General features: G+C 32.6%; 3 protein-coding genes across 5 annotated transcripts; 1 reads left to right on the top strand and 2 right to left on the bottom strand.

Annotated features, from left to right (window-relative positions):
* The first annotated feature begins 27,477 nt into the window (after window positions 1–27,477).
* LOC108990582 (RING-H2 finger protein ATL11-like) lies at window positions 27,478–29,276 on the top strand. The gene has a single exon (XM_035685739.1). It carries the CDS (start codon window positions 27,972–27,974, stop codon window positions 29,109–29,111), a length of 1,140 nt encoding a protein of 379 aa, XP_035541632.1. The 5' UTR covers window positions 27,478–27,971; the 3' UTR covers window positions 29,112–29,276.
* Window positions 29,277–43,173: 13,897 nt separating this feature from the next.
* Window positions 43,174–53,586, bottom strand: LOC108990586 (protein DETOXIFICATION 27-like). 2 transcript variants are annotated; one of them, XM_018964590.2, is made up of 8 exons: window positions 53,107–53,586; window positions 51,217–51,758; window positions 49,309–49,395; window positions 48,898–48,954; window positions 47,905–48,143; window positions 47,473–47,591; window positions 43,560–43,646; window positions 43,174–43,467 (listed from the first exon to the last, which is right to left on the bottom strand). In XM_018964590.2, the coding sequence occupies exons 1-8, from the start codon at window positions 53,407–53,409 to the stop codon at window positions 43,387–43,389; spliced, it is 1,515 nt and encodes a 504-aa protein (XP_018820135.1). In that variant the 5' UTR covers window positions 53,410–53,586; the 3' UTR covers window positions 43,174–43,386. The 2 variants fall into 2 exon arrangements, with proteins under 2 accessions (XP_018820135.1, XP_018820136.1); XM_018964591.2 differs by lacking the exon at window positions 43,560–43,646 and having other exon boundaries at window positions 53,107–53,528.
* Window positions 53,587–62,385: 8,799 nt separating this feature from the next.
* LOC108990581 (protein DETOXIFICATION 27-like) lies at window positions 62,386–68,912 on the bottom strand. Of its 2 annotated transcripts, XM_018964586.2 has the most exons (8): window positions 68,463–68,912; window positions 66,866–67,407; window positions 65,003–65,089; window positions 64,576–64,632; window positions 63,596–63,834; window positions 63,156–63,274; window positions 62,792–62,878; window positions 62,386–62,699 (listed from the first exon to the last, which is right to left on the bottom strand). In XM_018964586.2, the coding sequence occupies exons 1-8, from the start codon at window positions 68,763–68,765 to the stop codon at window positions 62,619–62,621; spliced, it is 1,515 nt and encodes a 504-aa protein (XP_018820131.1). In that variant the 5' UTR covers window positions 68,766–68,912; the 3' UTR covers window positions 62,386–62,618. The 2 variants fall into 2 exon arrangements, with proteins under 2 accessions (XP_018820131.1, XP_035541575.1); XM_035685682.1 differs by lacking the exon at window positions 62,792–62,878 and having other exon boundaries at window positions 68,463–68,858.
* Window positions 68,913–72,089: the final 3,177 nt, after the last annotated feature.

The following is a 72,089-nucleotide window of genomic DNA, read 5'->3' as shown; positions in this document are numbered from 1 at the left end:
TCCTTTGAGCATCTCAAAAATAATTGTTCTTCTTCAACCATAGTAATAAACCAAATACAAACTTTAAAATTTTGAGAGCTAGGTTAGTAGATAAAATACATCGTTCTCATAATCAATATATGCATTCTATTACACAATGGACAGCTTCTAACAACTTATATAGAAGCATCCCCTTGATTAAAATTCCACAATGTTTCCTAGACTTTCATGATTAAAAAGATTCACCTGCTTAGTTTCTGTACTTATATTTTAGACTCCATGTATTAAGGACCCTTTTATTAATGAAGCTTAGAAATTGCTGAAAAAAAACAAAACAAACAAAAAGAGCTTTAACTATTTCCTTCATGACATCAACATTGAGATGTTTGTGGCATTAACGGTGACATCGGCCTTCTTCATACTGGTGGCGGCGGCCGTGGTGGCGGCGGCCTCAGTTTAAGTGTAGGTGGCCGTATGATAAAATGCTTTGGTTTATTGAAAGCTGGGGGTGGTGGTGATGCTAATCTCTTTCCATGGGAAACCACCTTCAAATATTTATGATAGAAGTAGTCAGACTGAGGTTGATCAAAGTCGTAGGAAACAGAAGCTTGGGCGCCCATGAAAGCGGATCGAGAGAGTACTAGTAGTAATCCTCCATAGATGAACATTGAGGTCATCAGCAAATTATACCTTGTCATGACACCCATTTTTTATTCTTTCTTTTTCTTTGAAGGAATTGGTTCGGTCGGTATGCTTTTATAAATTGTTTGATGATTGATGTATCTGTGGGTAAACTAATGTTTAGATCATGGTTTGAGTCTGGATTCGCTGAAGCAAGTAGTCAATGTTGGAGGCTGCTTCCCGGATAGGTTGAAATTCAAAAAGCTTTACAAAAGAAAACGTGTGAACCAAATTAATATCTAGCCGACTAAATTCTTTGATTGAAAAAGCAAGTACTTTTGTGGGGTTGCTAAAGCAAACAGTCAATGAAGGGAATCAAGTACAATAAATACAATTTTATTTTGTTCATTTAATTTAAATTATTTTACGCACATAAATAATTGATAAAAAAAATTATAAAAAATAAAGAGATTTGCAGCTCAACATCACGCACCATACACTATACTTGTTTTTATTTATTTTTAATTTTTTTAGTTTTATTCTAATACAATTAATTGAGTTCTTCTACTCATCATTCTTATACTATATATTTGTTAAAAGAAAAAATTATATGTGATGTGTAGTATAAGAATGATGAGTAAAATTTTTAAAAAAAAATGATAATTGAAATGATGATGAGCGTCATTACTTGCTTCCAATCATTATATTATCATCCGTTAATGTGACATGAAATGATTAAAATATTATGTCATCAATTGAATATCTTTCAAACTTTTTAGGATTTTCTACTCTAAGAATTTATTCAAATTTCAAACACTATTTTCAAATTAAATATTTGAGGGTTTTAGTTATCAAATTTTTGTTTTTTTTTTTTTTTAAAACTCTGTTTAAATAATAAACATCAAAACCATAACAATTTTGTTTCTAGAAATAGTAAACACCAATTTAGAGAAATTTTAATCACCCTAATTCGAGTGTGATCGATGGGATGAAAGAATGATTAAATACCAAAGGAAATACAACAGCTCGATAAATAACAACCTATTGGGCTGATAAAGAGCTTTTTCTTTTTTTCTTTTTTTTTAAAGGAGGATGGAACCTCCATAAATTATATTAAGCCTCATTTATGGCAGAGAAAAATCCTATAACATACAAAACCTCACTTTACAAGCCAAACTTGGAGCCCAACAAAGAACTATAAATGACGCCTTACATATGTTGTACCCACTTTGTCTAACCTGTACAAACCTCTTTCCTCACGTGGCAACTCAACAACATCTAAAATCAAAGAATCCTCCCCCAATGCATCAACTCCAGCCAATTCATCAGCCACTTTATTCCCATCTCTAAAAAGATGCTTGAAAGAAAAATCAAAACCCACCAACAAGTTCATCAATTGGTCCCAGAAATCTCATAGATACTACATTGTACAAACTCTATTCAGCAATCAAGAAACCACAATCAAATAATCACATTCTATCTCAATGAAAGAATAACCCAATTGTCGGCAGAATTTTATTCCCTCTACAACTGCCTGAAGCTTGGCTTCATTATTAGTGCAAGAACCAAAGAATTTTGAGAAAGCAAACACAAACCTCCCTTCATGATTCCGAAGAATTCCCCCTACCCTAGCAGGTCCGGGATTCTCGAAAGAGCTGCCATCTAAATTCAATTTCAGCTTCCCAAAAGAATGCCTCAACCACTGGACAACATATACTTTGGAAGGCCTCGGTTCCACAACTGGGATCTCCAAGCGAAGCAGCAAATGTAAATCACAATCAGACAACTTTGTTACTTTGGAGATTTCGCCTGCAAGAACATGTTGCAAATCCTCCTTGTGACCCTCCACATAACAGTTACATCAAGAAACTATAGGAATTCCCAGTGGACGCACCTGCTCATCCACACTTAAGCTACCAAACATAGCTTTCCACATACAAATAGACATTTTTTTTCGGCAAAAGTTTATGCCATATCCATCTTTCCCAAACAAACCTTGGCATCTTAACCCTTAGAACTTCCCATGTCGACTTTGACGTAAAAACCCTTTTTTTTCAGGTAGCCATAACAACACGTCTTTCTCATTTTTTAAAGAGCCCACTTGCGACATAACAACACTTGCCCTTTGTGTCCCCAACAAAATCTCAAGACGAGCCATAACCCCTCACGTACCTTCCATTTAGAATTTTGCAAAAGTAATGGCAACCCCTCCACTACCCGTCTCCAGAACACCTACCCTTGACATCATCAAGGCACAAGGAAACATGCCTCAGTTTAACATATTTAGCTTTAAAAACTTCGACCAAAGTTACTCTTGAGTTAACAAATTCCACCCAAAGTTCAAGAACAAATATCTTTATACCTCTTCCAGATTTCTCACCCCAATTCCCCATTCCTCCACTGGCAAGCACAACTTCGTCCATGCTCTCCAATGCCTCTCACTTCTACCATCTTGCTCCCCCCAGAAAAATTAGCAAATAACCCATTCAGCTTTCGAATTACAGCTTTAGGAACCTGCAATACCAAAAGTAAATGAATAGGTAAGCTAGAAAGAACATGATGCAACAAAACCATTCTTCCCCCTTGCGACAATAATCTACTCTTCCATCCCGATAATTTCTTTTCTACTCTCTCCAACAAAGGCATAAAATATCTAATTTTTAGTCGACCATCCACTATCGGAGCACCCAAATATGTGAAAGGGAAATGACCTTTAGAAAAACTAGTTTCAGCCAACAACTCTCGAGTTCTCCTACCAGGCAGATACTTAGAGAAAAATACTGCAGATTTATGATAATTCACTCTCTGTCGTGACCAGCATTTGTAGTCTTTCAAAACACCCATCAAACATCTAATCGACTTCCTGCTGCCATTCAAAAACACCACCACATCATCAACATACAATAAATGATTAATTCTTTGAGCAAAAACTGGATGCGAAAAAGGCTGAATACCCCTTTCTGACATTCTCTTATTTAACAATCTTGAAAACACCTCTTCTATGATGATAAATAAATATGGCAACAACGGATCTCCCTACCATAGCCCCCTCTTAGACTTGGAAAACCCCATATACGTGTCATTCATCATAACAGAAACCAAGGTGTAGAGACAATTATCAATCAATTGCTAGAAACAATCTAGAATATAAAGAGTGCGCAAAACATGAGCTAGGAACCTCTAGCCTACTCGATCAGACGCCTTACTCATGTCAATTTTCAGCATAATGTCCCCCCCCCCCCCCCCTTTCTTCTAGTGTAATAATTTTGTCATCTCTTGAGTAAGGGAAATATTTTCAAAAATATGTTGACCCTTCACAACCACCCCCTGTTTAGGTGAAATAATACTTCCAAGTAACACAAAAAGTTGATTAACCAGCAGCTTAGAAAACACCTTATACACGTCGTTACAAAGACTTATTGGCCTGAACTTTTCAAAGCCATGCGGATTCTTTACCTTAGGAATAAAAACAATAAAGAAGGCTATATAAAATTTAGGAAAATCAATACCTTGAAAGAACTCCTTCACAATAAGCATAATATCATCTTTTAAAAAATTCCAACAAGCCAAATAAAAAGAAGACCAAAGCCATCAAGCGCTTGGTTGTTGTTCGCGGCAATCAATGAAAGTACCAGTTTCACTTCCTCTTTTGAAGGTTCCAGCATCAATCCCTCCTCCTTTCACAATCGGTAAAAGGCTGAGGAAATAAACAGTTCAGATTTGGCAACTCCCCCACTCCTTCTTGAGAAAGAAAGGCCTTAAAATAACGAACAGCTTCCTCATGTACCCTTTCTGGTGAATCAAGGACCAACCCATCCGAAAGTCACATTTCCTTCACACATGAGCTCCTCCACCTTTGCGTAATAACCGCAAGGAAGAACTTTGAATTTTGGTCCCAATCTAACGCCCACTTCTTTTTTGCTTGTTGTGCCAATCGGACTTCATCTCGCCTTACTCAAATATCAAGTTCTGTCTTTGTATGATTACTTTTATGTAATCCATTTGTGGTTATAGCATCCTCCAAAAAGAATTTATGAACCTTTTCAATCATGATGCATGGACCTGATGGCTGGGCCCAAAAAAGTGTAGCTTTTTGGATTGGATATGGGTCGTTGGGTCCACATTGACAAGATAATTGTCGTGTTCACAACCCTATTTGTGAATGAAAAATTCTTCTCATCAACCATTATTACTACCTCACCCCACACCATATGAAAAACAACTCACATACCCTATAAAAAAAAATTGTAAGTGTGAGGTGTGAGAGTAAATAGTGACTGATGTATAAAATTACTCTTTGTAAAAAGAAAAAGAAAAATAGGCCACACCTTTTGTGATTTGATGGTTTTGGATTTTATAGATCTAAGCTGTAAAAAGTGAATATTCAAAACTAATTTCCTGAACTTCTCAATTCTAAAGATCCAGAATTTTTTTTTCATTTAAAAAATAAATGGCATGAAAGTCATTGTTTACAACGGGGCGACAGCGGATCTAACGAACTTAAGATTATGTCAATTGTGAACTTAATTTTATTAATTTCTTTTACAACTGTAACACTTATTTTGATAATCTTTTTAGAGTTGCATGCTTTCTTTACGCTAGCAGTCACAAAATTTTACATACTGATTACATCCACAAAAATATTTTTTTTATTTGCTATAATATGGCACATTTATTTAATTACTGACTATGAGGCATTGTATTCCACTAAGATTTAATTATTTACATGTTTTCCATTAATCACCTTATTGTCTAGAAAATGATAGGGTACTGCTACCTACTTAATTATTCAAAACTAATATCTTAAATAAATAGTGGTAATTTAAGTATGAATATAATTAAATTAATCATCGATTAAATGATCATAATATATATATATATATGTGTGTCATCATAATCGCTTTGGAGCGGTCAGTCTGTTGTTGACCCATAAACAGCCCTCAATTCAATTTTGACACCTCACTTATTTCACACTTCACGATTCGATGGATTTTTTCCCTACTTTGCTTGGGATTTATGGCCACGAGGATGATCATCTTGCAGTAATGACCAGCCCAATTTTATTCTTGAAAATCTGTTGCTGATCACGATGATACACAGAGAAACAAAAAGCCATGCATGACTAGCCCCTAATATTCTATATTGAAAGCATTTTATTATCACATGCAATTATATGATAATGTCGTGTAAATAAATTGTATCCATATCGTTACTTTAAGTAACAGCTGTCTATGTCGAGCGAGATAATTTAGTGCCTTACAAATTAAGATCAGAATTAATTAATGCGGATGCCATGACGCCGTCCAAGTTGTTGGCTGATATTAATTTGTTGTTAAGGCTGTCAAATTGAAAAAGAAAATTTTCTCGGAAAGGAAAATGACTTAAGGAAAGCTGAAAACTGACATGTATATACGTCTAATTTTCTACCAAAGAAAAGAAAACTGTCGCATACCTTTATCTGCAACGACAATATACATAGCAGAAGTAGCAGCGCAGATCAGCGAGAGAGAGCTAGCACTCGTAATATTCTTTGTTCTTTTATTATTAATGGATCCGTTGAGAGTTAGTCCACAAGTACTGTCTCTCTCTCTCTAGCTTGCAGATTGAGCCATGAAAGCGAGAAAATGAATGAATTAGGAGAAAATAAAAAAAGCTAAGAAAATAGTTAGGCCATGCATGCAGCCTAAAAAATTAACCTTTCATGAATGAATATACCTTTGGACAAAGAAAGAAACTACAAGTTTTATCTCTTTCGTCGTCGCAGGCAACTCAGACCCTTTATCGTGCAACACATCATGCAGTCAAAGAGCCAGAAAATAATACAAGTAAAAAGGAAAAAGAATTGGTCAGTACTGTTACTGATCATCTCTTTAATTTCGCTCTCTCCGAGAGATCCCTTTGGTTTCTTTGAGATTTGGGACTGCATGAATCGTAAAGACATTGGAAACGACGGAAAGCAGATCAGAGTATCGATTTACAATAGCTTTATTCCCGGAAAGATATGACTAAACTATATATATGTAATAAGCACGAGTTTAAAAAGGACCAATCTTCCATGCCTGGCCTGGTACTGTCCTTGAACCCAAAAAGAAAAAGAGCTAAAACTATATATATATATATCCATCATCTGCTACCACTTTTGATACTCTACTACTAAAATATGAATTGGAATCCCCTAAATTAATTCTACAATTTGGCTTAATATTAATTAATAATTAATTAATTAATTAATTAATGAAATATATAATCAACGATCGATATCACCTCTGTTAAAACTAATTAATCATATGGGTGACAATGCAGTACTATATATTTATGGTGGCCATGTGGATGATGATGATGTTCCAAGGACAATGATGGAGATACTGCACATGTATGTAGACGACCTAACTAGATATGATCATGAGTAGTACTAGTACTCATGATTCAACTAGCCGTACGTATGTGTATATCACATGGTCAAGCTGTGAATCGGATATGCGTGCATGAAACGTTGACGATCTGAGATTTTATTAATAAAAAGCTAGCTTGCCAGGCAACAACATGTACGTTTTTATGACATACGAAGGTGGGGGGATCATAGATCAGTTAAGTACGTAACCGCGGGTTGATCAATTCGAGGGACGAGATCGAGCTTGTCCTGACTACCACGGCAACCAAATCATGCTTGCTTTCTCTGTGGCTTCTTTCTCACAGTACAACTAGCTAGCTAGTCTCATGCAATAATTCTTTTCCCATTATTATGTTTTGGGTAAGATCGATTAGGCCAGATTCTTGTAAGGCTTTTATGTGGGAGATAGATACACGTAAAATATATATTATGCTGATCTAGTTAAATGGAGTGCATCATACTAGATTATTCATCTGTATGACCCCAAACCCCTCAAGTTCCATGTTCTCAGTCTTTTCGTCTTCTCCTGCCACCATCGACAAGTATCTCCGCCGCCCATCATCTCCACTGTCGCCCATCTCCGTTGCCGATCTCCCCCATCTTCGTTGATCATCTCCATCTCCTCTCCAAAATCAACCCACAATCAAACCGAAATCCATTCAAAATCACAGTGAAACTCATCTCTACTTGGATGCCAAGAAAACTCAGGAAGAAAAGAACAGAAAAATCGAAACATAGTACCTTAATATAATATAGCTTTGCTTTCAAAGAAAATAAAGAAAGAAGAACACAAGAAATTGATCAAATCATGCACATTTCAGTAGCACCTTTATTGCTTCCAACATTTTCTCAGTAACCAAGCTCTGCCGTTAGCCTCTCCATCTCTCGAAATACTTTCTCTCTCATCTCTCTCTCTCTCTCTTCTCCCTCACGGCGTGCTCACTTTCTCTCGTACAATTCCCTCTCGCTCTCATCTCTCTCTCTCTCTCTCTCTCTCAGCTTCACCGCCAATTGGAGCTGCAGTCACACAATGCACTTCTTCCCTCAGTGGTCTCTGTTTCTCGTGTGGTAAGCCTTCATTTCATTATTCACCTTCCTTGTGCAATGACGGAGAAAGGGGGCGTTAACGATGGAGAGACGGGGTGAAGAGAGTGGGGAGATGAAAATTCATATCTGGGTTCTGGGGGAGAGTGAGGGGATGAGGAATCCATTACGTGTGTGTAGTGGGGGCACACAGTAGGAAAGTTGTGGAGGCTACATGTAAGTCAATTATTGGAAGGCTACTTTTTGAACATCAACAGACGGACCGTTTTGAAGATTAACTCATGTGCCATATTTGATAGCTTTATATATATTGCAATACGGCCCTTCCGTTAATCATTAGTCACGCCGCCTATTTTTTGTTCAACCCATTCGAAAGGGATAAAACATCCATGCCCAATATGGCTTCCAAGCCCAACTCAAGGGTGAGCTTCTCATCAGGAGGGAAGTGAGAGAGAAGTAAAAGAGGGGGCAAAAGGCTTGGGAAAGCAAAGGGGCAGAAGAGAAGGAGGGACTTCATCCAAACTCAGGGCAGACTGTGACTTTGACTTCTTCTTCAGCTTTTTCAACCTGATGACGAAAGCTCCAAAGAGAATATCTCCTCCAAAAAATAGATACTAGACTTTCATTATACAGCAAGGATGAGAGACTATGAGAGACTGTAAAACAATTATATTATAGTGGATTTACCCTCCAAACAACACATAGACTTAGGCATAATGCCGAACTACATAAACTTATATGTCTCCATCTCTTTTATCTTCCTTACATTTATCTCATATTCACTACAATGGATATACTTACAGTATCATACATCCGCATTGGACTGCTATCGGGGGCTCCAAACCACACCTATCAAGGCCCAAATCGTCAAAATGGGTCAGGAATGACTCTTTCACCCATTCCGAGCTATTATGCGATTTTTGGCCTTGATACTATTGACTATAAAAATTTTATATTTGTATGTAGGTGTAATTTAACAAAAAGTTAAGGTTAATTTAGTTTTGATTGAAAATATAAAATAAAATAGAATTTGAAAGAAGATGAGGGAGAAAGAATGAGATTAGAAATACTGAAGGCTGCATCTTTGTCATTCTTGATTGTGATTGAATATAAAGTATTGATCTCTAGTTATAGAAAAATTACATGGAGATGAGATAATAGAAGTTACATGATTGAATATTATCTCCAAATTCTTCATTTGATATTATCTCTAGAATATTTCTATTCTAAGGTCTGTAGATCACACACTACTTATGTGGTATAATTTGATTTGGAAGACAAATTTTAAAATTTGAATCTTACAAATCAAATTTGAGTGATATGGATAGTGTGCTCTACACACCAGCTTGAGAATAAAATAATTCTTATATACAACATTTTTCTCAAACTCAAGGTCGATAATTTTGAAATCTAGAATTTAAAATTTGACTATTGTCTTCATATCTGTTGATTGATTGTCGATAATATGGTTAAAGTAGCGTTGGTGATAGAGTGAATGGCAACCACTAAAAAAAATGTGTATTATAATATTAATTATTTGTAATGAGAATAGACTTGTTTTGGTAGAAAATTATTATTTTCATAGCAAATAATTAGCCACATTTAAGTTTTTTCTTATAATGAACTAGAATATTAAATATGGAGATATAGCCAACAATGGGTTTATAATGGACCAAAGCCAACAAATGACCTACAATGGGATGAAAGATTGATTAAAAAATGAGGTAAATATGGCATTGGCAAACTATAGGCCCAAAATTAAAAGGTTATAAATGTGTTTGGTGCTTCAAATAATGCTCGCAATAAATCAAACCCAATAGGAAAGGCCTACAACTAATAAAGATACTCTAAATATATGGATTTGAGACAAATATGGTTGAACAACAAATGAAAATTTCATGGGAGTAAGGCTAGCAGAAGAGCGTTGAAAGAAATAGTCCACAAGGTCGATTTTGGGGTTAACCTAAAGCTCTGATACCAAGATAAAATTAAAAAAAAAATAGAAACTGAAAGAAGAAAATGAAGGAGAGAGAGTGAGACCAGAAATATTATCTTTTTCAATAAACAACACAACTATTCATAAATCTATAAAAGAGAAAGAATACATTGAGAAATCTCTTCCAATATAATGATTGTATCCATAATGCATAGAGCTTTCTTTCCTAGAGCATGAGCTGCTTTATTTTTGTTCCTCCCTATGTGTTGCATTGACCATGTAGCAAATTTAGCCAACATGGGCAACATCTATGTTATTTTCAAATGTGATTGAATATAAAGCCTATTTTCTTATTTATAGAGAAATTACAAGGAGATAAGGTAAGGTATATCTCTTGACAGGGTTGGGCAGCGGGGTCCCGCCCCCTGCTGCAATGTTTGCCCCTCCTCCACCAAGGGGAGGCGGGGAATCTACACTGTAGATGCGGGGGCCAGGTGGTCTCGCCTGCATCTGCTGTCCCCAGCAGAGGCGGGGGATGGAGGGGGCCCAACTCTGCTATATATATAATTATATTAAAAAAAACCACCATAGACATGAGGTTTTTAAAAAAAAACAACCCAGACCAAACGACGCCGTTTTGTCTTTATAGAACCTTTTAGTACTTTCTTCTTTTTTTTTTTTTTTTTAGTTATAGAGATTGGAGAAAGGTTGGGATTAAATGGAGATGGCGGATGAGATTTATGAACTATGTGTTGTGGAGAATTGAGATTTGATTGTGTATGTGATTTGTGAACTGTTGTGATTTTGTGCATGAGTTTTGAACCCTAAATTAGTTTAGGGTTCCAACCCGAAACCCTGAAGGCCGTACTCTACTTTCTGAACCCTAAAGTTCTTACGCCACTTTTTGTTGATACCTAGATTACAACAATTATTTATGTCACGTACAACAGTTGTAGACATGACATGACACTCATCGTCCAGAGTCAGAAGTGATGGTGTCTTGACACATCCTGCCGACTCCCAGGTTTGGAAGCATTTTGATTTGGAGCATCCGTGGTTTTTTAAAGAACCTCATAATGTGCAATTTGGGTTGACAACAGATGGATTTAACTCGTTTGGAAACATGAATACTAGTCATAGTAACTGGCCAGTTGTACTTATACCGTATAATCTTCTACTGTGGAAGTGTATGAAAGATCTATATTTCATGATGAGTTTGCTCATTCCAGATTCGAGATCACCAAGAAATGATATATACGTACACTTACAGCCATTGATTGTAGAATTAAAAGATTTGTGGGAGAATGGGGTCCTAACATTTGATTCATCAACAAACAAGTAGTTCAATATGCATGCTGCTGTGTTATGGACAATAAATGATTTTTTCACTTACAGAGACTTTTCAGGTTAGAGTACTAAAGGAAAAATGGTATGTTCGACTTGTAACAAACATACTAAATCTAAATAGCTTATGTATAAAAGGAAATTTTGTTTCATGGGTCAACGTCGTCAATTTTTACCTAGGGACCATTAATGGTGTGGAAACTCTAGGATGTTTGATGGCACTATTGAATAGGGGCATCTTCCACCATATTTGTCTGACTAAGATGTACTTGCATAATTTGTAGATGTTGGTTATCATGAATTTTGTAAAAAGCAAAAGAAGAGAAAACGAACTGTGAATGAGTTGAATTGAACAAAGAAGAGTATATTTTTCAAACTTTCATACTGGTCAACAATCTGTTTGCGGCATAGTCTCAATTTTAAGCATATTGAAAAAAATATATGTGAGTCCGTGTTGAGAACATTGATTTCAATTAAAGGCAAAACGAATGATAGACTAAACTCACGAAAGGATTTGAAGCGGTGGGGAATAAGACTGGATTTGCACTTGCAACAAAATGGTCCATTTGTTTACATGTTGATTGGGTGGTATACATTATCAAGGAATGAAAGGACTACATTTGGTAAGTGGCTAATGAAGATTAAATTATCAGAATGTTATGCCTCGAATCTAACAAATTGTGTGCGAACAAATGACTAAAAAATTACTGAATTTAAAAAGTCATGATTTTCATATTTTTTTACAATGAATATTGCCTGTTGGTTTCCGTGGGTACTCGACGAGAGATGTGCGTGTGACTTTGACTACGTTGGGTGTATTTTTAATGACTTATGTGCTAGGATGTTGAATGTAGAAATTTTGAATCGTATGAAACGAGAAATTGCTATAATATTGTATAAGCTTAAGAGTATTTATCCACTGTCATTCTTTGACGTTATGGTTCATCTAGCCATTCATTTGCCACTTGAGGCTTAACTTGCAGGACCAATCAAATATAGATGAATGTATCTCATTGAACGATTCCTTGGGAAGTTGAAACGCACAGTAGGTCATAAGACCCACCCAAAAGGATCAATTGTAGAAACATATATTGACGATGAGTAGCATACGTTCTATTCCAAATACTTCCATGGAGTTGACACGAGGTTTGATCAGCCATAAAAAAACTTTGATGTTGGCCAAGCAAGACACCGAAATGAGTTTGATGTATTTCCCAACAATGGATCGTGAACGCTGTAGGAAAAGACAAAATAGTGATATTCCAGTCGAAGGAAGTCATGACGGATAAAACATTGATTTCTATAAAGTTATTGTCGATATAATTGGAATGAGATAGGTATCACACAATGGATCGTCAACGCCATAGAAAAAGACAAAATAGTGATATCCTAGTTGAAGGAAGTCATGACGGATAAAACATTGATTTCTATGGGATTATTGTCAATATAATTGGAATGAGATATTTGGGGGAGCTTGTGATATATCTATTTAAGTGTGATTTGTGGGATTTAAGCAATCCTCGAAGGGGAAAACTCGATAATGAATATTTTTTTAGTATTAATGCATCAAAAAAATAGTATGAAGATGATTATTGTATTTTGGCTTCCCAAGCATTTCAAGTACTCTACTTTGATGATCTTGATTTAGGAAATCAATGGCGAGTAATACAAAAGTTTTCTCTAAGAAATATATATGATGTTATCCCTGAGACAGATGGACAAGATGAAAAAGAAAATGATCTCTCTACTCAAGAAGTATACCAAGAGAGTCAACCTATCTTTAACTTGTTTGTGGATTTAAGCCGGTATGAGATGATTTCATTACATAGAGAAGATATTGAGGCTAAAAAATTTTATGCGACAGTTGAGTAAAATGTTGAATCATCTGAACTATCTATAAATGAAACCGATACAGATGATTGACCAGTTTTGTATTCATATTACATATTATGACAAATCTTTTATGTAATGAATGTATTAGTATTTCGAAATTATGTTACCAAAGAAGAAGGAAGTTCGTATGCCATCTCCAGGGGTTTCTAGCTCTCCATCTGACTCACTACTAGAGATTGACTCTATAGAATAATGTAAAAATCTAATAGTCATTTTGTTTCAATTAAGGTCATTCATACATATTACATCGTTTCTAACCATTATTTACTTTGTTTATGCAACGAACTAAATATTTTTTAAAGTTAACAGTACAATCTCGTCAAGGTTAAGGCACTACTAGAAGTGTGACATTAGAAAAATATCCTAAAGCGGGTAAGATTAAGGTTAACATTCCTGACGAACATACTAGAGGCAAATGACAATAAGTAGTTTGGTTTGCATCGCATGTGGGTGCTCTTACACGAACTTATGCACCTTTGTCTACAAATTCATGGCAAAAAGTCTCCAAAGATGTGAAATAGCTTATCAAGAAGCGTTATTTAGTAATGTTTAAATAATTTATTTATATTAATATTGTTTAATATATATGCAAAATTTAGACCATTATCGGTGATAATATCTTTGTGTATATATTTTTTAAATAATGACTTTCAACTAAATTTTAATCGGAGAGAGGAGCGTAAGATTGTCTGTGAGCTTATTCATAATGCATTCTGCAAATATGAGGCGAGATGTCATAAGCATTACAATAAGTTCGAGTACAGGAAGATGCATGCTAGCATCATTTTCAGGATGTCCAACCTTCCGATTGGAAAAACTTTTGTGACATGTTTAAAGATCCATCATATAAGGTAAATTAAATCAATTTTTTTACATGTCCTATTTATAATTTTCGCTTCCTAATATTTATAACTTCCATGCAAGAGCAAAGTTCTATAAACAAAATAAATAGATCGAAATTAAAAATTCATCATCATACAGGCCCAAGATTTTTCCATCGCCTTTCTAAGAAATTAGTAATGATATTTTTTTTATTGTATATAGTTTGTTATTTGGAGCTATTCTAATGACTTTAAATCTCAATAAATGCCTCCTGTAGCAAAAGTAAAATTCCAATTATAATCTAACAAAATTATATACTGCATCACATACTGATCGTAATGGAGAGTGGACTCATCTCAATGTCCGTGAAGATTTTGAAAGTATTATAATCTATTTTAATTAGACATATTTGAATATTTGTGACGATATTAATTATTTATCTTGTGTGTAGGATAAAATGGTTGTCCTACGTGCTGAATCTGCATCAAATCAAAATTTCCCAACAAGTGATGTTGAAATTGTTACACAAGTTCTAGATCAACGTTCAGGATATCTGAGGGATTTTGGTCACTGTGTAAAGTTTTCTAGCTCTTCCTCATCGTTCGAGTTTGCCTATAATACCTCTATAACGTTAGACAAAGCGAATTCTAGGATTAAAGAATTGACAGCAAGATAGCATGAGTTAGAAACGTAATTAGCCAAACAAGCAAACATGGAGATGCGCATAAAACAGCAACAACAACAACATGAAGAGTTTAAAAGAGATGTGTAACTCCAAATACAGATGCTTATGCAACGGTTCAGGCTTCCAAGCAACTAATTTACATTATATGTATAGATTTTGAGATTTGTTTTTGTACGAAGAATGCTAGTACTATTACTGTTTTATTTTTTTAGTTTGTACTTATTAGACTAGTTTTATGGGTATTGAACAAATTATAATGTATTTTATTAAATATTATATATGTCTATTTGGTTTTTAATTCTTGGATAAAATAAAATAGTTGTCGTTCAAATGAGAAAAATCGTTCGAACAAGAATAGTGAAACCATTCGAACATTGATACAAAACATTCGAGTGTAATCAGAATTAAATGTTCAAACAATAAGTGAAACCATTCGAACAAATCATTGAACGTGAACTAGACCTTCGAACGTCTACTAATATGAAATCGTTCGATCATATCTTGGTTCGTTCAAACGTATTACTGTTTGACCATCAAATTGTTTGTTCGAATGTTTCCTCATGCCTATTTGGTCGAACAGACTGGTATCGATCGACCACTCATGAAGGACACGTTCGAACACAAAATACATCCGAACGTAAATTTTATAATGTTTGAACGTGATTCTGGGACAAAATCCGAGTGTCCCGAAAAAATATTTCATTCAAACGCAATTGAAAGGTTCTGCTCAATTTTGTCCCAACAGATATTTTTGGGATGAAATTGATATTTTCGTCTAAAAATATCTTTTGAAACATTGTTATTGGAACGACTTTGGGATGAATTTTTTTTAATTTCAATAAGTATTTTCGACTTTGGGATGAATTTTTTTTAATTTCAATAAGTATTTTGGAACGAAATCTCAATTTTTGGACACAACAATTGACCTTATATGTTGTAGTGCTAGTACACATGCCCACTTGCCATCCTCTCGTGAGTCTCTTTAAGCTCAGCATCCAATGCAATGCAAAGCCGATCATGAAATTTGGATGACAGTCTCCGACCACACTCAATTCAGTAGTTTTTAAGAATTGAAATTGTAGCGGTGGCTTCATATCGATAATTAGATAATATAAGATTAGATGAAAATTTTATAAATAGTAATAAAATTATTTATAAATAATAAAAAAATAGTTTGAGTTAAAACTTTTATTGATTTTGAAAAAAGAAGAAAAAAATAAATATAAATATCATAAAGTTCAAATTATTTTACCATAATATGTTATATAATTAAAGTTATTTATGTAAATATTAATTTTAATCGACATGACATGACATGTTATTACATCTTTGTTAATAAAACCTTGTACGTACGTCGAGTTGAGATTAAAAAAGTAAACAAATTGTTGTCATGTATTGGAAGGATGGAGAAACGGGAATCTCGATTCTGAACAAAGTGATAAGAAATAGATACTCAAAACATGAGCAAGTTCAAACAAACGTATATGCGACAGACAAAAGCTTAAGTTTGCGAGGAAACATCGTAGTAGTACTTATGGTACGATAGATTTGGACATGATCATAATTAGTCTCATGGGAATGGAGCAGAAACAAGTTGGATATCAGCATCCAACCGCGGCGCACCGAAAACCAGGGGCCTCGACCTTGCTCAGTTTATTTCATACAATTAATAATGATCACAAAATTCCAACAAAAAGATGAAAAAAGAGAATTAAAAATCAGGATGAGAATAGTAACTGCGATTTTACATAAAGTCTAGTAGTGGAAGCCGCCGGCGGCCGGGTATCACCCTACCAACCTGAAAAGACCCGCCTACTCATGGTGTAAATGGTTGATTCTCTCCTTAATCATCATGGTAATTCAATCATTGATTTATTTAAGTTTCGAGTCCAATATTTTAAGAAAAAATCTATTCATTATCCTAACTTTCATCGTCTTCTTATCATCCCATAATCTGGTATTAGATGATAAGTTTATAAGTAAAATATAATAAATAATTTCTAATCATCTAATGACACATTATGGGATGATGGAAAGATGATAGAAGTTGAGATGATGAGTAGCATTACTCATAGTTTAAGTTGATATGGCTTCTTGGTGGCGGCAGTGAAGATTCCAACCTTGACGATGTTGGTGGCGGCGGAGGTGGCGATATTAAGTTATTAAGCCACGTGTAGGTTTAGTTAAGTTAGTTAGTTTTGTATATAAATAGACTTAGACGGATTGTAATGTAAAGAATTTACTTTTCAGATTTCAATACAGTTTTGGAATACATTTCTTTCCTTTCTTGCATTTCTTTCCTTTCTTGCACATTCTAAGATGGTATCAGAAGGTGAAAATCCTGCTCCCGCAAACTCTACTCGTACCAATTCTTTTATTGAAGACTTTTCAAACCCTTATTTTCTTCATCATGGAGAAAGTCCTGGATCTATTTTGGTTTCTCAACCTCTGAATGGTGAGAACTATTATACTTGGAGTTGGTCCATAGTGATGGCCCTCAATGCCAAGAACAAGACGGGTTTTATTGATGGAACTTTTTCTTGTCCTGCAAATCGATCTAATCCGCTTTATGTTCAATGGTTTAGATGCAATAATATGGTTCTTTCTTGGATTTTAAATTCTCTTACGCAAGAGATTGCTGCAAGCGTTATCAGTTCTTCTATTGCTGCAGAGGTCTGGAACAATTTAAAGACTAGGTTTACGCAAGGTAATGGCCCGAGTCTTTTTCAACTTAAGAAGGATCTTTCGTCCTTGGTTCAAGATCAAAATTCTGTTAGTTTGTATTACACAAAACTCAAAGCATTAGGGGATGAATTCTCCAATGTTAAGCCCATTCCCAGTTGTATTTGTCAGCCAAGTTGTTCCTGTGGAGCTTTGAAGACAATCATTGATCAACATAATAATGAATATGTTGTCCAATTTTTAATGGGCCTTAACGATTCTTTTACACACATTCGGGGTCAAATTCTCTTAATGGATCCAATTCCATCAATTGATAGAGTTTTATCTCTTACTCTTCAAGAAGAGAAACAAAGGAAAGTTGTTGGATCTTCAATCTTGTCTGAATCTACTGCTTTGTTTAGCAAGAATGTGACCCCTGCATCGACTTCCTCCACTAATGTCAAGAATTATCAAAAATCAAGATCAAGACCAGTTTGCACTCATTGTGGTCTCACTGGACATACGGTTGACAGGTGCTATAAGCTGCATGGATATCCTCCAGGGTATCGACAGAATGCAAGGCCAAGAACATCCTCTGTTAATCAAGTTTCATCATCTTCGAATAGCTTTGATGAAGCATCTAATGGTCCAAACTCCATTCCTCAATTCCCTTTCACTCAAGAACAATGTAATCAACTTCTTTCATTTCTTCAAAACTCCTCACAACAACCAACAGCAATGAATGCTGTAGCAAATCCATTGAGTCTATCAGGTATAGTTAACTCATCTGATCATGTTCTCAAAAAGTCAAATTCTTGGATAGTTGATAGTGGTGCTACTGATCATATGGTCAGCTCCCTTTCGCATTTTACTACAATTATCTCTGTTGCACATACTTCAGTAAAATTGCCTAATGGTATCTGTGTTCCAGTAACACACATTGGAACAGTCAAATTATCAGAATCATTGATTCTTGATAATGTTTTGTATGTCCCTTCTTTTTCTTTTAATCTCATATCAGTCAAAAAGATTACTGAAAAATCTTGTTGTTTTGTTTTTCTTGCTGATTTCTGTTTCATACAGGACCAACACTCTTGGAAGACGATTGGAGTGGCTAAACAAGTGGCTGGGTTGTATCTGTTTCAACCATCTGATATACATTCTGTTGCTAATTCTAGTAAACTTTCTGTTGCCAATTCCATTGTAAACAACTCTTCTTTTGATCTATGGCATTTTAGGTTAGGCCATCCTTCCTTGAAAAGGATCCAAATAATTCACAAATTGTTTCCTGATGTTACTACTCCTTCCACTTTTGATTGTAACACTTGTCCATTGGCAAAACATAAAAGATTGCCATTTAATACCAGTGATTCTATCAGCAATAAAATTTTTGATTTGATTCATGTTGACATTTGGGGTCCCTTTGCTGTTGAATCTATCACTGGTTTCAGATACTTCCTTTCCATTGTTGATGATTGCTCACGATGTACTTGGGTATATCTAATGAAAAATAAATCTGACACTCAATTTCTTCTTCAGTCATTTTTTAATCTCATTGAGACTCAATTTGATACTCATATCAAAGTTATTAGAACTGATAGGGGAAATGAGTTTCATATGTCAGATTTCTATGCTTCTAAAGGAGTAGTTCATCAACAAACTTGTAGAGCTACACCTCAACAAAATGGTGTAGTTGAGTGTAAACATCAACATCTACTCAATGTGGCACGATCCCTCAGATTTCATGCCAATCTACCCCACAATTTCTGGAGTGAGTGCATTTTAACAGCAACTCATTTGATCAATAGAACTCCATCACATCTGTTATCAAACAAAACACCATATGAAATTCTCTTTTCAAAGTCACCAAATTACTCAAATCTTCGAGTATTTGGTTGCCTATGCTTTGCATCAACTCTATCTCATAATCGCTCAAAGTTTGCACCTAGAGCTCATCCTTGTGTGTTCATTGGATATCCATATGGAACAAAAGGGTATAAACTCTATGATTTGGAAACCAATGTCATTTTTCTATCCAGAGATGTTACATTTCGAGAATCTGTTTTTCCATTCAAAACAGGTTATGAACTTCCTACAAAATCAATTGTTCTACCTGTACCTCAAACAGATAATGCAACTTTCGATTATCCTCAAACTCAGACTCCTTCCCATTCAATTCCAGAAAATTCTGAGTCAGTTTCTATTTCAATTCCAATATCTTCTTCATCAAATCCTGAGGTTCCATCACAATCTTCAACTCGAAAGTCTACTAGAATGCATAAGCAGCCATCTTATCTTGCAGATTATCATTGCAACTTAGCCAAAACTGCAGAAGCCACTTCATCATCTAACTTGAGTGAAGGTTCATCCTCAGGTATTCCATATCCACTTTCTTCTTTTATATCATATTCAAATCTGTCTACCTCACATAGAGCTTTCACACTTGCTATATCCTCACATAAAGAACCTAATTCCTTTAAAGAAGCCATTCAACACAGTCAGTGGTGTGATGCCATGGCTGCTGAAATCAAAGCTTTAGAAGATAATAAAACTTGGGTTCCCACTCATTTACCTCCTAATAAACATGCTATTGGATGTAAATGGGTTTATAAGGTGAAATACAACTCTAATGGATCTGTTGAAAGGTATAAAGTCCGATTAGTTGCTAAGGGCTACACACAGCAAGAGGGATTGGATTATATGGAGACTTTTTCACCAGTTGCAAAATTGGTTACTGTCAGGGTACTCTTAGCTATAGCCGCATCTAAAAACTGGTCATTGCACCAATTAGATGTCAACAATGCATTTTTGCATGGAGACTTAGAAGAAGAAGTTTATATGTCCCTTCCTCAAGGTTTTTATTGTAATCAAAATAGTGCTGCAGCCAAGAGGGAGTTCATGCCCACTGTCAAGACAGATTCTGCCAATCAGCTTGTATGCAAGCTCAACAAATCTCTATATGGCCTGAAACAGGCATCAAGGCAGTGGTTTTCTAAGTTTTCTACTGCTTTGTTGAAACATGGTTTTATCCAATCTTCAGCTGATCCAACTTTGTTTACAAGACAGAAAAACAATTCCTTCATTGCTTTATTGGTGTATGTCGATGATATCATCATCGCCAGCAATGATGATTCAGCAATAAGTGACTTAAAGGAATTTCTTCATTCTCAATTCAAGCTCAAAGATCTTGGAGCTTTGAAGTACTTTCTTGGTCTTGAAATTGCAAGATCAACAAAAGGCATAACTGTTTCACAGAGGAAGTATGCCTTAGAAATACTATCAGATTCAGGGTACCTAGCATCTAAACCTGCTTCATTTCCGATGGATCAAAATCTTAGACTCTCAAAAACAGAAGGAATACCTCTTGAAGATCCACTTTGTTACAGAAGGTTGGTGGGTAGACTTGTTTATTTGACAATAACGAGACCAGATTTGTCATTTGCAGTTCAAATCTTAAGTCAATATGTAGCAGCACCTACTGATGTTCATTTGGCAGCAGTTCATCGAGTGTTGAGATATATCAAACACAACCCTGGCCAAGGGATATTTTTCTCTTCATCAAGTGACTTGCAACTCAAGGCCTTTTGTGATGCAGACTGGGCTGCTTGCAGAGACACCAGGAAGTCAATTACTGGTTTTTGTATTTTTCTTGGACAATCACTTGTTTCATGGAAATCCAAGAAGCAGAACACGGTGTCTAGATCCACAGCAGAGGCTGAATATCGTGCGATGGCAACTACTACGTGTGAAATAACATGGCTGCAACACTTACTCAAAGACCTATCTGTTTCTCAAATCAAACCAGCTTTACTTTTCTGTGATAATGAGGCTGCTGTCCACATATCTGCCAATCCTGTTTTTCACGAGCGAACCAAGCACATTGACATAGATTGTCACATTGTTCGGGAAAAACTCTTGGCAGGAACCATCAAGACCTTGCATGTTTCATCCATTCATCAAATAGCAGATATACTAACTAAACCTCTTGGTTTTAACTCATTTTCTAATATTCTCTCCAAGATGAGTGTTATTGACATTTACACTCCATCTTGAGGGGGAGTATTAAGTTATTAAGCCACGTGTAGGTTTAGTTAAGTTAGTTAGTTTTGTATATAAATAGACTTAGACGGATTGTAATGTAAAGAATTTACTTTTCAGATTTCAATACAGTTTTGGAATATATTTCTTTCCTTTCTTGCATTTCTTTCCTTTCTTGCACATTCTGAGAGGCGACGACCTTCCTTGAATTGGAGGCCTTTGATGAATTGGTGAATTCAAAGCAGGCGGTGGTGGTGGTGCTAATCTCTTTCTGTGGGAAACCACCTTCAAATATTTATGATAGAAGTGGTTGGACTGAAGTTGATTAAAGTCGTAGGACACAGAGGCGTGACCAATGAAAGCGGATCCAAAGAGTAGTAATAGTCCTCCATATATACACTGAGGTCATCAATATATACCTTATCATGACACCCATTTCTTACTCTCTCTTTTTCCTCTGAAGGAAATTGTTTCGATCTGTATGCTTTTATAAGTGTTTGATGATTGATCGAATCATCGATAGATCTGTGGGTAAATTAATGTTTAATTAGATCATGCATGGTTTGTGTGTGAACTTCCTAAAGCAAGTAGTCAATGGAGGAGGCAGCTTCCGGGAAAGAATGAACTTCAAAAAGTTTTAGTCCAGATTGATTTTACAAATGAGATGAGTTGGAATGAAAGTTAAAAATTGAATAAAATATTATTAAAATATTTTTTAATATTATTTTTGTTTTAAAATTTGAAAAAATTGAAATTTTTATTTTATTTTATTTTATGTAAAAATTTAAAAAAATTATAATGATTAAATGAAGTGAAATGGAATGAAATGAGTTGAGATAGATTGTGAAAACAATCTAAGCATAAAAATCAGAAAAACAAAACATAGACGTTTGTTTTCAAGAAACATCACATCTCATCCCATCATTACAATTTTTTTAAATTTCTATATAAAATAAAATAAAAAATTTAATTTTTTAAATTTCAAGATAAAATTAATATTAAAAACATATATTTTAATAAAATTTTATTCATATCATTTCCAAAGCTAGCTAGCCAGCACGTACTCAAATGTGGAAGTATAGCTAGGCCCTAGGTCGTAGTTTGTGGGGTTACTAAAGCAAGCAGTCAATGAAGGGAAGCTTCCGATCGAGAAAGGTAGGTCTTGATTAAGTAAAAATAAGCATATACATTTTTTTTTTTTTTTTTGGACATAAAGAGATGATAAATATGTTAGTTGAAAATTTGAAATAATGATAAATAATAATATTTGCTTTCCATCGTTATTTTATCGTTCATTAACCTGACATCAAATGATTAACATGATATGTCATCAATTAAAAATACTTCCAAGTTTTTAAGATTTTCTACTCTAAAATTTTCATCAAAGCTCAAGCACTATTTTGAGATTAAATAGTTGAGAGTTTTGGGCATCAAATATTTATTTCTTATAAAATCTATTAAAATAATAAATACCAAAATGATAAATATTACCTTGCTAGAAATAATAAATACAAATTTAGTGAAAGTTTAAGCACCTTCATTCAAATGTGATGGATGCATTGGATGGGATTAAAGAATGATATAATTCCGAAAGAAGTACAAGAGGATGATAAATAACAATTTACTGTTTTGATAGCTAATCATTTTGAAAAATAGTAATGTTATTTATAAATTTTAAATATATAAGTTTTGTGTGGATGTTTTGTAAAATAAAAATAAAAATAAAAAATGGTAGATACAAAATTATATTTTGTTAAGGTGGAATTTACTTTTTTTTTTAAAAAATTATACAAAATTTTTCTAATTAAAACTTTACAAATAATTTATCTTTAAAGAATTTATTATCATATTCAATCCACGCATGGACCTGATGGCTGGGCCCCAAAAAAAATATAGTTTTTTGCATTGGGGTATGGCCCACGGGTGGGTCCCTCATTGACAAGATAATTGCAAGTGTGCACAGCGAAGGAGAAGAAAAAAACACACCACGCCATTTGTGATTTGAATCTTTGCTGCTTTTGGATTTTATAGATTTAAATTATAAAATAGAAATAATTTGTATAAATTTTATATAGATAAATTTTATATAAATTTTTATAATAAAATTATAAAAAGTGTAAAAAAAATTATTATTTTTTATTAGTAAGATTTATGTTTTTTTATCAAGAATTTATCTATTTAAAACTTATACTTAATATTACTTAATTGTAAAAAATAAATACTTAAAACTATATTTTCAGAACTTCTCAATTAATTTAAAAATCATCGAGATTTGTTTTTATTTTTTATTTTTAAAAATTATATGAAAGTCATTGTTTACTATGGGGACGATGAAAGCAGATCTAATGTAAGACGTAAAATTATGTCAATTGTAAATTTAATTTTATGAAATTTTTTTTTTTCACCATAACATTTCTTTAAAAATAATCATCTTGTTAGAGCTGCATGCAGCTTTCTTATTGCCAGCTTTTAATTACAAATTGATTGCATCCTAAAATCGACCATTTTTTTTTTTCTATAATGTGGCACATTAATTAGGACTGATTGTAAGGCACTGTATTCCCTTAAAGATTTTATCATTTACCTGTGTTCCATTAATCACCTTATTGTCTAGAAAATGATAGGCTACTGCGTGCTACCTTCTTATTCAAAACTAATATCTTAAATAAATAGTGGTAATTTAAGTATCGAATAAATTAAATCAAAGTATAATTAAATTAATCGTCGATTAAAATATCAAGTACTAGGTAAACGATCATATATATATATATATATATATATATACACTAGCGGTGGTAAAGCACGTTTGCCACATCTGTCAAATTGAAGAAAAAAATAAAATGTAATTTTGAATATTAAAATAATCTAATGTATAAAAATAAAATTATTATTTATTTATGTTCATTATTTATTATGAAATTTAAATTATATTAAAAATTTAAATTAATTGGATAGTTTTTTTTCTTAAAAATGTACAGTAAAATTTCATCATTTATTTAATGATAAAAAATTAGTATTTTAATTATCTATGTTATGTTAGTTTAAATTAATATTTAAACTTATATCGTTAGATTAAATCTGAAAATTAAAGATGAAGGGTTGTAATTTAAAACCTATAAACCAATATTTTTTTCCACTTTTCCTTTCTCCCTCTCTCTCATTCCCCACACACGATTGTGGTATTACGTCGCACATTAAAATTCACACAGACGAATCCAAAAAGAAACAGAAAAACAAAACAAACATGAAAAAAAAAAAAAACCTCTTTATTGTTCATTACTGTTTATGAACAGTCATGAATAGTATAAGGATATGCAAAAAAAAAAAAAACCACATAGCCTCTTTACTGTTCATTATTGTTGATGAACAGTAATAGGATAGCCTCTTTTAAGATATAGGCAGATATATATATATATATAAATTGAAGTTAATTTTAAGTGTATGATAGAATATTTGTATTTTAATTATCTATTTTATATTAGTTTAAATCAATATTTAAACTTCTACCGTTAGATTAAATCTGAAGATTAAAAATGAATGGTTAAAATTTAAAATCTAAAAACTAATATTTTTCTCCACTTTTTCTTTCTCCCTCTCTCTCATTCCCTACGCACAATTGTAGTATTACGTCGCACATTAGCATTCACACGGACAAACTATTAAAAAAAATAGAAAATCTAAACAAATATGCGAGGAAAAAAAAAACTTTTTTTACTGTTCATTACTGTTGATAAATAGTAATAGGATACGAAAAAAAAAATTACTATTCATTACTGTTGAACAGTAATAAACAGTACATATATAAACACTTAAAAAAAATCTCTATACTGTTTATTACTGTTGATAAAAGTAATAAACAATAAATATATAGCAGCTTTTAAGTAAGAGGCAGATATAAATATAAGAAAATGATAGGGTTACTACCCTCTTACTGCTCATTTATTACTTTTTTTATATTTGATTTTTTTTATAATTTTTTATTTTACTTAATAGTTAAGGAAGTGATAATTAATAAATTTACATATTTTTTTAATTTTTTCTTAATGATTAAGAATGTTAAAAAAATATTTAAAATAAAATAATAAAAAAATAAAAATACTACAAGTGATAGATGGGTAGTAGATAGGTAGTAAGCCTATCACTACCCATAAATATAATTTGATATCTTTGTATGCAGTGCAATCCGGCCCTTCCGTTATTCAATCAGTCACGCCGCCTATTTTTTATCCAACCTATTGACCAGAAGAAATAAAATATTTAAATGAGAGCACAAGCAGAGGCGGCTCCATATATTTTGTGGTCTAAGGCGACTAGATATTTTGATTTAAAAATAATAATAATATTTAAATATTAAATAATTAAATTTTATTAAAAATTTCTGAAATGTAAAATAAATATTAATATTATTTTGATTAATAATATTTATAAGTATCTTAATAATTTTAAAAAAAATTAATTTTTTTATAAATAAAATATTATCCCTTATCCATATATATACTTCTTTCAATACTTTATTATGAAAATAAATAACGCCAACGATATCAAAATAAAAAATAAATAACACCAACGATATCAAAATAAATCTTATATTTTATAAAATATTCAAGAGTAATATATCATCATGATTTTGTTACTTCTATTCTAATTTTATTGTTATCTGAAGATCTTGTACATTTTGAGTAAGATTTTTTTTAATAAAACTTCTATATTTACTAATTTTTTTTTACTAAATTTTACCATTTAAGATTGATTTTATTTTAGGAAAAAAATTCTCCATCTTGTATGCTAACTAATATTTTTTCTATAGTTTATTTTTTAAGGTCATAATATTTTTTTTTCTTTGGGGGCCTACTCAAGGTGGGGGCACTTAGGCGGTAGCCTTAATTGCCTACCCCTTGAGCCGGCCCGAGTACAAGCTACTTCTTTGCCATTCTCAATTGTGATTGAATACAAAATATAGGTCTCTATTTATAGGAAGTACATGGAGATGAGGTGAGGAAATTACATGGTTGAATATTATCTCCAAATTCTTGATTTGATATTATCTTAAAAGTTCTATTATTCTAAGGCTTCTAGACCACATATTATTTATGTAATATAATTTAATTTTAAAGATAAATTTTAAAATTTTAATTTTACAGATCAAATTTTAACATTTAAGTAATATAAATTATGTACTCTACACGCCAGCTTGAGAATATAATAATTCTTATGTACAACATCCTTCTCAAATCTCAAATTATTTGCATCTACCTCATGAAATAATTCCCTTATACTTTTGAGTTTCGATATGTACAGTCTTTTTTTCTGATTTGTATTTTAAATTTGGGCAAATGTCATAATCGCCCTTAAATGGTATTATTTATGGACTTGCAATTATAGGTTAGTTGTGCAGCATATCTCAAAAAGGAGAACAAGAATAACTTAAAGATTATGCCTACTATTTATACAATAGGTTGTGCAAATATAGATAGGGAGAAAAGTGAGAAAGCTAGCTAGCTACATTGGCTTGCTTTCAGGAGGCAATCAAAGGTTCTCGTTGGCTTACACTATGCTTTCTTATAAATTTGATCTTATCTCTTTAGCTAGCTAAAATATTTCTCTTATATATGTATGTTAATATCTCATGTTTATTTATGTTTGTTATGTTCTTCCTTCAGTTAGATGTTAGGATAAATGAACCAGAACTATGGAGCCCTGTACGTAATTGATTGTCTCCAGTTATAATTTTTAAATTATTCTATTTTTAAATCGATATGTAGAGTGTACTGTTCAATAACTTAAATAATACGATTTGATTTGTAAAATTATGTCATATAAACACTTTAATTATTAAATATGTTCTATATACGGAGTTGAGAATATAACTTTTCATAATGTTTAGAACTAGATTACTCTAAACGAAGGAGTCTCATGATATATTGAGATGAGTGTTATAATGGATCCTACTGTATATGACCCTATTTCTAAAAGTTTTTTTTAAAATTATTTTATTTTATAGATAATTAATCAACTAACACATAAAATTAAAATAAAATAATTATTTACAGCCTAATAATTTCATTCAGAGAATCAGACAGGTAGAACTCTTCAAGAGAGTTGCGTGCTAGGTAGCGGGACAAAATAACCACGCATGCACGCCGCCCATCGCTACGTAGTACGAGCTTCCTATGTTGCGCGCGCGGCTGCCACGACCAGCCAACCTCTCAATCTCCATCCGTTGCCTTTTTGTTTGTTATTTCTCTCCGAATCAAGGACAACATCATCGTCCCAATACATTGATAGAGGGTCCCCTTGTCGGGCCTCTCACCCTCTGATCCCCAAGTCAATCCTACACCCAATACCATTGATACTGCTCACAGGTACTGTCCAAGAAGAAGGATCCAAGGTCATAAGAAATAATGAAAAAAACAATGTATACTTCAAATATACTATAATCTATCCAAAAGTAAACGATGAGTTTTTTTTTTTTTTGTTGGCCCTTTTGCTGATTTCAGCGTCGGTTAAATCATTCACAATCGGAAACGCACACAGTGCTACGACCCAGCTGAGCACTGATGACTGTCCAGAAGCTTTTGAACTTCAGTTTTCATGGCATCGCTTGGGTTGTTGTCGAGCTGCTTGTTCTGTTGCAGATGTCACTGCTCGCGGCCGCACAGAACGGAACAGGACTTCAACGTCAGCAATCGCAGGGATCGCTCGACGGCTTCGAGGTAGACAAACGCATAGCCCGCATCATGGTGATTATCGTAAGCGTAATCTTCTTCCTCGGAATTTTCTGTGTCTACGTGCGACAGTGCACTAACAGCATCAGTCGCGGCCGCTTCGACCTCGCCACCATCACCGCCGGCAGGAACTCCCTGCGCTCACGCTTAGCTCGTGGACTCGGCGCGGACACCATCAAAACCTTCCCGACCTTTTTGTACTCCACCATTAAAGGGCTCAAAATGGGCGAGGGCTCGCTCGAGTGCGCCGTGTGCTTGAACGAGTTCGAAGATGAAGATATTCTGCGTTTGCTCCCCAAGTGCAGCCACGCCTTCCACGCCGACTGCATCGACGCCTGGTTGGCTTCTCACTCAACGTGCCCGGTTTGTCGGACCAACCTGGTTCCGGAACCCGGAGAAATCCCAAGTGCCGTTCTGCATATCCCAGATCCGGAAATCGAGTCTGATCAACCCGAACAGAGATCCGATGCCGAGGAGACGCATGCTCGTGTTGCTAATAGTGATAAGAGTAGTAGAGATTCAGAAGCTGCGAGTGTGAATTTAGTGAATCATACTCGTGGGGAAAATCAGGACCGTCCAGTCACGGGGTCCCGATTGACCGGAATATTCCAGCGATCACATTCGACGGGTCACTCGCTGGTTCCGCCGGACGAAAAGTACGAGAGGTTCACATTAAGGTTACCGGAAGACGTCCGGAGTCGGCTGATAAGTTCGACCTTGAACCGTACAAACAGCTGCTTGCCCTTTCCTCGAGAACGGAGTTCCGCGAGGGGTTACCGGAGTGCCAGTGGTGGCATCGGCAATGGAAGGAACCACCTGTTCTACGAGCGGTTCGACAGGTCAGACCGGTGGAGATTTACTTTTACGCCAAATTTCATTTCCCGGACCGGTTCGGTCCGGTCACCGAAGTCGGATATGGACTACGCCGGAGAACGCTCGACCGATCGGCTCCATCCCGATAGTCAAGTTTAGGAGTTCGGTGTGACTTTAGGTTTGTCCCGGAGGTGGACTGATTGAGATCACGTGTAAATTTTCCACTCCATTTATTATTTTTTTTTCACGGAAACAGTTTGATTTCATTAATGAATGGAAGTTACAACCGTAATTTATTAATATATGAAAAAATTCAGACTATAAATCAAATTATGCATAAATTCTGAGGCTTCCCCACACACAAATTCTTTTGTTACGGACATTATCTTAACTTCTCAATAAACTCTCTCCTAACAGAGAAAGCGTTTTATAAATAGAACTTGAAAGCCTTTCTATCCTCCTAGTAAGGAAATGTACGGAACATTGCTGTGTACACTAAATCTAATAGCTTATTTCTAATTTATTAAACACTAAAATAACAAATAAAACATATTACCAACTAACAACTACTATCTAACAAATCAACTACAAAACCACAAGCCTCAGTGTGACCCGGACGTCACCTCCACCGCAAGGATCGGCATCTCGAGCCCTGACGGCACGAGCACCCAGCTCACGCACGGACACAACAGCCTCCACTACGCAGGTAGCACCTACGCGCGAGTATTGGTCGAACGATATCACTGGCCGTGACATCGTCCCCCACTCTCGAATAGCTCTTGCACCAGATTGCGTCCGATCCAAAAGCTCGACACCTCACTTGGGGAGAGATAAAATGAACATAGTCCATAATTGGCTATGTTCCACCTAAGTTCCACAAACATATTGGGGAGAGATAAAATGCACATAGCCCATAATTGGCCCAGCCCACCAAACCACTACTAGAGACAAGAATGAGACAAGAGAGAAATGAATGCCTATAAGTGTCAAAAGGTCAGAGGGAGAAGGAAAATAGTTCACGCAAGGGAAACCTACCACCTCATGACAAGCTAGCATGTGCAATGAAGGGTTAGACAACATATAAAAGGGGATAGTCAGACAATATCAAAGGGTATTGGCTTCTCATGCCGACTCAACTCTTCCTCAATCAAGTCATCTTCTTCTTCAGTAGCCTCTCGAGGAAGACAACGCCTTTAACAGGAAGGGGTCCAACATTCTCTATACAGTGAGATATGAGGAATAGTTGAGTGACTGTAAACAGATATATTACAATGGAGACTCCCCTCTCCAAACCCCCGTGGATGTCGGCCTGTTGCGAATCACATAAATCATGATGTCCATCTCTCTTTACTTTCCCTGCAATTATTTTTTATACACCGCCATGGATGTCCAAACCGTCACCGTACAACCACACTGGAACACTGTCAGGGTCTCCAAATAACACCAATCGTAGCACTGTCAGCGTAGAGTTGCCCAGGCCTCGAAACACGATATCAACAGTGGCGTCGTCTGTGTGATCTCTATTGTCCTATAAATAGCGTGTCCTTCGTATGCCGGCAACAACACTATCTCAGAGCTCACGATGTGAAAAAGAATAACCTAAAGCTTTGGAAGGAGGAGCTAACGAACAGGCTGCGACAAAACAGAAGAAGAACGTAACGAAAGTGGGAGAAGGACGATTCTTCAATGCACTGAATAAATTCTGAATGATGAAGGAAACATCCTCCAGATAAGTACTTCATGCTTCATTGCTTTTATTTTTATTAACAACACCAGTTTAAAGATCGGGCAAGTAAACTCTGCGTCGCCTAGATAACACCAGACGGACTGCGCACAACACTTTCCAAGTGATCGAGCTACTTACTTTCCATGCTTGGGATATGATCTATGCACAGGCACGTGCACAGCCGGACAATTACTGAACGCCTAGATAAGCAATGACCACTAGAGCACTATGGTGCGCCAACATCGTCTATCTCTTCTGGGCCAATCAATGATCTCCCACTCCCTCAGGCATGGTTCCGAACGAACCACGTCTCATAGTGCCAAAGCCAATGCACGGCCCAGGCGTGTTGCAGATGGAAGAGGTACCGGCGGAGGACCTCGTGGTCCGTCGGAAACATCTGACCTCACCAGTGCTATCTCCAACCCCCATGGTTGGCTCGCGATGACCATTCACCGTGCACCTAGGCGCATGGTGTCATGCACGCAATAAAGAAACTTGTAGCCTCCAGCTACAAGCACGGTTGTCTCACCGATGGTCACCAAGTGAACCGCCAGCACTCTCTACCACAGCAGCTACGTAAACCGTCGATGGGGGCCGTTTTCTACCCACCCCATGTACACGGGAGTTTTATGGTGGCATTGTGTCCACATGAAAAGAACCTGTTCCCGAATCAAGCTCGGTCTCCAGCTCCGACACCACCTACTCGGAAGTTAGTAAGCTCAGAAACAGCTACTCGAAAGTTACCAGAAAACTTGCCCCAACTCACCTGCACGTGAAGCACCTACTCGGACTTCCCTTAGCTCCGTCACCACATGCAAGGATCCTTCAACTCGGAAACCACTGCACAGGAAGCACCTGCTGGGAAATCATTGTGCAGGAAGCACCTACAAGTGAAGCACCTACTTGGAAACTATCACACGACTACGTCCACCATGTATTGGAAGACACTTCATGTGCAGATGACTTCATACACGGACTTCCCCTAGCTCAGTAACTACATGCACAGAGTCCCTCAGCTCGGTAAGCATCTGCATGGAGTTCCTCAACCCAGACATCACTCACACAAGAACTTCCCTTGGATCCCCAACCTAGCAAGGCTCTCACGGACCAGGCTCCCATCGCTTCGACAACACGCACGGACCACTTGCCATGGTTGGCACACAAGAATCAGCCAGCGAGCATGCATGGCTAGGACTAGACTAGTCACACAGACACAATTGATAAAGTTGCACTGCTTGCATGAGACTCAAACACCATTGGTTGGGCTCGGACAGTGTACACTTACGCCGCATTACTTTGTTCTACTGCGTTCCTCTGCTCTGCGGCGCTATTCTGCTTTGCTTCACCGCTATGCTTTGCTCCACTGTTTTGTTTTGCTCTGCTATGCTATTCTACTCTGTTGCGCTGCTTTGCTCTGCTCCACTGTTTTGCTATGCTATTTTTTGCTATGTTTTGTTGTTCTGCTTTGCTCTGTTGTTCTCCTCCGCCACTCTGCTCTGCTCCACTCCGCCAGCGGGCTCTACCTACAGGCTCTCCCTTGAGGGCTCTCTCTTGACGGTTATCCCCAGCAGCCAAGCACGGACTCCCCCCAACTAACAACAACTCTCGATTTGTCGCTCTCAAAATTTATGTAAATTATGTTTCTACTAACGAAGTTATTTCCTGTGGCTTGGAACATAAAACGTCAAAAATATGGGTCATCTGGGCACCACTCAAGTGTCCCAATACGACTCCATCAGAACAAATCACTAGGAAAAAAAGGTCAAAGACCATCCAACCTTCCAAATACAAACTCAATCTCTAGATTGGCCACGAAGTATTAGTTAAGGACTGGAGCCATGAGCTCTGCCCTGATAATAGCTATTCGAAATGCAAGTCTCATGACTTGTTGAGCTTCGTGCATGGTTGCTGACTGCGATGCATTGGCTAAGGAGCAGGGCCATTGGGCTCTACCAACCTACAACAGCTAGTCGGAACACAAGTCAGTCCTTAGATTGGACTTACCGGCCGTCGCGAGGTACAATCCCAGTCTCTAGATTGACAACAAAGTATTAGCTAAGGACCAAAGCCATGAGCTCTGCCCTAATAATGGATATTTGAAAAGCAAGTCTCATGACTTCTCGAACTTCGTGCAAAGTTACTGTCTGCGATGCATTGGCTAATGAGCAGGGCCCTTAGGCTCTGTCAACCTACAACAGCCAATCGGAACAAAAGCCAATCACTAGATTGGATTTGCCGGCCTTCACAAAAGCCAATCACTAGATTGGATTTGCCGGCCTTCGCAAGGTACAAGTCCAGTCCCATAACTAGCCACAAAGGAAATAAAGGAAAACAGAAGGAAAAGAGGCAAAACAAAAGAGAAGTGCATCTCGAAAAAGCACCTTGTGCATGGACTACTCACAGCTCGGACTCGACAAGACTCCGTTCGAACCAGTTACCAAAGGTGCTCGGGCAAGACTTGGACTATCCTTATGGGCTCTCCCAGACTCCCCCATCGGGCTCTCCCTAGAGGGCATTCCAGCGGTTTATCTTTCTCAAAGCTTGTGAATTTTATTTTACTAACGCAATTATTTTCTATGGTACGGAAATCAATGAAATCTCCATCAACGAAATCTTCATCAAACAGAATCTCTAACAGCGGAATCTCCACCAACGGAATCTCCATTAACAAAATATCTATCAGTGAAATCTCCACCAACGGACCCTCTATCAATAAAATCTCCACCAACGAAACCTCTATCAACGGAATTTCCATAAAAAAAAATCGAGTCCCTAGACTCTCGTGAGCATCGCGCTCGTACTCCACGCGGTCAAGTTCGTCTCCCAAATTAGCTGAGCTCTGCGCTTGTACTTTATGCGGTCGAGTCAATCTCTCGCCTTAGTCGACCTCCACGCTCACACTTTACGCAGTCGAGTCCGTCTCCCGCATTAGCCGAGCTCCACGCTCGCACTTTACCCGGTCGAGTTCGTCTCCCGCATTAGCAGAGCTACGTGCTCGCACTTTATGCTGTCAAGTCTTCCCCATTAGTTGAGTTCATCGCTTGCACTTTACGCGGTCGAGTCTGTCTCCCACATTAGCCGAGCTTCGCGCTCGCGCTTTACGTGATTGAGTACCTCTCCCACCACATTCAAGCTTCGAGCGCCTCACCAACTTTTCTATTATTTTTTGTTGTCGTTTTTCAGTCCCAGGTCCACCTAAGTTCCACGAACATATTGTGGAGGAATAAATCATAAAATGCACGTAGCCCATAATTGGGCCCAACTTAACAAACCACCACTAGAGATAAGAAAGAGACAAGAGGGAGATAAGAGGGACATGAAGGCCTATAAGTGTCAAAAGGTCAGAGGGAGAAAGAAAAGAGTTCACGCAAGGGAGACTTGTCACCTCATAACAAGCTAGCATATGCAATGAAGGGTCAGGCAACATATAAAAGGGGATGCTCAGACAACATCATGAGGCATTGGCTTCTCACACCGACTCAACTCTCCCACAATCAAGTCATCTTCTTCTTCAGCAGCCTCTTGAGGAAGACAGCTCCTCCAACAGGAAGGGCTCCAACTTTCTCTATACAGTGAGATATGAGGAACAATAGAGTGACTGTAAACGGATATATTATAGTGGAGACTCCCCTCTTCAAACCCCGGTGGACGTAGGCCTATTGCCGAACCACGTAAATCTTGGTGTTCATCTCTCTTTACTTTTCTTGCACTTATTTTTCATTTACCACCATGGACGTACGAACCACCACCGTACAGTAGCACCATAACATTACTGAGGGCTCCAAGTAACACCTATCGTAGCACTGTCAGCATCGAGTTTCCCAAGCCACGAAACACAACGTCAACACATATCCTGCAGTTGAAGAAAAGAATAAGGAATAGACAAAGGAAGAGAGCGAGGACGATTACGTAGAATTCACATCTATGAGTTATGATTCACAGCTAGCTGGAGTTTTATGATTTTGTTAACTTTTGGGTTGTTTCTTTAATCTTCTCAGCTATGAAATCAATTTTTACGTCAAAAAAAAAAAAAAAAAAAGCTCCAAACTCTTTCCTCCTCCATGACTTTTCCCATGAATGTTTCTATAGACTTTTGAGGTCTTCCTCCCCCATTCTCCTTCCTTTTTATGAATGGACTATTCATAACTCTCTCTCTCAATTTCTATCTCTAGTTTCTCTACAAACACAGATAAAGTCATAAAGACCAAGGGAAAATGGTAATTGTGTTTGCATTTCTCTGGTTTTCTTTCTTCACTTTGTTGTCTTGTCCTGTCTCAATTGCCAAACTTGGTCCTGTCTTTCCTTCTTCACTCATTCGGCCAGAGTAGCTCTCAGAGCTTGTAACTAAAAACTAGCTTTACGAAACAAAGTACTTCACGCAAATACTTGACCACTTCAATGGGGTTGGGGAGGAAAAAAACGTGGGACTGGGGGGCGAAGTCGATGGGCGATGGGGCTAGGCAAAAAGAGACCAAGGTCCGTAGTTGGGGGATGTATTTCAGTGTTGCAACGTGGGATACAAAAATTTAAAAGCTATCAAACATGTAGGGGCCACGTCAAACGAGAAGAGAAAAAGGGTTGATTGAGTGAGGTGAGTAGCACTATCCTTACTATATGGATGTAAATATTACCATTATCTATTCTATAATATATTTTATTTGTATATGTATTACTTATACATCTTATGTTTTAACTACACTATAATATCATCTTGCAATATTGTTTTATTTGAAAATGCATATACATACTGTATAAATAATATGACTACACTACAAGAAATCAGGCTTCTTTCAGCGCTCAAAATCGTCGCAAATACCCCTATTAATCGCTGCACTTGAGCATTTTTGGAGATTTTTAACTCGCTGCATCTTCGACGAAATTAAAGTGCCTTTTTTTTTTATCAATTTTAGCGATAGGCAAAAATGGTCACAAAAACTACTATTTCTAGCGATTTTTCTGCGTCACAATTGTCCAAAAAATCGACGAAAATAGTCATTCCGTTCACTTATTAAATCGTTGATAAAAAGCAATTGTAGCGATATATATCGTCTCGAAAGGTAATAAAATTGCCGCAAAAGACACATTATTTTTCCCAGCGGTTACAAATTATCGTTGCTATTATGTAGTCCCAGCAGTTACTATCACCAAAAAATATTATTTCCGACGATTAAAATTCACCAGAAAAAAGTTAAATCGACAAAAAAAAAAGTATTTCCAGCAATATTTACTCGTCGGAAATGGTTTTTCAAAAAGGAAAACAAAAATGCACAAAAACAGAGATGAACTCTACCCAAGCTTGGGTACAATTCACCTAAATAGTGCATTTCTAATGATTGAACCTTGTTACATTCTGCATTATGATTTTGTAATAACTAAGTTATGGTTTATGGGGGATTGATATTTATGGATTTCTTATTACCCAATAATATTTAATAATATAATGTAGCATTCCTAACCCTATGGGAATTGAGCACTACAGAACTTCTATCCACCCTTTAGGCTTCTCTCTACCTCTCATGTCAACTTGAAATTACATCACTCTTTCTAATAGATGCTTTTATAAATTTTAATTTCACTTGAACAAACCATCTTAAGACAGTTCATCTAAAGCACAAATCAATCATCTTAGGGGATGAGAAAACAAAGAGAGAGAATGAAGAATACTTACAGACATGCAAGTCATAAACTCTCTTCAAGGATAGGGGAGAAATGATACTTTTACCACACAAATATCTCTCAATAGAGGGTGCCATCAAGATGAAGAGAACTAATTTGGATTATCAATGAAAATAAATACTCAAATGAAGATATAAGTTAAAGATTCAATCATTCAGGCATGAAAAGAAAATAAGAACATTTACACAAGACAGTAACATTAAAAAAAAAAAAATTAAATGGGAAGAAACCATAAAGGAGTGGAGGTAGTGTGGGTGAAAATGTGAATAGCATTGGAATTTAATAAGTGATGTTCAATTATCACTTACGAATATACTGCATATATGACTTTATGCATTGAATAACATCAACTATCACATATACATTGACAAATGAAGTTTCAAATTTAGCTTGCAACAAGTTTACATGTAATTGGTAATTTCATGTACAATATAACATTACAAAGCTAATTAGTCCAGTTTATATATTAAACTTTTTGGCATGGTTACTTAGTATTTAACATCTGATTTTATTTACTTCTCTATTGGGGTTATTTGAGTTGTTCCTCAATCTGAATCTCTCTAAAAACTAATCATAGTGGACTATATGCTTGTCTGAAGGGAGCACAAAAACCCAACAAGCTTACATGCCTTACTTAAGGTTTTAACCCACGGATTTACAAGCTACACACACACACACACACCCACCCACACACACACACACACACAAATAGCACAATGAAGAGAATGACATGACCCGTTAGCTCTAATTGATTTATGAACAAGACAGAGAGTAATCATTTACATGCATAACACACATCCACTAAGGTCAGCTTCTATGTTTTTGACAATTCGGATGCATCTCTTGGTTATTTGTTTGATGGGATCCACTCCAGAAATCCTTCCAGCTGCAACACCTATTTTTTAATGCTCCACATATTTTTCTCTTCAGAACATTTTCTGGCAATATGACCAGTACAGTACCACATTCTGCATAAGCAAATAGGTTGGCACATCAAACTCTACCACACCAAACTCAACTTGTGTGTGGGGGTTCACCATTGCACTTATTAATAAAATAAAGTTCTACAAGAAACATACAATGGGATCATAGAATCTGAAACAACAAACATAAAGTTCATATGCTTAAGTATATTTGAGCTGAACAGAGGAAGAGAAAAAAATCAATTGCTACTTGTCCTTACCAAATTCATCCTGCAACTTTCCTTTATGATGCTCATTCAGGAACAATATTTCATCATAAAAAAGCCTTTTCACCTGAGATTTAAAAAGTTTGATAAGAAACATATAACAAAACAAGCCAAATACAATCAAATATGTTCATTCAATCCAAATAAAGGAGAAATTTCTTTATGAGATTGTGAGAACAGAACTTGGCGTGGAGTAGTGGCTGGGGAGGGAGGGAAAGCTGGTGGCTGTGGGTTAAAATCCTTCAATCCATCCAGACAGGATTAAAAAAAATCATTCATCTGAAAATAAATGTATGTATAGTCAGCAAAATCAAGAAAAATGAGGATGTAGTTGACAAACTCTAGCTGGAATCTATGCTATCTTTAAACCATACCCTATCATATATTTATATAAGAGACTCCAGTTGAATCATCACACATAGCAAAAAACCAGAGAGCATTTTTACAACATGTAGATAGCCTACACATTATGAACCAAAACCTAGTCAAGCTATAAACAGACAGAAGTGCATGCCTAGAGTGCAGCTCCAATAGCTGCCACAATCTACATATGCATCAACAGCTTTATCAGTATTTGCATAAAATCTTATTACTATAATATGCTACAAATTATCCATATTTCTCTTTTTGTTTACACTAATTGCTGAATTCTCAATCATTCATGTGCAAGATCGATGACACCCATCAGGTAAAGTCTATCAATACATTAAACGTATAAAAAAAAATTGTTATTACATATAGACTCAATAAAAAAAGAGCAACCGTGTGAAAAAAACATGCTTGTTTATGAAAAGCACAATATATAACTCAACATACCTAAGTAGTGTGCAGGCATTTTAAGTTCTAAAAAATGTAAACTACTACAAATTGTGTAGAAACCAACATGAAAGATGAGTAAAAAATCTCTTGGTCATGTCCAATCGATTATAAATGAAGCCAAACATACACAAGTTTAACATTTATCGTTGACCTTTGATGTGCATACATCTAGTTGGATATTGACTTATTACTTGAACAAGAAGCTGAGTTGTATGCAATTGCAACTAAATCTCAAATATCTTTTGTTCAGTAATGACTTTCTTTGGTAGTATTGCTTTCTTTTCCTTTCTATAACTAATTTTTCAGATAAAAGAAGGCACAAGTTGAAATGGCGGTAGTGAAGGTGAAAATGTGAATAGAAAATGGAGTGCATAAAGGCGTGGAGAAAATTTATAGAAAGAAACCATGCATATATGATTAGTATCATCCAAAATGAATGTGTAAGGTTTTGCACAAGAGTCACCAAGGTGGTGCTCACTATCATTACACCAACTTCAGCTATGCATGCAAGAACAAATTGAATTTCATTAGCAGAATTTTGTGACACCAACTTCAACTTCAGTTATACCAACACATGACTACCTAACATTTGGTGCTCACAATCATCACTCCAACTTCAACACAGACTCATAAATTTACTTTATTTCTCACATCAAACTTGAAACAGGAAACAAAAACAAATAAATATAAATGACAAACTAACAAAATAAATAAACAAAAAAGCACAAACTCACCGACCCAAAAAAGCAAACAAATAAATACAAATGACAAACTCAAACATTTCAAACTAAAAATTGGAAATAAGCACGATTTTTGGATAGACATAGCATAAAAACATCGAGCAAAACAAATAACAAAAAGAATTATAAAGTTCAAGTCAATTTCAACCAAAAGTTCTCAAAACCCAAATTCTCTGGTCAAACACCTTGTATATACTGACAAGATTCATTTTAAGGGCTTGTGTGCCAAATGCACAAAATAATTGTGCATTTGGCACCATAAATAAACTGTATAAACACCGACAAAGTACATGTCTTATGCAGAGTAGGTTAGCACCTTTCCATTAACATCATCAAACTCTACTCGGGCCATTTCAGAGACTCGGACTCAAACAGAGGAAAATCAAATTCTGGTTTTCCCCTCCGTATGTACCTAGCCATTTAACATGGGAAATATCAAGATAAAAGATAAACAGAAGATAAAGTTAAATGAGTGTTGCGTGAGCAGAGGAGAAATGGGAGGGAGCTTACCGCACAAAACGTAGGAAAAATCCCCAAAACCCACGGACTACACAAATAAAATTCATCTCACAAAACTTTCATGGGAGTGGAAATTAACTTGAAGTGAATGTGGGTGTATTCGTGACAAGCAGAGAAGGAGAAGGCCCTTACCACCGACTGGCAACTCAGAACTCCAACAACGAACACAAACGCTAAGCAGCAAACTCACAAGAAATCTGCAATGGAGAAAGAGAGGGTCTACTGTGAAGAGAGAGAGAGAGATGGTGAGAAATACCTCTAGGTTTTAGTACACCGTACGAGAGACGAAGACGGATTGGGGAGAGAAGGGGGAGCGGCTGGAGGGAAATGAAAAAGGGCAAAACGCGGGCAAATTAAATTTTGGAGGGTTTTTGCAGCAAGTTATTATCGCCACAAAAACTATAATTTTTTGCCCGCAAAATATGCGAGGCTCATTCGACGATTAAGAAAATGTTGCAAATTCTCATTTGCGGCGAATAAACTTCTTTGAAAATAGTATAATAAATTTGGTAACATGAATTTTACGGCGACTATTTTTGCCAAAACAAGAGGATATTGAGCAATTTTGATTTCGACGGAAATAAAATTGCTGCTACAGTTAAAAACAGTTTATTGCGACGAAAAAAGTTGCCGCAATAGGTAAAAAAATCGCCGCAAATAAATAAAAGTGATTTCAGCTTCAGATTCTCTCATGAATTGCGTTGGAATTCAGCGGCGAGTTAAAATCGCCGCAAATGATAACTATTTACGACGATCTAAAAATCGCTGGAAAAAACCTAATTTCTTGTAGTGCTATTTATATTACACAATGTTTTATAAAAAAATATATATTAATAATAATAATAATAATAATAATAATAATAATAATAATAATAATAATAATAATAATAATATATGTATATAGAAGGTAACTAAACACACATATAGACTATAGTATTATATACCAATCAAGTAGTATAATTTTATTTGGAAGATAAATTTTAAAAGTTGATGCTTATAAATCAAATTATGTCATATAAATTATGTGTAGTGTAAAGACTTTTGGATAACATTTCTCTTTATTAGATATAAAACATATCTTTAACATTTCTCTAAAAGATAAGCTTAAATTGAATCGGTCAAGTTTATGCTAATATTTTCCATTTAATATTCTTTTAAGTCAAAATTAATTTTACAAAAGTCTCATCTACTAAGGTTGCGTTTGGATGTTAAAGTGAGTTGAGTTGAGTTGAGTTGAGTTGAGATGATAAAATATTGTTAGAATATTATTTTTTAATATTATTATTATTTTAAAATTTGAAAAAGTTGAATTGTTTATTATATTTTATGTTGGGATTTGAAAAAATTGTAATAATGAGTTGAGATTAGTTGAGAGATATTTGTCATCCAAACGAAGCCTAAAAGAGTCGGACTCAAATTGAGATCGCAATGTTCATTTTCATTTACAGCCTTGACTAGCCATATATAAGCTTCTACGAGTATAACCCTTTAAATGTATAAATATATATATATATATATATATATAAATATATATATATATTATATGAGAAAGAGTACAATCACAAAAAAATTCTAGAAAAATAAATCTATAAACTGATATTTTTATATGATATGTTGATTTATTTTATAATAAAAATAATTTTATAATCTTAATATCTTAAAGTGTTTCTTATTTTTAATTAGAATAAATTTATTTATCATCTATTTTTTTATTATTTTCTCGTTATTCTATAATGTAATATTAGATGATAGTATGGCGGCCTAACTAATCAGATTTTACATTAATGTTGAGCAAATTTCTACCAAACTTTTGGAATTATTGGTTAAATTGTGTTGTTCTTATCAACTTGAAATAAAAAAAGCAGTTGCCATTATCGACTTGAAGTATGAAATATTAAACCGCGTTAATTGGTGACCATTGAAAATTGGAAAGTGCGTGGAATATACATATAATTTGAATAGTACATTTTTCTTGGACCTATCCCTTCCGGGAAAAAAAAAAATTGGTACTTGCTTGGACCCATTTTCCTAAGCATGTTTGGAAAAAGAATTACATGTGAGGAAGAATCTAGGAATGTTACGAGCTGGTTTTTTCCAGAGTTTTGTCTTGTCGCATGCAATGTCCTCATTCATCTTTATTTTCATCTTTAAATTTAAATAATATATCTTTAAATTCATCTATATTGACTTATGCATTTTTAAATTTTTATATAATTATAAATAGTGTTATATAATAATTTTATATTTTATATAATTTGAAGAAGCACTTATAACTCCCCAAATATTATTTTTAATATTTTTCCTCTCTCTATCTGAATCCCAATTAGCATCCAGATTATAATTCGGTCCGCAACATTATTCGATCTCTCTTTCTATTCGGTCCCCAACTTTATTTTTAATTTATTGGGCCATCCAGATTAACAATATACCATCTAGATACATAAAAAAGACCATCCAGATTTATAGGGAAAAAAATTTATAAAATAATAAATATTTTACTATTATTTAGTTCAAAAATATATAATCCAATGCCAAAGTTTTTCTTCATATGCAAAATCAAATCTTTTTTAAAGATGTGATTTTGCATATGAAGATACATAAATCACTACCAATGTTCTAAAATTAAACATGTGACTCAAAAGTTGAAATATATAGAAGTATTTTGGTTTTGGATTACAAAACCAAAGCTTAGAAGATTGATTTGTTACATTAAATTATAAACATATTTTTGTCATAAAATAAATCAATATTTGTTATTTTAAAAAAGATAAATAATATTTACAGTCATAGAATGTGTAAATAATATGCACTACTTTTGAAAAAAAATGAGTGAACATCTACATGAAAAAGTTAATTCTTTAATATTACTGGCTGCTCTTTTTCTAAAGGAATGTGTTACGTTTGCCCAATTAATGATTGTATTTAATATTATTGATAGGCTTCAATGATTATCTTCGCTCTAAAAATAATTTACAATGAAATCATCCACATGAAGTGGGAAAGCCTTGAAGATTTGAATCCTCACCATGTTGAAGTACATAACAATAAGAAAACAAAAGTAAATAGACAACAAAATAAACACTTACATGTAACGATGGAATACAAATATTTCTTTTCATGTGGAGTCTACTATAATATATCCTCCGAAACGTTTGTTGCATGTATATATATAGTAATACTACATACAATCGTAAAATGCATAAATGTTGTACAGTCACTTTGAAAAAGAATATGATTTACTATTAAAAAATTAATTTTCTTTTTATATGGGTCCGTATTTATTCTTTTTTTTTTTAAATGATTATACGATACTTGCATACTCACGACTATAACTATCATTTATATATATATATATATATATATATATATCGTGTCAAAGAAACATATGAAAACATATAAAATTCAACCGATCAAGATATCATACGTGTAAACTCGATAAAATTAGTTGTCTATGTAGCATATTACTAGCACGTGTATTGAAAGAGTAATTCAACATACAATCTATACTACTTCTAATGCAACTAATTAAAGCTTTGTAGGTAAGAGATCACATTTAAAGATTTTCACTTTTCAATATAACATGCAAGTGTTGTTCACATCCGTACTCCAAATTAATTAGATGGATGTTTTATATTCAGAAGCTAGGTATAAAACATCCATGAATATATGTCAAAAATAAAAGCAAAACTCGATCGAGGGTTAGGAAAATGTATATATGATGAATAAGAAATGGAACATGCACAAAACCAGCAGCGATTTTGTTAATTAATGTTGAACTTCCTGTTGATCATCCGGTTCCGGTTTAGGGTTTGACCACTTACTTACATGCTTGCTAGCGTCCTTTGCCTGCAAATCAATGTACATATTCAAAACTTCTATATCAAGTGATATATATGCAGAGGATACAAATTATTTAAAGAGAGTTTTTGTAAGCCTACTTGTTTCTTCCAATCACTTCGAATTGTTATGATGGCCAATATTAGAGTTTGAATGGCAGTCCCAAATATCATCCCTCCCCAAATACCCTGTTACACCAACTTGCATATTAATAAGTTTTACAATTCACATTATTTCTGCTTCCTTATTTTTACACGTGTAAATAGGAAAGTAGTTAACTTACTATTATTGTACTTTGACTAATGAGGGTTTAGCAACAGCTTTGTATATAAAGCTCATGTAATTACACTTAATACAATACAATAGAATTTTTCTATCCTGGAAATTAGTTCTCTTAACATGGTATCAGAGAACTAATTGTTGTTTAATTAGTTTTCATTTAATCTCATTTCTGTTAGCAAGATCACCCAATCCTTAAATTGTTGTTTAATTGTTAAAGCTGACAAATGTTTCTTGCAGGACCTAGTCACTTGGAAGATGATTGGGATGGGTGAATTGCATGATGGCCTCTACAAGTTGACTATTTCAAACCAATCTGCTTTACACAGTGGATCTCTTATCCCTACGTCCAATCTAATGTAGCCTTGTGGCATTTTAGATTAGGACATCCATGTTTTTCCAGATTACAACTTTTGAATAAACACATTCCTCATTTGTCTTCTAAGTTTGATTCATGTACCACTTGTCCTATTGCTAAACAAAAACGTTTGCCTTTTCCAATTAGCAATAATAAATGTGCTGCTCCTTTTGATTTAGTGCATTGTGATATATGGGGTCCAATGTCAATTCCCACAAAAGAAGGATTTAGGTATTTTCTTTCCATAGTAGATGATTTTTCTCGAGCTACTTGGACTTACCTAATGAAATCTAAATCTAAAACTGGTTTCCTTTTGCAGTCTTTCTTTATTCATATAGAAACTCAGTTTTCTACTAAAATCAAAGTCCTCAGGTCTGATAATGGACCTGAATTTTCTCTAAAATCCTTCTTTGCTTCTAAAGGGGTCCTTCATCAATTGAGTTGTGTTGCTACTCCACAACAAAATTCTGTTGTGGAGCGTAAATACCAACATATTCTCAATGTGGCAAGATCCCTCCTCTTTCATTCTAAAATTCCTATCTGTTATTGGGGAGACAGTGTGCTTACTGCTGTCTATCTCATTAATAGAACACCAAGTCCTCTTCTTTCCAATAAAAGTTCTTTTGAACTTTTATATCATAAAGTTCCTTCTTACTCACATCTTAGAGTGTTTGGATGCTTGTGTTTTGGCTCCACACTTTCTCATAATCGATCCAAGTTCTCTCCAAGAGCTATAAGGTCTGTTTTTCTAGGTTATCTCTTTGGTGTTAAGGGTTATAAATTGTTGAACCTAGAGACTCAGATTTGCTACATTTCTAGGGATGTAGTATTTCATGAAGATGTGTTTCCTTTTGAAACTTCTTCCTCAACACCATTTCAAACTCAAGATTGTTCTATTCCACTTTCTGCTCCAAATTCTGATATTCACCTTCCACCTTCAATTTCTTTTTCAGATACCAACTCTGGTATTCCAATCACTTCCCCACCTACTTAGTTTGATCCTCCTCGAAGATCAACTCGAGATAGACATCCTCCTTCCTATCTTCAGTTCTACCATTGTCAGCAGGCTACTTTGCAATCTTCTCCTTCCCCTCATCAACAAGCTGCTGGGTCCTCTTCTCAGACTACTTCTCATCCTCTCAGTAAGTTCTTGACTTATGACAGATTATCTCCTTCTCATAAGCATTTTGTTCTTGCCACTTCCACTCTATTTGAGCCTAAGACTTTTTCTCAAGCTATATCTTACCCTGAGTGGAGACTTGCCATGCAATCTGAAATATCAGCATTAGAAGAGAATAATACTTGGGACTTAGTTCCTTTACCTGCTGGAAAACACCCTGTTGGTTGTAAATGGGTGTATAAATTGAAACTTAACTCAGATGGCAATGTTGAGAGATGTAAGGCTTGATTGGTAGCTAAAGGTTACACTCAATTGGAAGGTTTTGATTACCATGAGACCTTCAATCCAGTGGCTAAACTTACCACAATTAGGCTTTTTCTGTCCATTGCTGCTGTCAAGAAATGGAATATTATTCAAATGGATGTGAATAATGCTTTCTTGAATGGTGACCTCCATGAGGAGGTTTATATGTCTTTGCCACCTGGTTTTGACAGCAAGGGGGAGTCTAATATGGTTTGTAAACTTAAAAAGTCTTTATATGGCTTAAACAAGCCTCAAGACAATGGTTTGCCAAGTTTTCCTCAACTTTGATAGCTGCTGGTTTTACTCAATCAAAATCAGACTATTCTCTTTTCTCTAAGATTGAAGGTAACTCAGTCATCATGCTTTTAGTCTATGTTGATGATATCTTAATAGCTAGCAATGATGTTGCTTCTATGAATTTTTTAAAAGGATGTCTGAATAATCATTTCAAGTTGAAAGACTTAGGCCCTTTAAAGTATTTTTTGGGCTTAGAGGCTACTAGATCTTCTAAAGGAATTCATTTGTGCCAAAGGAAATATTCTTTAGAAATTATTGAGAATTCTGGCCTGCTTGGTTGTAAACCAGCAAATTCTCCAATGGAACAAAATCTGGTTCTTAATTCCAATGATGGTGATGAATTGGAAGACCCTTCTCAATACAAAAGACTAATTGGGAGATTGATCTATTTGACTATTACAAGGCCAGATATTACTTTTTCTGTGCAAAAGTTAAGTCAATTCATGCATAAGCCTCGAAAGCCACATATGACAGCAGCTCACAGAGTAGTCCAATATATCAAAAACACAATTGGTTTAGGTCTTTTTTTTCTGCTTCTTCCACTGATTTTCAACTTAAGATATATACAGACTCTGATTGGGCAGCATGCCCTGACACAAGGAGGTCTGTTACTGGTTATACTGTGTTTTTCGGGAACAATTTGATCAGCTGGAAATCAAAGAAGCAGCACACAATTTCCAGATCTTCAGCAGAATCAGAATATAGGGCAATGGCAGCAGTTGTGTGTGAAGTGATTTGGTTGAAAAATTTTTTGACAGATTTTGGTATCAAGCACTCTCAAGCTGCTCTCATATATTGTGATAGTCAAGCTGCAATTCATATCTCATCTAATCCAGTTTATCATGAACGGACCAAACATATTGAATTGGATTGCCACCTTGTGAGGGAGAAGCTACAAGATGGGATTATCAAACTGTTTCATGTAAGGTCTGCTAATCAAATAGCAGATATTCTAACTAAAGCTCTCGGATTGTATCAATTTAATCATCTCATTGGCAAGATGGGACTAGTTGATATATATAGTCCATCTTGAGGGGGAGTAATAAGTTTTACAATTCACATTATTTCTGCTTCCTTATTTTTACACGTGTAAATAGGAAAGTAGTTAACTTACTATTATTGTACTTTGACTAATGAGGGTTTAGCAACAGCTTTGTATATAAAGCTCATGTAATTACACTTAATACAATACAATAGAATTTTTCTATCCTGGAAATTAGTTCTCTTAACACATATATAAGCATTAAACATATTCTGACAACTTGCTCAAATGGAAAAGGAAAATGTCCACATTTTTATAAGCTTGTGGAAGATAGATAGCATTTGTGTTTCTTTTCCCCTCCAATCAGTCAGTGTTTGCACTTATTTTTTCCTTCTTTTGATACAAGAAAAGTAAATATTTGCGACGGATTATTTGCAACGATAACGACTATTTACAACAAAAAAAATTCATTTTGACAAGAAATAATCATTTTATTTGAAAATAACTAGTCACAAATAAGTAATTTTCTTGTAGTGATATATATATTCACAATAGTAAAGATGTCGATTGAATTGGTCGATGATTATCATCATCATGACAAATTTTTAACAAATACTTGTCTAAATGTATGCAGATTTCCTGTTCGAAGGACCAAGATGTGGTAGTTAAACATACCATGACACCAAAGTCGAAGACCCATCCCATTAGAAATCCAAGAGGAAGTCCAATAATGTAGTAGCATCCAAGATTTATATATGCAACAAATGCTTGCCATCCCGATCCAACAGCCACCCCTGTCAATAGTGAAAGAAATATTATGATTTCTCATATTACAAATATAATAACTTACATCTTCCTGTTAACTTAAACTTTTGGAATAAATAAGAGGTCTTTAATTTGAACCCTAACTGATCTTCACTCGGCCACTTCAATCAAAATATTTTATATATTGGGTCTACTTATTAAGGGAGAGTCTGGCCTATACATGATGGGTAGGGATTTTAAGATACATTTTGAATGTAATAACCTACATCTTTTCAAAATATGTCATATCTCTAAGATATCTCCAAGTAAGTTAGGACTAAGGGGTTAGTAAAAGAAACTCACCTGATAAAACCGGTTGAACACTGTTAAGTAGAATTGTGATCCCTAAGAGATATGACATCTTATCAACTGCTTGGAGGACTTCAGCACTAGAAGTGAATATGTATGCGACTTTGTCATGGAGTATCAAGATTAGTATGCAGAAAAAGAGTCCAATTGCAGCAGAATAGGAGACAGCCACGATAGTTGCAAATCTTGCTGCTTTGCCATTACCGGCTCCCAGTTCATTAGCCACCCTTACTCTGCCAATTACAAGACAAACATTAAGCTTTGCAATATATGTAGTTCCACTTAATATGATCCTATAATGAATCAACAATAACGACTACTTCTACCAATTTCCATGCACAAGTATAAAAGTTTTTGCAAAGGCCATGGGCGCTACCGGAGATCGATGCCGCCTTTTTAATACAAAATGCAAGGATATGAGAGGCTCGCAACTGGATAAAACGTATGAATCAAGACGCGCGTTGAGAGGAAGTAATTAAGGTTTTGATACATGAAGTGAATGCTATAATATACATTTTTTCTTGTCGGGTCAACGATATATGAACAAATAAAGTTTTATATCCTAAATTCATCATATATATGGTGAAATTATTATTTTTTCACCACTCAAAAGAAAAACTTAGTTCTGAAAAATACAAACAACAAATAAGGAAAAAACACAAAAATAGTTGATGATTATTCATTAATTAATAATGCATGTTATTATTGTTTAACAATCGGCTCTTGGTGTATGTATACTTTGACAATATTCATGCATGTTAGATTTTCTTGTTTAATATAACTTTCTTAAACGCCAGAAAAAACTACTCTCATATTGCCATCAGCTATATGCATAGAGATCGTCCTTTACTTTTCCGCCTAACTGGACCATATATCATAGATCACCATTGTTATTAATGTTACCATGTATGCAATCTTTTGAGTTTTGAGTTTACTATAGCATTTGAGTACAAGTGATCAGAAGGGGTGGAAAATGGCCGTACGTACCCAGCACCAGCAAAGAAACCCAAATGGATCATCATCTCCCACCCATTGATGTTTGTGCTGCGTGCAAAGAGAATTAAGAATTAACAGAAAAAATTATACACAGTATCATGCATGAATAAAGAGAGAGATGTTATTCTTCATCCTTTTATCATCATGATCTTTCTTTATCGACATGCTTTCAGCATCTCTTAATGCATGCATGCAACATCAAATTATTAGATCATGACTTTTTGTTCCTTTTCATTCATTCATCAATTATTTGATCATGTCATATCAAGAAAGAATGGAATGATGATGATAAAAATAATGATGAATCTACAGCGTGATCATGATGCCATAACAAGAAACGATGAAAGACTTGACGTTTACGAATCTATACAAAACAAGATATATAGTGGGTAAATCTCATACCAGATTGACAAGGCATCCACAGCAATAGTGGCATTCTTCAAGTACCCAGTCATCAAGACCACTATTGTGTAGTACCAGCTCTCCAAACTGTATATGATATCACCAGGCAAAAGACAGACAACCCGAGTATCACCGGATGTAGTCAAACAACTGAATTTTGAAGATGTATATGTTCTAAGAAAGAGACAAAAGATAAACTTGTAAGTAGTCTTATTGCACAAACATCTCATCTTCATCATCTCCTGGTTATTCTTTTCTTGGTCTAATAGATTAGAGTAATCTTGTTTACAAAATTAACTAAGAAATTACGAGACAAAGCTTTCATTCAAAATGGGTTAGAAATTTTTCCCAACCCAATTTACTACATATTACCATCCATCATGACTTAAAGGATAGATATCAATTTAATCAATAATTGTAATGAATTTCCTCCGATCGACTTAGTTAGGAGAAAATCTTTAATTATAAGAAAATCATTTGGTTACACAGATTAAATCATGAGATAAGATTAGGTATTTTATTGAAAGTTAGAATAAAATATTGTTATAATATTATTCTTTAATATTATTTTTATTTTAAAATTTTAAAAAATTAAATTATTTATTATATTTTATGAAAGAGTCCAAATTTAGTTTAATTGTAAAATCAATAGTTATATAAGATTTTCATTGATTTTCAAAAATTGTCTAAAATTTTCGCTTTTAATATATCCCTGGATTTTAAGAAATTTGCATTTGTTTTAGTATCTCCATCAAAATAAGGCACCTGGCAATATCTCTATCGCCATTTCAGCCGCCCATTAAAATAATAGAAAAACTAGTTTTTAACAAATCCAAAAAAATAAACAAATAATTACTTGAATAAAAATATCAAAAGAAAAATATAAGAACCGAATATATTTAAAAAAATGGAAATTAAGAAATAAAAAAAAAATTGACAAATAAAAATTAGAAATTGTGTTTCTTAGTATATATTGAAGTGCTAAAAATTAAAATTTATAAATTCCTAATGTTGTAAGTTCAAACTTTATGATTTTCTAATGTTATTTACGTTTTTAACCTTAATCTAGGTTTTTTATAAAATATTTGGTTCTTAGTTTTCTTTTTCTTTCTCTTTTATTATTTAGGTTTTTTAAGTTGTTGGGTTTTTAATAATTTTGTAGTTTAGAAATTATTCTCGTCTCTACTTTCTAAATTGGGCAGCTAATGAGGCGATGGAGATACCACGTTGAACAGAGGTACTACTCAAGTCTTTTATTTTTTTCATTTTTTGTCAAAATGAAACGTCGAAAAGTAAAATTCCGGAAAATCATTTAAAACTATATACGAAAATCCCAATACCGGTTCTGCAACGAGAATGGTTAAATTTATATATATATATATATATATATATAAAAAAAAAAGTCTTATAAAAATAAATTTATATAGAGACATTAATTTGTAAATTTAATTTTATAATAATTTTGGAGTCAAAATATTTTTATTTTGAAAAGAGAAATTTTATAGTCATAGAGATTTTAAAATTTTATAAAATTAACTCACAAATTAATGTGACTTTATATTATACGTTAAATCTACTAAGAACTGCTATGACTACTGAAAGGTGATCCCGAGAGTTCTCACTGATAAGTGCAAAATGAACTTTTTATTTTGTGTATTTTTTAAGTATTTTTTAAATCACTTTAAACATTTAAAAAAATAACAAACTCATTAAAAAAATATATATTTTCTTAATTATTAAGTAAAATAAATATCAAATCGGTAGAAACTCGCGCGTGACAATTTATCGGTGGCTTTAGCATTTTCTTAAATCTACTATACCAAGTTAAGTTTTGTTAATTTATAAATTTATTTTTATAAAATTTATTTCCGAGCGTAACATATAAGAAAAGGAGACTTTGTACGGTACCAGAGCATAACTCCAGAAGCCACGGAGAGTTTGATGAATTCCCAGAGACCCGAAAAGGCTTGCACAGAGAATCCTGTCCAACTTAGAGGGCATCCACCGCACGTAACATATCCATACAACGCCAGAACAGAAACCCACCAAGAGATGTCCAAAGCAACAACCGCACCCACAATTCCAAAATCCAACACATAAATGAAGAGCCAAGTTGTCAACAGATTAACCAGTAAAGCCGCAAAAGAAACCCAAGCAATCACAAACGGCTTGAGTTGTGACTGCAAGAACCTCTGCATTGGAAACATGAACACAAGCCCTAGCTGCAGCGGTATCAGCCCAAGAGCCACCACACCAGCCTCCTCCGCCACCTCGTCCGACTGTCCCAAGAGTTTCAAAATGGGAGCGGCAAAAATGTAAATGGGCAAGAGCAAAATGGAAGAGAGGAAGAGCACAATCCATGATCTTTGCAGGTATAGGCCTAGCATATGGTACCTCTTCGCCCCAAAAGCCTGACCACACAGTGTCTCCAATGCGCTCGCCATCCCTAACTAAATTTCAAACTTTTAGAGCAGAGAAAAATGGTTGTTTATTCTAAATTTTATCATTTTCAATTAATAAATATATTAAGTCATGTGTCACTGTATTTCAATTTATATCATTACACTTCAGAAAGAGAGATATCTTCTTAGTGTATCTTTGAGATCACCGTGGATAATATAATTATTAACTTAAGAGCCTATATATATAGTTGTATTATTAACTTAAGAGCCTATATATAGTTGTAGAGTTTATTGCTTAATTATTTACTATTTAATAACTATATATCTAAAATATTTTTAAATATGTTACATTTGTTTAAGAGCATTCATATTGGGTTCCCTATAAAATTTCCTATAATTTAGCTAAAAAGTACATTTCTTAAAATTTTTTCCTAAATTTTACTCATCTTTCAAAAACCTTCTACATCACATTCCCTATCAATTCCCTATTTTATTAAAATAATATTTCTCTATTCTTTTTTTATTAATTTTTTCTCTCACTTTCATTTATAAATTTAACTACTCAATATATTTTTTTATGTTTTGAATTATTACTCTAGTGAAGATTTTAAATAAAAATTTAAATTATTTTTAATATTTTTAAAATTATTATTTTTTTATATTTTCGTAGCTATTTAAATTATATTTAAAAATATTATTTAAAATTACAATAAATATGAGTATGAAAGAAAATGTAAATGATTGGGAGAAGAATTAATGTAATTGAAATGAATAAAATATTGATAAAAGTGATTTAGGGAATGAATAGTAGTTTCTCAAATATAGGGAACCACTATTCATTCCCTAAATCTTTTCTTTAAAATAGGGATCCGGATGTAGGGAGGATTTTAGAGTATTCCCTAAAATATTCCTCAAATTATAGGGAAAAAATAGTTTTAGGGAAGCCAATGGGAATGTTCTAAAATAAATAAATAAAACTATTTAAAAGTTATAGTGCCGTACATGTGATAAGATTAAAGGGTAAATTTATAATTATCTAAAAATTATGTATATTTTCATCCGCTAATAGTATTTCTTAAAAATTAGAATTACGCATTTATCTAAAAATTTTGTTTGAGAAAAAACAATTTAATATATAACACTTAGTGAAAAATTATTAATAAAATATTAAATAATAGTAAATAGTAATAAAAATATTGAAAAATATGTAAAAAATAATAATAAGATATTAAATATTAATAGTGATATTTCTGAAACACAACCTAAATCTTTTCATCCCAATCAAACTTAATGACGTTGATATATACATATATTAAATACTCTGTGTGTATATGACTTGGGAATCGGGATGAAAAAAATTTAGAGATGCAAAGAGACAGACAGAGAAGTGAATTACCAAGAATCCAAAACTGAAGCCAAGGATAACGCTGAGGCCTATGGAAAGGGCAGCGAGCTCAACTTCGCCGAGGTGACCGGCAAAGGCTTGAGTGATGACGTTCATGGAGAAGTTTACGACGCGGCTGAAGATGGCAGGGCCAGCAATATACCAAAGCTTCTTTGATTCAATCCATATCCTTGGCCCAATCCCAAGGTCTTTGGCTTCTCCATCATCTTCAGCTTTATGATCATTTGTCGACGATTCCGGTAAGAGTGGATCGCCAAGATACTTATCATCTTCCCCGGTGATACTGCTTCCCATCCCAGCAAACTAGCCTTTTCCTATTTAACTCAAGAACATAGACAAATATAAAAAGGCTAGTTTTCACAAGAGAGAGCAAACGAAGACAACAACTGGGTAAAACGAAGACAACGAAGACAGCAACTGGGTAAAACGAAGACAGCAACTGGGTGGGACCTAGGAGGTAGACTACACTGTGGAGCACTGAAAAAAAGCCTGTATTCCTTTTATAGCGAGTAAAGTAAGGATAATGATGGTTATAAAAAAAATAATAATAATAAGGATAATCTCTTAATATTTTTTTATTAATTTATAATATATTTAAAATTGTATTTTTTTATTATTTTTTTAAATATTTTTTTAACATTCTTAATTATTAAAAAATTAAAAAATATACAACTTCATTAATAATCATTCTCTTAATTATTAAATAAAAAAAATTAAAATAAATAATAAATAGGTAATAAGTAGTAGTACGCTCAATATTATATGTAAAATAATAAGAAATGATACATGTGTTTGCAATTTTTTTTATTATTTTATTTATATTATTTATTTTATTAAGTTTTTTTAAAATTTAAATATTACGATTTTTAATATATCAATAATTAATATATAAAAAATAATTTTTTAAATATAATTAATATTTTCTTAAAATAATTTATCTAATCATTATTATTCAAATATTAAAATTCATGTAATTTTTACAAATTTTAAAATAAAATATTAAAATTTATACAATTTTCTAATATTTTTAGTTTAATTTTTGTCTCTTATTTTTTACATCTCAATTAAACAATTTAACTCAAAAAAAAAAACTCAATTAAACAATTTAACTCAAATCATTTTATTGACTTCTATAAAACTAAACGAGCCCTTATCCTGAAATGGAAAATGCTACATACCCCGCTGGGGACTCCCGTTGGGCTTGTAGTATTTTTTTTATTTATTTTATTTAATTTTTTTATTTATATAAATATTTTTAATAATTTTAAATATTTTAAAAAATAAAATAAAAATTATAATATTATTAAAAAATATTTTTTTAATCACGAAATAAAATAAAAAATAATATTTATTCTACTTCGTGATTAAGGAAGTATTTTTTAATATTTTTTTTCTTATTTTCTGGTTAAAGAAATGTTTTTTAATGATATTTTAAATTTATTTTATTTTTTAAAATTGTTTAAAAGTGTAAAAAAACTAATATAAAAAATAAATTAAAAAAATACACATAAAAAAGTACATGTTAAGCCCAACGGAAACCCCAACGGAGCTGTAACATGTCCATTTTAAATATTTAAAAAAATCATAATATTATTAAAAAATACTTTCTTAATCATAAAGTAAAATATAAAATTATAAAAAATATTTTTTATTTTACTTCGTAGTTAAGAAAATATTTTTTAATATATATTTTTTTATTTTTCAATTAAAAAAATTTTTTTAATAATATTTTAAATTTATTTTATTTTTTTAAAATATTAAAAAATTTATAAAAAAAAATTATTTAAATAAAACATATTAAATAATACTACAACCCCCAGCGGCTGGGGCATCACCCGAAATGAAATATATGTTTGGGAATGAATGATGAATCTTTTTTTTTTTTTTTTTTGAAATAATGAATGATGAATCTGTACTTTGCAAAGTCTTATCTAGCGACGTATGCCGGTGCTGCCAAGATTATATAATCCTTCGACCTGTAGTGATTGCGTCAGGAGATTAAGGTTGGTTGTTGAATTAAATTGAGATGAATATAATTTTTTATGAATAATAATGAATTGAGATAGTATAATAAATTTTATAAATTTATCAAAAATAAATTTATATATATTTATAAGAAGTTAAAAAAAATTATAGAATCTCTTATATAAATAGGTGTTTGAGTTAAAAACATTGTGGGTCTCATATGTAAAGAAATTTTGAATTGAGTGATATTTAATTTGAAAGTTGAGTATTTAAATATTAGATTCATTTAAAATTATACTGAATTGAATTGATCTCAATCTCTTTCAAATTCCAAATAGGCGCTAAATGGAACGATATAATACAAATTTTAGAGACTTTTCGTTTGTTTTCAAAAAATATATTATCTCATTTTATTTCATTTTATCATAATAATTTTTTTAACTTTTAATATAAAATAAAATAAATAATTTAATTTTTTTAAATTAAAAAATAAAAATAATATTAAAAAATATATTATAATAATATTATATTTAATTTTTTAATTTTAATTTTAATTTATCTCATTTTATCTTACCTCATCTATAAAAATAAAAGTAACTAAATAGTTTGAAATTTGAATTGGACGCATGTGCTCGCGATAAGACAATATTGGACATTATTGTCTTATCGCGAGCACATGCGAGATGACTTGCGATGAACTGAGATGAGTTGAGATGGATTGTGAATAGTAATGAGATGAGTTGTGAATAGTAGTGAGATTTGTAAGTTAAAGTTGCTGAATAATAATGAATAGTAGTGAGATGAGTTGAGATGAGTTGAGATGAACTGAGATGACTTGCGAATCCAAACAAGCCCTAAATCATGCTGGTTGCAACTGCCAACTTGGTCGCAATGAATTAGGTTTCGACTCTTTGACTCTGACAGCTAAGCTTGTTGGTTACGTAACATTAAATTTTTTCATTTTATTTTATATAATTATTATAAATTTTTTAAATTTTTATATAAAATATAATATTTAATTTAATTTTTTTTAATTTTAAAATAAAAATTATATTAAAAAATTATATTATAATATTATTTTATTTAATTTTAACAAAATAACTCATTTTATCTTGTCCGTAAATCAAAATAATCAATTATCTATTCAGTTGAGGTGACATAAGTACGTCATTTTGAGGTGAACATAAATAAAAAGTGTGTTGTTTTTAGATCTATCTGTTCATACGAGTCTGGCCGTGAAAATTATTTTTAAAAAATATTCTAATTCTTAAAAAATTTAATAAAAATACATCTATATATTAATATAATTTCATATCATATATTATATTTATTTTATAATTTTATAATTTAATATATCATATTAAATTACGTCAATTTATAAATTTATAAATTTATTTTTATTTATAATTTTATTATAATTAAAGTATTTTTCTTTTTTAAAATTTTATATTAATTGTCTATCTCTCCGTCAAAATAATCTCAATCATCAAAACATCTTTATTTTTGAATTTTTATAATAAACAGATATAAAAAGTAAATTTCACAAAATTCATAGTCCCTCTCACAAGAATGTTCAAACCTCAATAAAAGATCAGTCAGAAAAACATCACACTCGGGTCTCAGGGCAGTATATTTTTGTGTGGAGTCGGAGCCAAGAGTGGAGATCATGTGGTGGTGAATGCAGAAGTTTCGTGCGGGAGTGAACAACATGTTCTGCGGCGAAGGATCGATCGATGCAATGTTGTATGAAGACAACGACAAATGGTTCTGCGCAATTTTGGGGAATAGTAATAATATTCTATATATTTAGTGATGTACAATAATCGTACCCTTCTTTTAAAAAAAAAAAAGAAAACCAAGAAAAATTAGGTGAGATCTACGATAAAATTGATGTTATATTTATTCACTTTTCTCAAATAATGTGGAGCTTGTATACTTTATAATTATGAAAAAAAATGATACTTGGCCCATGAGTTTTCTCACTCAAAGTTACCACTCGAGTATTTTATTTTATATTTTATTTGTTCTTAATAGTTACGAAAATGACTCTTAGTGAAGTGGTGTATTTTTTTATTTTTAAAAAATGTTTAAGAAATGTTTGAAATAAATAAATAACACAATTTTCACTAATTGTAAGTTTTAGCAGGCAAATTCATGTTAATAAGTAGCAACACCTAACTTCAAATATCATTTCCCATCTACAAAACACTTGCATTTGAAAGATAATTAATTATATTCAAACTAAAAATAAATCTAATATAAAACTAATTTAAATTATAATTAAGCAAACTAGTTCTTGCCAAAAGCTACTAAAGTTGAGTTTTGAGGTTAGACTTTGGCTGAGCTTGGACGACTTCCTCAAAGCTACTTGCTATAAGCTCGAGTTCTCCCTTAATTTTATGGAAAATATTGATATTATTGAAAGAGAATGATGGTACAAGTTTAGTGTATACAATCACACAATTCCTTTAAAAAAAATTAAAACCCACTAAAAGAAAACTCATTTTTCTATAATGGATTCCACTTTTTGAAATAGCCAAAGGTTTAAGAAAAATGATGTTTGCATGGAGGAAAATACAAAATGATACACAAAGATGAACAATGTTGATGTTGTTTAAGCACTGTTCATTAATAATAACTGTAAATGACGTGTTTCGTACCACCAATCGTACAGATAATTTGCAACAGTGAAGAGATAGCGTTGATCACCTTAAGTAAACTCCAATACTTAAGTCAATAACAATATAAGAATAAGTGTATATGAAAATTAAAATGAAGATATTTGTTACCTCTAGCAAGTTATTTATAAAAAGATGTGGTGTGATAGTAACTAACTCTGATCTCCAATTCTGTGTATTTATTCTTCATAATTCTTTATTAACTAGAGAATATACTTCCAATTTTATAAAAAAAATTTATTCAAGATAATTGTATCTAACTCTAAGCCTTATCTCTAACTATTTTGAATTATTTGTCACATAGTTGTGGTTACAAGTCCCCATAAGTGGGGCTTTTAACCCTAAGCATCGAGCTAGCCTTCCTTAACTTTAATGATGAGCTTAGTCTATGTTTGGCAAGTTAGAGTACCTCAGATACTCTCACTATTATTTTTTATTTTATTATTACTTTTTATCTACTTTTCTACTATTCATTACTTTTTACTTATTTTTTATTATTATTTAATATTTTTTTATTATTTTTTTATTATTTCTTTACTACTATTTACAAACATTCTCAACACTTCTTCCGTGCGTGCAGCAGTACTCAAATTCCAATGCAAATGATTCTTTGTGTGAACGATAAAGTCAAGATGTGAATAAGAGGCAAAGTTGTGGTTGAGGGGAACGAATGACCACGTTGAAACTGTAAGATAGCGTATTCCGATTGTTTGCTATTGGAAAAAGTTAGTGATTAAATAATAGTGTAAGATAGCGTATTCTTTGTGTGAACGATTGTTTGCTAAAAGTCACCGATAATAGGTTCCAATGAATTCTCTCGATATTTTTTATTTTTTTATTTAGTGATTAAATAATTATATTTTAATAGTATTATATTTTTAGTTTTTTTTTAATGTCTAGGGATATTAAAAAATGCATAAAAAAAAAGAAAAAAAATTATTTAGCGTTCTAGAGAGAATTTGTCGAGCTTCACCCTCTCGGTCGGTGTAGCATGACTCGTTTGCTATTATTGAAATTTGGATCATTATAAAAGATGAATCATAATGACTCATCATTTCTATATCACAAATCATACTTAGTTTTATACATTTTTATATTTTTTTCTTAATAAATATATGGTATTGGGATGATAAGTAGAATAATTCAATTAGTTTAGTAAAAAAAAAAATTAAACATGTGTAGTCATGTGTAGTACATAAGATTGTGTAGCAAAATCCTTAATACAAATCTTAAATACACAAATTTCGTATCAGGTTTTTTTTTTTTTTTTTTAAATTGAGTCCCATAAATTATGGGTTATATTTGAAGTTCTAATTAATTAACAGTTCATGGTTTTGTTACGAATGATATTGACACCAATGTTCTTAAATAATGTCGGGCCTTGTATTGGGCTCCTTGGCATTGTGGTGGGCCTACTAATACGTTAAGAATTCATTCAAGGTCGACTTATGCTTTATGAACTTGGACTGAGCTTGCTGCTCACTTTACAATTGTCACCTGTCTCTTTTTTCCTATTAAAATTTGAAGAGAAGTAATATACCTACAACAACACTTTTACAATATCTAAATTATATGCTGACCTGGCAAAGTAGTGGCTTAGCAAAAAATTTAATTAGAAAACTCAACTCAGGAGAAAATAGATTGAAATATCATAGCCTAAAATCACTTTTGTTTAGCTTGGAATAAGATTTATGGTTTTTTTAATGATTTGGTATTTTACAAATCATAATCCTATTAAATTTGGGTACTGCTACTCAACTTCCTTAAGTGTACACCTGAAGTGTACCGTTAGTGCATTTGATATTTTTTAAAATGTTAAAAGAATTTAAATGACTTATTTAAACTTTTAAAAAAAAAAATCAAATGCACTAGCAGTAACTTTGAACAACTACACTTGAAAAGGCTACATAGCATTTTTTCAACAAATTTTAATATTACATGAGAAATTTCACGATGACCACATTATACTAAATATTTACTTAATACAAGTTATTGGTGATACCACTCATGAAAAGGTTGCATCACATGGTAATTGCATCTCTTCATAAAGCGTGCCAATACTACTATAAACAGATCGAGAGGGTTCCTAACCCACCATATGAACCAACATGAACCATGACATCTAAACAGAGTTTGTGCACTCCATCTATGAGGGCTTATATAGATATATAGGTTAGAATATTCATTTCAGAATCCAGGTGAGTCTCTCTACTCGTGATAATTTACGATATATTTATCCAATTTATGCATTTTTGTTGCACACCCAGTTCACACCCTGTTCACTTTTTTTTTACAACATGAAGATTGTGTTGGGAGAAATCAACGACCACCGATTTGGAATAAACAACTCAATCACTAAACAACGGCAAAATTATTCTCCCACTTTGTGTGAACCAGTTAGGAAGTAATTAAATAGACCAAAATATAAACAAAAACACACAAAGAGACAAGCAATTTTTACCTGGTGTTGAAGGAAAAATTATGGGACCGTAGTCTACCCAAATCTCCACTATCAACAAATAATGAGTCTACAACTGTTCTCTCTAGATAGAACTAGAGGCATTAATCAACAATAATCTCAAGTATCACTTTCTTGGCAACCAAACAATACGATTAGGAAAGACCTCACCAAAAATCTGTAACTGTTCACGGCTCTCTACACCAAAAGTACTACTCCAAATCCGATCTCCGCCGTTCAGATTGTATAGCCTTGAGTTGTAAACGTGCCTACAAAATTTCAGCTCAATCACACCATAGAAGCCTCCAATCAAAGCGTATGAATGAAATTAGACGAGCTCCTTTGTTTTAGTTTGTGTCTTTTCCTCTCCAATATCACCCCCACGTTTTTCACTTGTTCTCTATACTAGTAACAGAAATACTTAGGTTTAAAACCTAATTAAACTGGGCCTAAATCCTCTCCCAATGTGGCCTTAATGATCCCACATGGGCCATCCTCCATATATAAGGGAATACAACACAACAAATCTCCCCCTTCCCGACTTTGTGGGAGGATTCACCATCTTGACGATTGAGCAACAAGTTTCAAGCTTCTTTCTTGTTATAGCCTTCGTTAACATATCAAAACCATTATCAATATACCATCTAGAATAATAAATAGTAACTAATTTATTGGGCCATCCAGATTAACAATATACCATCTAGATTTATAGGGAAAAAAATTTATAAAATAATAAATATTTTACTATTAATAGTTCAAAAATATATAATCAAATGCGAAAGTTTTTCTTCATATGCAAAATCAATCTTTAAAAGATGTGATTTTGCATATGAAGATACATAAACCACTACCAATGCTCTAAAATTAAACATGTGACTCAGAAGTTGAAATATATAGAAGTATTTTGGTTTTGGATTACAAAACCAAAGCTTAGAAGATTGATTTGTTACGTTAAATTATAAATATCTTTTTGTCATAAAATAAATCAATATTTGTTATTTTAAAAAAGAAAAATAATATTTACAGTCATAGAATGTGTAAATAATATGCACTGCTTTTGAAAAAAATTGAGTGAACATCTACATGAAAAAGTTAATTCTTTAATAGTACTGGCTGCTCTTTTTCTAAAGGAATGTGTTACATTTGCCCAATTAATGACTGTATTTAATATTATTGATAGGCTTCAATGATTATCTTCGCTCTAAAAATAATTTACAATGAAATCATCCACATGAAGTGGGAAAGCCTTGAAGATTTGAATCCTCCCCATGTTGAAGTACATAACAAGAAGAAAACAAAAGTAAATAGACAACAAAATAAACACTTATGTATAACGATGGAAAACAAACTTAATTACTTGTGGTCAGGCCAAGAAAGTCTAAATAATATATCCTCCGAAAGGTTTGTTGCATGCGATCTTTCTATTAATATTTATATATATATATATATAATAATGTTACATAAAGTCATGAAATGCGTAAGCATTGTATAATTCTTTTAAAAAAGAGTGAAATTTACTATTAAAAAATTAATTTTCTTTTCTTGTAGATTCGTATTATTGATAGGCTTCAATGATTATCTTTGCTCTAAAAGTAATTTACAATGAAATCATCCACATGAAGTGGGAAGCCTTGAAGATTTGAATCCTCGCCATGTTGAAGTACATAACAATAAGAAAACAAAAGTAAATAGACAACAAAATAAACACTTATATGTAACGATGGAATACAAATATTTCTTTTCATGTGGGGTCTACTATAATATATCCTCCGAAACGTTTGTTGCATGTATATATATAGTAATACTACATACAATCGTAAAATGCACAAGTGTTATATAGTCACTTTAAAAAAGAATATGATTTACTATTAAAAAATTAATTTTCTTTTTATATGGGTCCGTATTTATTCATTTTTTTAAAAATGATTATACGATACTTGCATACTCACGACTATAACTATCATTTATATATATATATATATCGTGTCAAAGAAACATACGAAAACATATAAAATTCAAAGGATCAAGATATCGTACGTGTAAACTCGATAAAATTAGTTGTCTATGTAGCATATTACTAGCACGTGTATTGAAAGAGTAATTCAACATACAATCTATATATACTACTTCTAATGCAACTAATTAAAGCTTTGTAGCTAAGAGATCACATTTAAAGATTTTCACTTTTCAATATAACATGCAAGTGTTGTCCACATCCGTACTCTAAATTAATTAGATGGATGTTTTATATTCAGAAGCTGGGTATAAAACATCCAAGCTGGGTATAAAACATCCATGAATATATGTCAAAAATAAAAGCGAAACTCGATCGAGGGTTAGAAAAATGTATATATGATGAATAAGAAATGGAACATGCACAAAACCAGTAGCGATTTTGTTAATTAATGTTGAACTTCCTGTTGATCATCCGGTTCCGGTTTAGGGTTTGACCACTTACTTACATGCTTGCTAGCGTCCTTTGCCTGCAAATCAATGTACAGATTCAAAACTTCTATATCAAGTGATATATATGCAGAGGATACAAATTATTTAAAGAGAGTTTTTGTAAGCCTACTTGTTTCTTCCAATCGCTTCGAATTGTTATAATGGCCAATATTAGAGTTTGAATGGCAGTCCCAAATATCATCCCTCCCCAAATACCCTGTTACACCAACTTGCATATATAAGCATTAAACATATAAGCTTGTGGATGATCAGATAGATAGCATTTGTGTTTCTTTTTCCCCTCCAATCAATCTATGTTTGCACTTGTTTTTTTCCTTCTTTCACAATAGTAAAGATGTCGATTGATTAATTGCCTGATTGGTCGATGATGATGATGATCATCATGATAAATTTTTAACAAATACTAGTCTAAATGCATGTATGCAGATCTAGTTTCTGTTTTCGAAGGACCAAGATGTGGTAGTTAAACATACCATGACACCAAAGTCGAAGACCCATCCCATTAGAAATCCAAGAGGAAGTCCAATAACGTAGTAGCACCCAAGATTTATATATGCAACAAATGCTTGCCATCCCGATCCAACAGCCACCCCTATCAATAGTGAAAGAAAATATTATGATTTTGCATATTACAAATATAATAACTTACATCTTCTCATTAGCTTAAACATTTGGAATAAATAAGAGGTCTTTAATTTGACCCTAACGGATCTTCACTCGTCCACTTCCATCAAAATATTATATTTTATGTATTGAGCCCACTTATTAAGGGGGAGTCTGATCTATACATGATGGGCCGGGATTGTAAGATACATTATGAATGTAATAACCTACATCTTTTCAAAATATGTCATATCTCTAAAATATCTCCAACTAAGTTAGGATTAAGGGGTAATTAGTAAAAGAAACTCACCTGATAAAACCGGTTGAACACTGTTAAGTAGAATTGTGATCCCTAAGAGATATGACATCTTATCAACTGCTTGGAGGACTTCAGCACTAGAAGTGAATATGTATGCGACTTTGTCATGGAGTATCAAGATTAGTATGCAGAAAAAGAGTCCAATTGCAGCAGAATAGGAGACTGCCACTATAGTTGCAAATCTTGCTGCTTTGCCATTACCGGCTCCCAGTTCATTAGCCACCCTTACTCTGCCAATTACAAGACAAACATTAAGCTTTGCGATATATGTAGTTCCACTTAATATGATCCTATATATAATTAATCAACAATAACGAGTACTTCTACCAATTTCCATGAACAAGTATAAAAGTTTTTGCAAAGGCCATGGGTGCTACCGGAGATCGATGCCGCCTTTAATAAAAAACGCAAGGATATGATCAGATGCTCACAACTGGATAAAAACGTATGAATCAAGATGTTGAGAGGAAGTAATTAAGGTTTTGATACATGAAGTGATCAATGCTATAATATTCATTTTTTCTTGTCAAGTCAACGATATATGTACAAATACAGTTTTATATCCTAAATTCATCATATGGTGAATTATTTTTTTTTTCACCACTCAAAAGAAAAACTTAATATAGTTCTGAAAAATACAAACAACAAATTGTGAAAAAACACAAAATTAGTTGATGATTATTCATTAATTAATAATGCCAGCTCATAATTAGCTCATAAGATCAGCTTAAGAGTTCACATGACAATCGGCTCTTGGTATATGTATACTTTGACAATATTCATGCATGTTAGGTTTTATTGTTTAATATAACTTTCTTAAACGCCAGAAAAAAACTACTCTCATATTGCCTGCATCTATATGCATAGACCGTACCATCGTTATTAATGTTACCATCGTTATTAGTGCAATCTTTTGAGTTTACTATAGCATTTGAGTACAAGTGATCAGAAGGGGTGGAAAATGGCCGTACCCAGCACCAGCAAAGAAACCCAAATGGATCATCATCTCCCACCCATTGATGTTTGTGCTGCGTGCAAAGAGAATTAAGAATTAACAGAAAAAATTATACAAAAATTATACAGAGTATCATGAATAAAGATAGATCAGATGTTATTCTTCATCCTTTTCTCATCCATGCATGATCTTTCTTTATCGACATGCCTTCAGCATCTGATCTTAATGCATGCATGCAACATCAAATGATTAGATCATGACTTTTTGTTACTTTTCACTCATTTGTCAATTATTTGATCATGTCATATGAATGGAAAGGTGATGTTAAAAATAATGATGAATTTACAGCTTCGTGATCATGATGTCATAACAAGAAAAGATGAAAGACTTTACGTTTACGAATCTATACAAAACAAGATAGTGGGTAAATGAAAATCTCATACCAGATTGACAAGGCATCCACAGCAATGGTGGCATTCTTCAAGTGCCCAGTCATCAAGACCACTATTGTGTAGTACCAGCTCTCCAAGCTGTATATATATATATATATCACCAGGCAAAAGACAGACAATCCGAGGTCCATCAGATGTAATAAAACAACTGAGTTTTGCAGATATATATGTTCTAAGAAAGAGACCAAAAATGAACTTTTAATTGTAAGTAGTCTTATTGCACAAACATCTCATCTTCATCATCTCCTGGTTATTGTTTTCTTGGTCTAATAGAAACGAGACAAAACTTTCATTCAAAATGGGTTAGAAATTTTTCCCAACCTAATTTACTACATAACATCCATCATAACTTAAAGGATACATATCAATTTAATCAATAATTGTAATGAATTTCCTCCGACTTAGTTAGGAGAAAATCTTTATTTATAAGATAATGTTGATCACAATCATTGAGTTTAAGTTTAATTGTAAAATCAATAGCTATATAAGATTTTCATTGATTTTCAATAGATTTCTAAAATTTTCGCTTCTACTACAATATATCCCTGAATTTTAAGAAATTTGCATATGTTTAATTTAGGCTTCGTTCAGTTTTATAAAATTTTTTATCTCATCTCATTTAATAATTATAATTTTTTTAAATTTTCATATAAAATAAAATAAACAATTTAAATTTTTATAAATCTTAAAATAAAAATAATATTAAAAATATATATTCAAATAATATTTTATTTAATCTTTAATTTTTATCTCAATTAATATAAACCGGCTTTACTATCTCCATCAATCTCCCATCAAGTTTTATAATAAAAAAATCGTCACAGGGCCCATTAAGATAATGGCACCTGGCATCTCTATCGCCATTTCGGACTTTCAGTCGCCCATTAAAATAATAGAAAAACTAGTTTTTAACAAATCCAAAAAAATAAACAAATAATTACATTGAATAAAAATATCAAAGGGAAAACATAAGAACCCAATATATTTAAAAAAAATGGAACTTAAGAAATTTAAAAAAAAAAATTGACAAATAAAAATTAGAAATTGTGTTTCTTAGTATTGAAGTGCTAAAAAGTAAAATAAAATTCCTAATGTTGTAAGTTCAAACCTTATGATTTTCTAATTTTATTTACGTTTTTAATTTTAATCTAGGTTTTTTATTAAATATTTGGTTCTTAGTTTTCTTTTTCTTTTTCTTTTAATATTTAGGTTTTTTAAGTTGTCGGGTTTTTAATAATTTTGTAGTTTAGAAATTATTCTCGTATCTACCTTCTAAATTGGGCAGTTAATGAGGCGATAGAGATACCACGTTGAACAGAGGAACTAAAGTCTTTTTTTTTTTGGCAAAATGAAACGTCGAAAAGTAAAATTCCGGAAAATCATTTCGAAAATCCCAATACCGGTTCTGCAACGAGAATGGTTAAATTTAAAAAAAACAAAAAAGTCTTATAAAAATAAATAAATATATTAAGAGACATTAATTTATAAATTTAATTTTATAATAATTTTTAGAGTCAAAGCATTTTTATTTTAAAAAAAATATATTATAGTCACAAAGAGATTTTATATGATACCAACGGCTAAGACCACATTTTTATATATAAGGGCTTTTTTATTTTGTGTGTTTTTTTAAAATATTTTTTAAATCACTTTAAATATTTAAAAAAAAATTCACAAATTTACTAAAAAAATATTTCTAAAAAAAGAATATATCAAATCGGTAGAAACTATGGTGACGATTTATCGGTGGCCTAAGTATTTTCTTAAATCTACTATAGACGTACAGTCATGTTAAATATTTATAAAATTTATTTTCGAGCGTAACATAAAAGAAGAGGAGACTTTGTACGGTACCAGAGCATAACTCCAGAAGCCACGGAGAGTTTGATGAATTCCCAGAGACTCGAAAAGGCTTGCACTGAGAATCCTGTCCAACTTAGAGGGCATCCACCGCACGTAACATATCCATACAACGCCAGAACAGAAACCCACCAAGAGATGTCCAAAGCAACAACCGCACCCACAATTCCAAAATCCAACACATAAATGAAGAGCCAAGTTGTCAACAGATTAACCAGTAAAGCCGCAAAAGAAACCCAAGCAATCACAAACGGCTTGAGTTGTGACTGCAAGAACCTCTGCATTGGAAACATGAACGCAAGCCCTAGCTGCAGCGGTATCAGCCCCAGAGCCACCACACCAGCCTCCTCTGCCACCTCGTCCGACTGTCCCAAGAGTTTCAAAATCGGACCGGCAAAAATGTATATGGGCAAGAGCAAAATGGAAGTGAGGAAGAGCACAATCCATGATCTTTGCAGGTATATGCCTAGCATATGGTACCTCTTTGCCCCAAAAGCCTGACCACACAGTGTCTCCAATGCGCTCGCCATCCCTAACTAAATTTCAAACTTTTAGAGCAGAGAAAATTGGTTGTTTATTCTAAATTTTATCATTTTCAATTAATAAATATCTTAAGTCATGTGTCACTGTATTTCAATAAGAATTATATCATTACACTTCAGAAAGAGAGATATCTTCTTAGTGTATGTTTGAGATCACCGTGGATAATATAATTATTAATTTAGAATTTTGCTATGTACTAGTAAATTTACGTACCATTCTGTATATTAATATCATTACCTTCATATTCTAAATTTAAATTAGTACTGTTTTTAATAAAATCTATTTTTTGACCAATCTTTTTAAATAAATGCACGTATTAGTGTACAGAATCACTTATAATTAAATTTTTCTATTAACTTAAGGCCATATATATAGTTTTAAAGTTTATTACTTAATTATTTATTGTTTAGTAATCATATATCTAAAATATTTTTAAATATGTTACATTTATTTAAAATAAAAAAAGCTATTTAAAAATTATAGTGCCGGACATGTGATAAGATTAGAGGGTAAATTTGTAATTATCTAAAAATTATGTATATTTTGATCAACTGATAGTATTTTTTAAAATTAGAATTACGATTCGCATTTATCTAAAAATCATGTTTGAAAAAAAATAATTTAATATATAACAATCAAACAATCTATTTTTATCATTAAAGAATTTTTAAGGCAATTTAAAAGTTCACTTTTAAAACCATTTAAATACTTTTTAAGACCCATATAATGTAATATCAAACATGCCTTTAATCTTAAAGTTACGTTTGAATAATAAGGTGATCTTAGATGAGTAGTAAAAAATTATTAATAAAATATTAATTAGTAATAAAAATATTAAATATATATATATAAAATATTAATAAAATATTAAATATTAATAGATTGATATTTCTTAAACACAACCTAAATCTTTTCATACCAATCATACTTAATGACGTTGATAGATATATTACTTAAAATGTATTTTGTGTGCCTGTGTATATATAACTTGGGAATCGGGATGAAAAAAATTTAGAGATGCAAAGAGACAGACAGAGAAGTGAATTACCAAGAATCCAAAACTGAAGCCAAGGATAACGCTGAGGCCTATGGAAAGGGCAGCGAGCTCAACTTCGCCGAGGTGACCGGCAAAGGCTTGAGTGATGACGTTCATGGAGAAGTTTACGACGCGGCTGAAGATGGCAGGGCCAGCAATATACCAAAGCTTCTTTGATTCAATCCATATGCTTGGCCCAATCCCAAGGTCTTTGGCTTCTCCATCATCTTCAGCTTCATGATCATTTGTCGACGATTCCGGTAAGAGTGTGTCGCCAAGATACTTATCATCTTCCCCGGTGATACTGCTTCCCATCCCAGCAAAATAGCCTTTCCCTATTTAGCTCAAGAACATAGACAAATAAAAAAAGGCTAGTTTTCATGATTTGCAAATTAGTAGTGCTTGCATGGAAGAGAGAGCAAATGAAGACAACAACTGGGTGGGACCTAGGAGGTAGACTACAGTGTGAAGCACTCATGAAGAAGCTTGTATTCCTTTTATAGTCAGTAAAGTAAGGACAATGATGGTTATAAAAAACAATAATAATAATAAGGATAATCTCTTAATATATTTTTATTAATTTATAATATATTTAAAATTGTATTTTTTATTATATTTTTAAATATTTTTTTAACATTCTTAATCATTAAAAAAATATACATCTTTATTAATAGCCATTCCCTTAACCATTAAATAAAAAAAAATTAAAAAAATAAAATAAGTAATAAATAAATGATAAGAAATAGTATGCTCATTATTATCTATAAAATAATAAGAAGTGATACATGTGTTTACAATTTTTTTTATTTTTTTATTTAAATTATTTATTTTTTTATTTTTTTTTTTTTAAATATTATGAATTTTAATATATCAATAATTAACATATAAAAAATAATTTTTTTAAGTATATTTAATATTTTCTTAAAATAATTTATGTAATCATTATTATCTAAATATAAAAATTCATGCAACTTTTACAAATTTTAAAAAATATATATATTAAAATTTATACAATTTTATAATATTTTTAATTTAATTTTTTTCTCTTATTTTTTAAAACTCAACTAAACAATTTAATTCAAATCATTTAATTGACTTCTGTAAAACTAAACGAGCCCTTATCCTGAAATATATGTTTGGAAATGAATGATGAATCTGTACTTTGCAAAGTCTTATCTTGCGACGTATGCCGGTGCTGCCAAGATTATAAAATCCTTCGGCCTGTCATGGTTGCGTCTTGAGATAAAGGAGTGTTTTGAGAGATGGATTGAGATAATTTGTAAATGGTAAAATAAAAATTAAATTATTTATTATATTTTATATAAAAATTTAATAAAAATTATTTTGAAATTTAAAAAAATTAAATTGTTTATTATATTTTATGTGAGAATTTGAAAAAATTATAATAATGAGATGAGATGAGTTGAGGTGAATTGAGATGTGTTACGAATACAAACGAGACTTAAGTCTGGTTATTAAATTAAGTTGACATGAATTGAATTAAGTTGAAATGAATATAATTTTTTATAAATAATAATGAATTAAGATAATAGAATAAATTTTATAAATCTATTTAAGATAAGTTTATATTTATTTATAAAAATTTAAAAAAAATTATAAATCTCGTGCGTAAAGAAGTTTTGAATTGAAAAATATCGTAGATCTCATATATAAAGAAATTTTAAGTTGAGTAATATTTAATAATTTAAAAATTAAATATTTAAATATTAATCTTAATTTAAAATTAAATTAAATTAAATTTATCTCAACATCTTTCAAAATTCAAACGGGCTCTAAATGGAACCATATAATACAAATTTTAGAGACTTTTAATTTTGGTAACTGAGTGGTGTGAATTGGACGCATGGTGCTCGCGACAAAGACAATATTGGACATTATTAAGTCATGGTGGCTGCAACTTGTCAACTTGGTTAGGTTTTGACTCTTTGACTCTAACAACTGTGATTGTTCAGTTACGTAAAATTAAATTCTTTTTTATCTCATTTTATATAATTATAATAATTTTATCAAATTTTTAAATAAAATATAATAAATAATTTAATTTTTTAAAATTTTAAAATAAAAAATAATATTTTATTTTATTTTTAACAAAATATCTGAATAATTCAATTGTTTATTCAGTTGAGGTGACATAATTACGTCATTTTGAGGGGGACATAAATGAAAAGTCTGTTGATTTTAGATCTATCTGTTCATGCGAGTCTGGCCGTAAAAATTATTTTTAAAAAAATATTATAACTCTTAACAAATTTAATAAATATATATTTATATATTAATATAATTTTATATGACATATTATATTTATTTTATAATAAAAATAACTTTATAATCTAAAATATTATATTTATTTATGTTAATTTATTAGTTTATAAATTTATTTTTATGTATAATCTCATTATAATTAAAATATTTTATTTCTAAAGATTTTATATTAATTATTTATCTCTCCATCAAAACAATCTCAATCATCAAAACATCTTTATCTTTGAATTTTTATAATAAACAGATATAAAAAAAAAAAGTTTCACAAAATTCATAGTACCTCTCACAAGAATGTTCAAACATCAATCAAAGATCACTCAGAAAAACATCACACTCGGGTCTCAGGGCAGTATATTTTTGTGTGGAGTTGGGGCCAAGAGTGGAGATCATGTGGTGGTGAATGCAGAAGTTTCGTGTGGGAGTGAACAACTTGTTCGGCGCCGAAGGATCGATCGATGCAACGTTGTCAAGACAACGACGAATGTTTCTGCGCAATTTTGGGGAATAGTAATATTCTATTCAGTGATGTACAATTATCGCACTCTTTTTTTTTTTTTTAAAAAAAAAGGTGAGATCTACGTTAAGAAAATAACTTTATGCGGAGTTTCTACATTTTATAACTGTAAAAAAAAAAAATGAATAATGCTAGAGCCCCCCGGTGGCTTCTGTATTTTTTTATATGTTTTTTGTTTTATATAGATTTTTCTAATAATTTTAAATATTTAAAAAAATAAAAAAATTTATTAAATTATTAAAAATACTTTCTTAATCACGAAGTAAAATATTAAAATATTTTTTAATATTTTTTATTTTATTTCGTGATTAATGAAGTATTTTTAAATAATTTTTTTTACTTTCTGTTAAGAAAGTATTTTTTAATGATGTTTTAAATTTATTTATTTTTTAAATATTTAAAAGTATTAAAAACATCTATATAAAAAATAACTTAAAAAAACACTATGTTAGAGCCAGCGAGAGTCCCAGCGGTGGCTCTAGCATCATCCTTTATAAAAAAAAATTCATAATATTATTAAACAATATTTTTTTAATCATGAAGTAAAATAAAAAATATTTTTTTATAATTTTTTATTTTACTTCGTAATTAAGGAAGTATTTTTTAATATTTTTTTTTTTACTTTTTGATTATAAAAGTATTTTTAATGATGTTCTAAATTTATTTTATATTTTAAAAATATTAAAAAATATTAAAAACTTTTATATAAAAAACAACTTTAAAAAAATACATGTAAGTAGTAAATACATGCTGCAGCCCCAACGGGAGCTCCCAGCGGGAGCTGTAGCACTATCCAAAAAAAATATACTTGACCCATGAGTTTTTTTTCTCAAAGTTATCAT

This window comes from Juglans regia, chromosome 15 (assembly GCF_001411555.2).
Source record: "Juglans regia cultivar Chandler chromosome 15, Walnut 2.0, whole genome shotgun sequence".
Lineage (NCBI taxonomy): Eukaryota > Viridiplantae > Streptophyta > Magnoliopsida > Fagales > Juglandaceae > Juglans > Juglans regia.
This window is presented reverse-complemented; position numbering and strand designations above follow the sequence as displayed.

What these genes read in the sequence shown, in the direction of transcription:
- LOC108990582 (XM_035685739.1), top strand. Translation starts at nt 27,972, where the DNA reads ATGACTGTCCAGAAGCTTTTGAACTTCAGTTTTCATGGCATCGCTTGG.
- LOC108990586 (XM_018964590.2), bottom strand. Translation starts at nt 53,409, where the DNA reads ATGGGAAGCAGTATCACCGGGGAAGATGATAAGTATCTTGGCGATCCA. An exon ending in GGTTTCTTTGCTGGTGCTGG is followed by an intron (nt 48,144 to 48,897) that starts GTACGTACGGCC and finishes TGTAATTGGCAG; the next exon opens with AGTAAGGGTGGCTAATGAAC. An exon ending in TGTTCAACCGGTTTTATCAG is followed by an intron (nt 47,592 to 47,904) that starts GTGAGTTTCTTT and finishes CACTATTGACAG; the next exon opens with GGGTGGCTGTTGGATCGGGA.
- LOC108990581 (XM_018964586.2), bottom strand. Translation starts at nt 68,765, where the DNA reads ATGGGAAGCAGTATCACCGGGGAAGATGATAAGTATCTTGGCGACACA. An exon ending in GCTTCAGTTTTGGATTCTTG is followed by an intron (nt 67,408 to 68,462) that starts GTAATTCACTTC and finishes TTTGAAATTTAG; the next exon opens with TTAGGGATGGCGAGCGCATT. An exon ending in GGTTTCTTTGCTGGTGCTGG is followed by an intron (nt 63,835 to 64,575) that starts GTACGGCCATTT and finishes TGTAATTGGCAG; the next exon opens with AGTAAGGGTGGCTAATGAAC.